At 38.0% G+C, this 72,089-nt stretch overlaps 2 protein-coding genes across 2 annotated transcripts in view; both read left to right on the top strand.

The window, feature by feature from the left end:
* Window positions 1-13,802, top strand: part of ACYP2 (acylphosphatase 2) — a 173,544-nt gene extending 159,742 nt beyond the window's left edge. The window contains exon 4 of the mRNA XM_065929295.1: window positions 13,185-13,802. Within this exon, the coding sequence (XP_065785367.1) occupies window positions 13,185-13,299 (115 nt within the window). The 3' untranslated portion in view covers window positions 13,300-13,802. The remainder of the gene's footprint in view (window positions 1-13,184) is intronic.
* Window positions 13,803-37,768: 23,966 nt separating this feature from the next.
* On the top strand, window positions 37,769-62,655 carry C3H2orf73 (chromosome 3 C2orf73 homolog). Its single transcript, XM_065927337.1, has 5 exons — window positions 37,769-37,877; window positions 41,764-41,971; window positions 48,808-48,961; window positions 61,334-61,449; window positions 62,287-62,655. Exons 1-5 carry the CDS (start codon window positions 37,852-37,854, stop codon window positions 62,653-62,655), a joined length of 873 nt encoding a protein of 290 aa, XP_065783409.1. The 5' UTR covers window positions 37,769-37,851.
* Window positions 62,656-72,089: the final 9,434 nt, after the last annotated feature.

The raw sequence follows: 72,089 nt of genomic DNA, 5'->3' as shown, positions 1-72,089 counted from the left end.
CTCATGTTGGGTAGTTCTTGCAGACTCTCCCCAAAATGAGGAGGTTGAGTGACATGCCATTTCCCACTGCAGCTGAGAAGCAGCTCCACCAAGAACAAGAGTTTTTACTAGTGGAGCTGCACTGAAGTGCGTGCCTTGGAAGCTTACAGTTTGCCAAGCAGGCTGTCCATCATCTTTAGCAAAGGCAGAGAAGGATAAAATAACTGCTTTTAAGGGCCTGCTGGGTGTCAGACATTGCCTTAGGCAATTTATTTACATTCTCTTTAATCCTTTCACGAACAGTGAAGCATTATCCTATTTTAAAGATGAAGACTCTGGTTTCAGCTTAATTATGGATATCCTAGGATTCCCCTAGTAATCACTGAACTCTTCACTAATACCTAACAGAAACTCTAGACATTATATCAAAATGCCTTCAAAATACTTGTATTGATAATATATTATTTGTCCACATGTAACTGGATAATCAAACTTGCTAAATAAGAAGAATAGCAAAAATATTATGTGCTGCCCTTCCATTTTTAATGTTAGTTTGAAAGCTTGAAATAAGCAGACAACTCAATATTTTCCAGCATGCATCACGTTAGCTTTTAATTCATTAGCTGTCTTTTCCTACTGTCTGCTTTCTTGCTATGGTCTACATTTTATACTGGTGCTGCAGAGATACGTGAAAGTATTATGCTGCCCCACTTTAGTCCTAGGAAATAGAACTGCTATGAATTATTAATAGTATTGGCTTTCTAATGCTTTATTGATCATTTCACCTCTTCGTTTCACAGAAGGATATTAGTTAGATGGGATTTTTTTCCCCACCACCCCAGAAGCTTACTATGTTTTGCAGGAAACACTAACTGACTTGAGTTGCAGAACAGATGGTCCTATGTTGATTTCCACCTCTAGCTGTGATGGAGTCTCCCTCCATGCCATGCTTCTGTATCCTTGCTCAGTGATAGGTTAATAGGAAAGTTTTCAAACGGTGCTCTTCAGAGCGCTTAGGATTTCCCAGCGGTGCCTGAGGTGCAGTTGGTGGAAAAAAGGCCTGGGGTGAGGGGCGGGGTTCTGCACCCCCCACCCCCACCTCAACTGTTCCTTTGTTCAGAGAAGCACTTCACTCCTGCTATAAGCATTAAGCTTTGGGGCAAGATTATGTTGGGAGGATTCTTTTTTCTTTTTTAAAGCATAAAATTTTAAAATTAATACAGCACATAAATAGTAGGTATCTGTACACATACTTGGGATATAAAGAAAAGTGTCTAAGGATAATCACAGTATGTATGAGCATATACAACCAACTATGCGCTGACTCTGACTAATGTGGTGGCATGTCATGTGACTGGGTTTGCAGTATGGACTTGGCCCTCCTGTGGGGTTCACATAGGAACTGACTTCACTCAGAGTTCAGTGAACTCACTGAACTCTGAGTGAAGTTCAGTGACTATGTTTATTTATATTGTGAGTAAACTCACAGTCACAAGAAATACAGTAAAAGTTAGGAACTGGCAAAAATACATGGACAGATTGCTTGAATAAACTTTGTTCACAGGCTTATATTCAGGTTATTAGGTCAGATCCATAGGCCTCTAACTTCCTTTAAGAGACTGAATATTGTCATTACTTGAGTTATTTCATAGGGGACGGCCACAGACAAAATATTTACTCACTTTCTGTAATAAAAGCAACTATGTCTTTACCTTTCAAAGAATTTTTTTTAAAAAATGCACGAGGGTTTTGTTTTGTTTGAGGTAAAAATCAAAGCATTAACAGGTCGTGCTCAGGGTTCCTTTCTGTGTGTGGCGTGCACAGACCCTAGGAATGCCCCTTCCTCTCATGCATGGAAGGTGCAGACCTGTGGAGAGCAGAAAGGTGACAGAGACTCAATTCATTCAGTAAATACATATTGAGGGCCCACTATCATTGGGCATCCTGCTAGAGGGTGGGGACCCTCTCTTCCTAGAACTTGCATTCTAATGTGGAGGAGGCAGGTAGTGAATACATAAACAATCATATAAACATAGCAATTATAGAATGTGCTAATTCCCATGATGCTCACAACAGCATGGGAGCGGGGCCCTTTTTAGATACAGACCATCAGAGAAAGGTCTCTGGGAGGGCAGACACCTAAGTGCATTTTAGAAGGCCACAGCTGGCCTCTTTGCTGGCTGCCAAGGCCATAAATATGTGGCACTTACTGTACTTGATGGCTGAGTGTGTGCCATCTGCACCCATGAATTAGAGACAAGGCTGTGGAAACCTGGAGGGGACTGAGAGTTGGCGACTCTCTGAACAGGAACAGAAAAACACAGCATACTTAATTTATTAAACGAATAGATTTTTCCTTGGTCATTTAATATTTATCAGCATTGTGTTTTATTAATTTCTTTTTAATGCAAAGATGGCCTGCAGAACACTTAAATGTAATATGGACAAGATCATTGTCCTTTGCTATTTCATAAAAATTGTTTTCACAACTGTGTATGGTTCTCATCAGCCACGTAAGAAAGTGTATCCATAATAAAATTCCTTCTATTATTTCCTCATAATTGTTAAAGACACCATGATTTGGGGAAGAGAATTAAACTTCACAAAAATAAGTTTCATTTTCAAAATCTCTACATAAGGCACTTACTGGTATTACAGTGAAGAGAGAACATGGTTTTCAAGTAACATGACTTTTGTCAATAGAATTTTCCAGTTTACATCCTTTCTTTTGTTTTTTAAAGCCTGCCAGTGGATCATGTTGCTTAAATAAAAATACCTGAAAGATATATGCACACAAAACCAACTCAGATTTACAGCAGAAATAATAGATCTCTTTCAAGCGAGTATAACTCACCCATCTATCTAACCATCCATTCAGTATTTATGGAGTCTACAAAACTAATAGGTAAAATATGCTACAGTTAGAGCATGTATTAGTGTATTATGATCTTGCTGGCCTCTTGGCTGGGTGCATTGTTCGTGATTCAGTTTTTCTCTGTAGCAATTCTCTGAAGGGCATTGTAAGCAGCCAAAATATGGCTAAAAAAAAAGAAAGTGAAAGTGTGAGTTGCTCAGTTGTGTCCAACTCTTTACGACCCCATGGGCTATAGCCCACCAGGCTCCTCTGTCTGTGGAATTCTCCAGGCAAGAATACTGGAGTGGGCTGCCATTCCCTCCTCCAGGGGATCTTCCTGACCCAGGGATCGAATCTGTGTCTCCTGCATTGCAGGCGGATTCTTTACCATCTGAGCCACTGAAATGTGGCTAGAGAGACTAAAATAAAGAGCAATTTTAAATTATCCTGTCAATGTGTTAAAAATTGACAGAATGAATTTAAAAATACATGGGGTGGTTAACCTAGGCATTCCAAAAAAAAGAAAAAAACTATTATATCACCAAGGAAGTTTGGTAAGGTATCTGATTACAACATGAGAGATCACTAGTTTCTCTATGTATCAGTTTAAAAATATGATAATTAAAAAGCATCTTGTTCAAAACAGCAAAAAAACAGTACATATCTAAGTATAAACTTACAAAAAAATAAACAGGACATGAATTGAAGCAAACAAAATTTTAATGAGGAACATAAACACTTGAACAAAAGTAGACAAAACAGTTATTTTTTTTATACAGGACTCTTGAAGTTTAATAATTTTTCAAAGTAATGCAAGAGCATCAGTCAAGAGAACGTATTTTTAAAAAGGCATAATTTGGTTTAATTTACTATAATTGATTTCCAAGTGTTTTTAAAAGCAGTCTACAAAGATTTCTTTTTTGTCTTGCTTTATGAGAAATAAGAGCTTCCCTGACAGTTTAGTTGGCAAAGAATTTGCCTGCAATGCAGGAGACTCAGGTTCGATTCCTGGATTGGGAAGATCCCCTGGAGAAGGGAAAGCCTACCCACTCAAGTATTCTGGCCTAGAGAATTCCATGGGTCCACGGGGTTGCAAAGAGTCATTATAGATAACTGTATCATGAAGATTTGGGGGGATTCCCTGGTGGCTCAGAGAGTAAAGGGTCTGCCTACAATGTGAGAGACCTGAGTTGAGAAACACTGATCAGCAGATTGCATCTTTGAAAAGGGAGGTCAAATCACCCAGTTCTTTATGAGAAATAAATAAAAATTACTCAATTATTGACTTCTCTTGCTTTATTCATTTTCAGTACTTCACTTTTATTCATAAATATTCATGAAAAATGAAGTTAATATTGAATAATTTTAATACATATAACTTTTAAAAATTATTTTTTTTCCATTTATTTTTATTAGTTGGAGGCTAATTATTTTATGGTATTATAGTGGGTTTTGTCATACATTGACATGAATCAGCCATGGATTTACATGTATTCCCCATCCCAATCCCCCCTTCCACCTCCCTCTCCACCCAGTTCCTCTGGGTCTTCCCAGTGCACCAGGTCCGAGCACTTGTCTCATACATCCAGCCTGGACTGGTGATCTGTTTCACCCTAGATAATATACATGTTTCAATGCTGTTCTCTCTAAACATGCCACCCTTGCCTTCTCCCACAGAGTCCAAAAGTCTGTTCTGTACATCTGTGCCTCTTTTTCTGTTTTGCATATAGGGTTATCATTACCATCTTTCTAAATTCCATATATATGCGTTAGTATACTGTATTGGTCTTTATCTTTCTGGCTTACTTCACTCTGTATAATGGGCTCCAGTTTCATCCATCTCATTAGAACTGATTCAAATGAATTCTTTTTAATGGCTGAGTAATATTCCATGGTGTATATGTACCACAGCTTCCTTATCCATTCATCTGCTGATGGGCATCTAGGTTGCTTCCATGTCCTGGCTATTATAAACAGTGCTGCGATGAACATTGGGGTGCACGTGTCTCTTTCAGATCTGGTTTCCTCGGTGTGTATGCCCAGAAGTGGGATTGCTGGGTCATATGGCAGTTCTATTTCCAGTTTTTTAAGAAATCTCCACACTCTTCTCCATAGCGGCTGTACTAGTTTGCATTCCCACCAACTGTGTAAGAGGGTTCCCTTTTCTCCACACCCTCTCCAGCATTTATTGCTTGTAGACTTTTGGATAGCAGCCATCCTGACTGGCGTGTAATGGTACCTCATTGTGGTTTTGATTTGCATTTCTCTGATAATGAGTGATGTTGAGCACCTTTTCATGTGTTTGTTAACCATCTGTATGTCTTTGAAGAAATGTCTGTTTAGTTCTTTGGCCCGTTTTTTGATTGGGTCATTTATTTTTCTGGAATTGAGCTTCAGGAGTTGCTTGTATATTTTTGAGATTAATCCTTTGTCTGTTGCTTCATTTGCTATTATTTTCTCCCAATGTGAGGGCTGTCTTTTCACCTTCCTTATAGTTTCCTTTGTTGTGCTTTCATTAGGTCCCATTTGTTTATTTTTGCTTTTATTTCCAATATTCTGGGAGGTGGGTCATAGAGGATCCTACTGTGATTTATGTCAGAGATTTGTTTTGCCTATGTTCTTCTCTAGGAGTTTTATAGTTTCTGGTCTTACATTTAGGTCTTTAATCCATTTTGAGTCTATTTTTGTGCATGGTGTTAGAAAGTGTTCTAGTTTCATTCTTTTACAAGTGGTTGACCAGTTTTCCCAGCACCACTTGTTAAAGAGGTTGTCTTTTTTCCATTGTATATTCTTGCCTCCTTTGTCGAAGATAAGGTGTCCATAGGTTCATGGATTTATCTCTGGGCTTTCTATTTTGTTCCATTGATCTATATTTCTGTCTTTGTGCCAGTACCATACTGTCTTGATGACTGTGACTTTGTAGTATAGTCTGAAGTCAGGCAGGTTGATTCCTCCAGTTCCATTCTTCTTTCTCAAGATTACTTTGGCTATTCGAGGTTTTTTGTATTTCCATACAAATTGTGAAATTATTTGTTCTAGTTCTGTGAAAAATACCATTGGTAGCTTGATAGGGATTGCATTGAATCTATAGATTGCTTTGGGTAGTATAACCATTCTGACAATATTGATTCTTCCAATCCATGAACACGGTATATTTCTCCATCTGTTTGTGTCCTCTTTGACTTCTTTCATCAGTGTTTTATAGTTTTCTATGTATAGGTCTTTTGTTTCTTTAGGTAGATATACTCCTAAGTATTTATTCTTTTTGTTGCAATGGTGAATGGTATTGTTTCCTTAATTTCTCTTTCTGTTTTCTCGTTAGTGTATAGGAATGCAAGGGATTTCTGTGTGTTAATTTTATATCCTGCAACTTTACTATATTCATTGATTAGCTCTAGTAATTTTCTGGTAGAGTCTTTAGGGTTTTCTATGTAGAGTATCATGTCATCTGCAAACAGCAAGAGTTTCACTTCATCTTTTCCTATCTGGATTCCTTTTACTTCTTTTTCTGCTCTGATTGCTGTGGCCAACACTTCCAAAACTATGTTGAATAGTAGTGGTGAGAGTGGGCACCCTTGTCTTGTTCCTGATTTCAGGGGAAATCTTTCAATTTTTCACCATTGAGGGTAATGCTTGCTGTGGGTTTGTCATATATAACTTTTATTATGTTGAGGTATGTCTTCTATTCCTGCTTTCTGGAGAGTTTAATCATAAAAGGATGTTGAATTTTGTCAAAGGCTTTTTCAGCATCTATTGAGATAATCATATGGTTTTTATCTTTCAATTTGTTAATGTGGTGTATTACATTGATTGATTTGTGGATATTAAAGAATCTTTGCATTCCTGGGATAAAGCCCACTTGGTCATGATGTATGTTTTTTTTAATATGTTGTTGGATTCTGTTTGCTAGAATTTTGTTAAGGAGTTTTGCATCTATGTTCATCAGTGATATTGACCTGTAGTTTTCTTTTTTTGTGGCATCTTTGTCTGTTTTGGAATTAGGGTGATGGTGACCTCATAGAATGAGTTTGAAAGTTTACCTTCTTCTGCAATTTTCTGGAAGAGTTTGAGTAAGATAGGTGTTAGCTCTTCTCTAAATTTTTGGTAGAATTCAGCTGTGAAGCCATCTGGTCCTGGGCTTTTGTTTGCTGGAAGATTTCTGATTACAGTTTCGATTTCCTTGCTTGTGATGAGTCTGTTAAGATCTTCTATTTCTTTCTGGTTCAGTTTTGGAAAGTTACACTTTTCTAAGAGTTTATCCATTTCTTCCAAGTGGTCCATTTTATTGGCATAGAGCTGCTGGTAGTAGTCTCTTATGATCCTTTGTATTTCAGTGTTGTCTGTCGTGATCTCTCCATTTTCATTTCTAATTTTATTAATTTGGTTCTTCTCCCTTTGTTTCTTAATGAGTCTTGCTAACGGTTTGTCAATTTTGTTTATTTTTTCAAAAAACCAGCTTTTAGCTTTGTTGATTTTTGCTATGGTCTCTTTAGTTTCTTTTGCATTTATTTCTGCCCTAATTTTTAAGATTTCTTTCCTTCTACTAACCCTGGGGTTCTTCATTTCTTCCTTCTGTAGTTGCCTTAGCTGTAGAGTTAGGTTATTTATTTGACTTTTTCTTGTTTCTTGAGGTAAGCCTGTAATGCTATGAACCTTCCCCTTAGCACTGCTTTTACAGTGTCCCATAGGTTTTGGGTTGTTGTTTTTTCATTTTCATTCGTTTCTATGCATGATTTGATTTCATCTTTGAAAAGGGAGGTCAAATCACCCAGTTCTTTGTGAGAAATAAATAAAAATTACTCAATTATTGACTTCTCTTGCTTTATTCATTTTCAGTACTTCACCTTTATTCATAAATATTCATGAAAAATAAAGTTAATATTGAATAATTTTAATACATATAACTTTAAAAAATTATTTTTCATTTTATATTGGACTATAGTTGATTAACAGTGTTAGTTTCAGGTATATAGCAAAGTGATTCAGTTATACATGTGAATGTATCTATTGTTTTTCAAATTCTTTCCCCATTTAGGTTATTACAGAATACTGAGCAGAGTTCCCTGTGCTATACAATAAATCCTTGTTGGTTATCTATTTTAAATATAGCAGTGTTTATATGTCAGTCCCAAACTCCTTATTTATCCCTCCCTCCAACATTCCCCCTTTGGTAATCATAAATCACTCTGTAAGTCTGTGAGTCTGTTTCTGTTTTGTAAATAAGTTCATTTGTATCTTTTTTTTTTTAAGATTCTACATGTAAGCAATATCAGATGGTATCTGTCTTTCACTCAGAATAACAATCTCTAGGCCCATCTATGTTGCTGGAAATAGTGTTACAGTAGGTCCCCTACCTGGGCTTTCCTGGTGGCTCAGCTGGCAGAGAATCCACCTGCGATGTGGGAGACCTAGAGGAGGGAATGGCTACCCACTCCAGTATTCTGGCCTGGAGAACTGCATGGACTCTCCAGTCCATGGGGTCACAAAAGTTGGACGCAACTGAGGGACTTTCACTTTCCCCTACCTATGAGTGAGTTCCGTTCCAAGAGTGCATTTGTAAGTCCAATTTGTTCGAAAGTTCAACAAAGACAGCCTAGGTACCCAACTAACACAATCGGCTATATAATACTGTACTGTAATGGGTTTATAATAATTTTCACACAAATAATACATATAAAACAAACACAAAATTTTTTTTATCTTAACAGTACAGCACCTTGAAAAGTACAGTAATATGGTACAATAGCTGGCATCCAGGGGCTGGCATCAAGTGAACAGGCAAGAAGAGTCATTAATTGGAGGAGAGGGAGAAGGTGGGAGATGGTAGAGCTGAAGAGTCGTCATCCAATAGCAGATGGAGGGCAGGCTGCAATGTCACTCACGCCTGATGATGATGGCACAGGTTCTGGTTCCTTGCTGGATTCAGTTCTATATGTCCTCTTGAAGAAACCAGTGATGTCTGGGTAGTAGCATCCATGCCATGGATGACATGACAGCACTGGACTGCATCCTCAGTCTCTTTGATTCTTCAATTACTTCTTCCTTGTGCCTCTCTCTGTCCTTTGTCTGGGCTTCCACTTCCATCAGGTCTTCATTAGGAAGCTCCCCGTTTGGCATAGCAAAAGTACTGTAAAGTACAAAAGCACAACCACGTGTGGAGGATGCACACACGTGACAACATATACCACTCATCTGTCAGTGGACACTGAGGGCTGCTTCCGTGTCTTGGCTATTGTAGACAACACTGTGCTGAACACGGGTGCATATATCCTTTCAAATCATTATTTCCTCTGGATATATGCCCAAGAGTGGGATTGATGTGTCATACAGCTTCCCTGGTGGCTCAGATGGTAAAGAATCCACCTACAGTGCGGAAGACGTGGGTTCAATCCCGGGGTTGGGAGCATCCTCTGGAGGAGGGTGTGGCAACCCACTCCAGTATTCTTGCCTGGAGAATCCCATGGACAGAGGAGCCTGGTGGGCTACAGTTCATAGGGTCCCAGAGAGTCGGACATGACTGAGTGACTAAGCACAGCATGGTAGCTCTATTTTTACTTTTTTAAGGAACCTCCATACTGTTCTCCATAGAGGCTGTACCAATTTACATTCCCACCGATAGTGCAGGAGGGTTCCCATTTCTTTATACCCTCTCCAGCATTTATTGTTTGTAGACATTTTGATGATGGCCATTCTGACTGGTATAAGACAATATCTCATTGTGATTTGCCTTTCTCTAATAACTAGAAATGTTGAACATCTTTTCATATGCCTCTTGGCCATCTGTATGTCTTCTTCGGAGAAAATTTAGGTCTTCTGAGCATTTTTTTTTTTTATTGCGTTGTTTCTTTCCACCAAAGAACCAGCTTTTAGTTTCATTGATCTTTTCTGTTGTTTTGTCTCTATTTCACTTATTTCTGCTCTGATCTTTATGTTTTCTTTCCTTCTATTAACTTTGGGTTTTGTTTGTTCTTATTCCTCTAATTGCTTTAGATGTAAGGTTAGGTTGAGGAAAGAACCCCGTTTTAAATATCTATGTATGCATCCCAGTATCTAGAATATACCTTTCATGCAGTGTTATTTATTGAAATGAATTAATGGGTACTGTTGGATTATGTGTTTCCTTTTCACATGAAGGGGGATTGGAAAACTATGACATTCCCAATCTCATCCTCACTAATTAGATAAAAATTTGTGACCAGTTATTTTTTGGCTAGAAAAACACCTCTGCCATTTACAGATCTGAGCCACCCCTATCAATGGCAAGAGCAGCACATAAAGAGCACATCTTTCCAAGGGACAGATGACCGGAACACTCCTAGGTGAGTAGGCAAGTCAGGCAACATGGATGGCATGTGTGGAGCCATGGCATACAGGGCCCCTCCACTTCTTTCTCTCTCATACACACACATGCTGGTTCCAGTTCCTCTCTTATTCTTTCTTGAGTCCATTCAAATATGGCTTTCACTTCACCAAAACTGTTCTCGTCAAGGTCATCAGTGACCTGCATGTTGCTAAACACAATAGTCAACTCTCAGTTCTCACCTTACTTAACCTGCCAGAATCATTGCCCAGGTTGATCTCTCCCTGTTCCCTGAGGGCTTCATTTGACTCCAGGACACAGTTGCTCTCCCGGTTTTTCTCCTGCCTCACTGGATGCTTTGTTTTCCTTTGCTGGTTCTTCTACTTCTTGAGCTCTTAACATTGGGATGCCCTATGGCATAGTTTGTGGGCCTCTTTCTTTTTCTATCTACGTTCCTTTTCTTGGTGATCTTATTCATTCTGATGGCTTTCAGTGCTGTCTATCTGCAGACAAATTCCAAATTTTATCTCTGCAGCCAGATTTAGGGTCCAGCTGCCTACTCAGCATCTTATTCAGATGTTTAACAGACATCTCAGATTTAACATTCTAAAACTGAACTTCTCATCTTTCCCTCAAATTTGCCCTTGTCACAGTCTCTCCATTTCAGTACATGACAATCCTATTCTAGTAGTTTTTCAAACCAATAACCCAAGTGTCATCCTTCAGTCCATGTGTCAGTGTCAGCAAATCTATTGACTGTACCTTCACAATCAATGTATCCAGAATCTGATCCCTTGTCAACACTAACACGGCTCCTACTCTGAGCAAGTTACTTAACTCTTCTGTGTCTCTTTCCTTATCAATAACTTCATAGGGAAAATGGACTACAGCTTATAGAGTTAAGTTGCAGTAAACAGTAGTAAACAGTAAAGAATTCAACACAGTGCTGAGCAAACAGGCAGTGCATCATTAATGTTAGCTTTTTATTATTACTGGCCTTTCTTTTCTAGAGGGTTTCAAGGAAATTTGGTAAAATTGAAGCCATCAGCCCTTTTCATAATAACTAAACTTTATTTTTCAACACATGCAATTTTGATTTTTAAGATTTCAACTAAATGAGTTGAAGAAAAGAAAATGTGTTACTGTTCTGATGGCTTACCTTCTGAGAAAGATGTAAACATTCTCCTTACTCAGAAGAACTGTCACAGTAAGAACCAAAAAGAGGGTCACAACAAACTGCTATTTGTAAAATAAATAAGATACAAGGATTTAATCTACAGTACAGGGAACATAGCCAATATTTTATAATAACTTTAAATGGAGTTTAGTCTATAAAAATATTGAATCACTGTGTTATACACCTGGAACTAATATTGTGAATCAACTATACTCTAGTAGTAACTGAAGAATTAAGTAGCGAAACAGCAAGCTTCCCCGGTGGCTCAGTGGTAAAGAATCCACCTGCCAAGGCAGGAGACACAAGTTCAATCCCCGGTCCAGAAAGATCCCACATGCTGCGGGGCAACTAAGTTTGTGTGCTCCCGCTATTGAACCTGTGCCCTAGAGCCACAACTACTGAAGCCCGCGCGTCCTAGAGCCCATGCTCTGCACCAAGAGGAGCCACTGCAGTGAGAAGCAGGCGCTCTGCAACTAGAGAGTAGCCCCCTTTCACTGCAACTGGAAACAAAGCCCGTGCAGCAATGAAGACCCAGTACAGCCAAAAAGATAAAAATAAATAAATAGCATAGGGCAATCTGAATCACTGGAATTCCTCTCCAGCCTGTTAAGAGTAATTTTCAGCTAATCAGACAACTGTAGCTTAGAAAAGATTTTTAATTCAAGGTTATTGAGGTTGTTACATACGATACTGCATAGCTATAGACACCACTAGTTTCACAACCTCAAAGACCTTTGGGGATATGAGGAAACTTAGTGTTTCTACAACAACTGGGATAACAGCTATCAACTGTACAAAAATGCTTATTATTAACCTGTACTCCCACTTAATTTTCATCCCAACTAATTATTAATAGGTAGAAAGATTCTTGAATATCCTTAAAATATCTAAGGTGTCAGCAATATTACAGTAATCTTTTTTATATGAAGCATCTCAGGTAAATATCCAAATGTATATATTAGACAAACAATATCACTACTAAATTAAGAAAAAATATTGTACTATATAAGCAAAGAAAATTTCAGAACATTGTCCCTTTAATGCAGTTACTCTGCTAATATGTGATATGAAATGGCTTTTGAATAGATAAGATGTTTGTCTAATTTTGTTCAAATATTTACAGAAAAATCACATTTATTTTTTATTCTCTCTCATCCTGCATATATATATATATATATATATATATATATATATATATATTCAAAATGGTTTAAGAAAAGATGTTCATCTAATTTTCTTCAAATATTTACAGAAAAATCACATTCATTTTTTTATTCTCTCTCTCTCATCCTGCATATATAATTTACCATTTGCTGGCTCATAAGAAAAATCCATGGTGAATTGTTTTATTCTTTATAAAATATATTTTTATGTTGTTGCATATAAGAGCTAAGTAATAATGACTTTGGATATTTTAAAAGGAGGGAAATTACTCCACAATGAAATCATCAGGAGCTGACTATGCTTAATTGGTCATTAGCTCTTCTTTGCCCACATTTGATTTATGTTAAACTCTGATATTTTGATACAAAATTTATATTGTGTATATAATTATATATACGTATATGTGAGAGACTCAGGTTCCATCCCTGGGTTGGGAAGATCCCATGGAGGAGGGATGGCTACCCAGTCCAGCATTCTTACTAGAAGAATTCCAAGGACAAAGGAGCCAAGCAGGCTACACTACAGTCCATGGGGTCACAAACAGTCAGACATGACTGAACAACTTTGAGAGAGAGATGTCATGTATATCTTTCATATTACATGCAAAAGTTGCTTATTAAACAAAAACTCCCATTGTTACTCATTGTGGGATCATTTCAGCTAGTCCATATACACTAAAATGCTAATTTTTATTTATTTATTTTTTGTAGGAAGTCCTGGCTGAGCAAGATTGGAAGTCCTAGTTCTCGCATTGACCGCACGAACTTTTCCAATGAAAAAACCATCTCTAAACTTGAATATTCTAATTTTAGTATTCGATACTAATAGGAGAGAAATTAAAATTGTAATGCTTATACTGTACAATAGAATAGACTGTATTCTAAGTCTGCATACTAGTGACAGTAGCAGAATAGGGTAAAAAAAGAAACTTTCTGTTCCGAAAGCTGCAACATTACGTTACTAAAAATGGTTGACACTGAAATAGTTTTACTCAACAATGTTTTTAACAAGCCAAATTTAGCATTCTAAAATTTTAAATGTCATTACAAAATATTTAATATGAATATTAAACTTGTCTCATGGAATCTTTAATTCTAATGAATATTATGACATACATGTTATTTGGCTGGACATAAAATAATAAGTTAACCACTTAAAAATTATTTTTGAGTATTATCTGAATTGAGTTCTAAAATCTCTGAATAATAATTTGTTGTTAAAGTTGAGTACTTTATTTAACAATAGCAAAATAACCAGTAGTTTGATATAAATGTGTATGATGATCAGCATAGCCTTAAAATCAATAAAGAGTTAACTTTAAACTCTGATTGAAGGAGAACGTGATTCAGTACTTCTACTGGAGCTACTTAATGCTTTCTAGGAACCATATTCTTCTGTATGGTGAACAAAGGAGTGAAGAAATGGCAATGGTCGTACATAGCAAGCAGCAAGGTTTATATTTGCAACTACCCATAATGAATGTCCTATGAACCAGAAAAGGAACTGAGAGTCTAAATAAATCACACTGTTCCCCAAATTTGGGGACTTCCCAGGTGGCACTAGTGGTAAAGAACCCACCTGCCAAAGCAGGAGACTTTAAGAAACGTGGGTTCGATCCCTGAGTTGGGAAAATCCCCTGGAGGAGGGAGGGCGTGGCAACCCACCTCAGTATTCTTGCCTGGAGAGTCCCATGGACAGAGGAGCCTGGTGGGCTACAGTCCATAGGGTCACACAGAGTTGGACACCACTAAAGCGATTTAGCATAGCACAGCACAGCCCTGAAATTTGGCCTGTCGTCTGGGGATTCTCAACATATAGATGATAATTAAGCGACATAGTATTTTAAGGGAAAGTTTTATTTCTTTTTTTGGTGGGGGAGAGTTTTATTTCTACACCACAGAATTATACTCTGGAGAAATGGAAACCTTTAACTCAAATATTGGGGAATTTCAAATATATTTCAAATATATGTAGGTACAATATATCCTTATGTAGGGGCTTCCCTAGTGGCTCAGATGGTGAAGAATCTGCCTGCAGTGCGGGAGACCTGGTTCAATCCCTGGGTAAGGAAGATCCCCTGAAGAAGGGCATGGCTACCCACTCCAGTACTGTTGCTTGGAGAATCCCATAGACAGAGCAGCCTGATGGGCTACAGCCCATGCAGTCACAGAGTCTGACGCAACTGAGCGATTAACACATATTCACATATCCCTTCAGTGATTTACAAATTTTTGTAACAATGGAATCCATTAAACCAATTTACATGGAATTAAAGCAAGTGGAAAAGGACAACCATTATGACTGAAAATGGGGTTCTGTGGAGCCTGGAACACTTCGTCTCACTTTCCTTCCTGGGTCTTGTCCTCTGCAATTGTCCAATAATTTCAAATGCCTTGGGAATACAGGTTAGAAGCCATTTTTCTATCTGTGGAGCAAAACTCTATTGCTACTACTCCATGGCATAGAGAAAGAATTCAGGCCACTCTTCTCTATCTGCTGCAAGATTATAATTAAGGAGATGAAGCATGGGCTGCCTTTTTTCATTCACAATGATTAATTTGATGATAATACTGATATCAAATGTATATAAGAGAATACAGCATTAGAGAATGACAAAGATTTTTTTTTAAACTTTCCAAATAAAGAGCTTTCCTATTGTTTAATAGCCTCATCATGAGAACATAGGCAAAACACTCTCTGACATAAATCTCAGCAGGATCCTCTATGACCCACCTCCCAGAATATTGGAAATAAAAGCAAAACTAAACAAATGGGACCTAATGAAACTTAAAAGCTTTTGCACTACAAAGGAAACTATAAGTAAGGTGAAAAGACAGCCCTCAGATTGGGAGAAAATAATAGCAAAAGAAGAAACAGACAAAGGATTAATCTCAAAAATATACAAGCAACTCCTGAAGCTCAATTCCAGAAAAATAAATGACCCAATCAAAAAATGGGCCAAAGAACTAAACAGACATTTCTCCAAAGAAGACATACAGATGGCTAACAAACACACGAAAAGATGCTCAACATCACTCATTATTAGAGAAATGCAAATCAAAACCACAATGAGATACCATTACACGCCAGTCAGGATGGCTGCTATCCAAAAGTCTACAAGCAATAAATGCTGGAGAGGGTGTGGAGAAAAGGGAACCCTCTTACACTGTTGGTGGGAATGCAAACTAGTACAGCCACTATGGAAAACAGTGTGGAGATTTCTTAAAAAACTGGAAATAGAACTGCCATATGACCCAGCAATACCACTTCTGGGCATACACACCGAGGAAACCAGATCTGAAAGAGACACGTGCACCCCAATGTTCATCGCAGCACTGTTTATAATAGCCAGGACATGGAAGCAGCCTAGATGCCCATCCGCAGATGAATGGATAAGGAAGCTGTGGTACATATACACCATGGAATATTACTCAGCCATTAAAAAGAATTCATTTGAATCAGTTCTATTGAGATGGACGAAACTGGAGCCCATTATACAGAGTGAAGTAAGCCAGAAAGATAAAGAACATTACAGCATACTAACACATATATACGGAATTTAGAAAGATGGTAACAATAACCCTATATGCAAAACAGAAAAAGAAACACAGAAGTACAGAACAGACTTTTGAACTCTGTGGGAGAAGGTGAGGATGGGATGTTTCAAAAGAACAGCATGTATATTATCTATGGTGAATCAGATCACTAGCCCAGGTGGGATGCATGAGACGAGTGCTCAGGCCTGGTGCACTGGGAGGACCCAGAGGAGTCGGGTGGAGAGGGAGGTGGGAGGGGGGATCGGGATGGGGAATACGTGTAACTCAATGGCTGATTCGTGTCAATGTATGACAAAACCCACTGAAATGTTGTGAAGTAATTGGCCTCCAACTAATAAAATAAAATTAAAAAAAGAAAAATAAATAAAAAAATAAAATAAAATAAAAATAAAATTAAAAAAAAAAAATAGCCTCATCATGTAAAGACGACTCTGTTGTGTTATTCATTTGGGTTTTGCTCTCCTATTTCCCTACTCCTGGTTCAAGCAAGGTAGACAAGTCTGAGTTCCTTTGTCTCAAGAAGGGATTTGGTGCTAGATCCCCTGAAGACAACTTCTCTTCCAAGGTTTCATTTTAAAGGGGGCATTATGTTGTGAGTTGAGGAAAAAGACAAACACTACCCCTTTAGCAGGTACAAGAGAAGCAGAAGTGGCAGAAGTGAAGGGGACAAGGAGATGGTCCAAGACTTTAAGGCAATGGATTTCCCAAGAGATGGAGACCTTCCCCTTTCTCCCCAATAGCACCTCTGGGGAGATGGCCAAAACAGAGAAGGGAATAGCTATGGTCCACCCAAAAAAAGCTGGATGCAAGGCGCAGGGGCTCTCAGCCCTAGGAAGATTGCTACCCCACAGGTGCTGCAAGACATCCTGGCTACAAGTGAACATGGTGGCCTAGAGAGCAGTCATGGTAACTGGTATGGACAAGAGACCAGAGAAGTCTTTCCTCAACATTCTGTTTACTTTAGACTCTTTATTACATGATCCTTTTGAGGATGAAAGTTTCAATTTTCCAGCTCCCAGCCAGGATGAGGCTTGAAGCAGGCTCAATTTGACTTGGAGAAAGTAAAACAGACATTTCTTACAGTCAAGTTGAAAATAGAATCTGTATCTCTTTACACATTGAAAGGCTAAATGCTTTTAGAAAAATGCAATCTCAGAAGTGACACCAATATGTCACTTTTTATTACCCTGATTTCCTCTGGTAGTTCCCTTCCCTGCTCTCTTCATAAGAAAATCACACTCTGCTAGCACAATCTTCTGACTGCACAAAGTGAATCACATTAGTCAAGGCTGCTTAATGATTAATACAGAACTAAGTTCTATTACTGGATGAAAAATGTTGTAGATAATGATTAAAAATGGGTGGTTATGAATGGATAGAAAGAGGAAAAGGGTAAAGCAATTTTAAAAATGTGTTATCAAGATCAGACAGAACATCCTAATAGTGAAGTTAATGTGGCAAAATTCATACTGAACTTATGCAGGGAGTTTTAAATTTACATGTCATATTTTATCTTAATATATGATGTTACATAATTTATCATATTAAATATACATTTTGTTTAATAACAAACCTTGATAGCTTTAATTTTTCCAAAAGTAGGCATTAAAAAAAAAAAGACTAAAACAACTAAGCAAAAGATGGGTTTCTACTCCAATGACTGTTAGCTGGGAGTCTCCACACTCCACATGCCCACACCCTCCTCAAGAAGCGACACGCTGGAATTAGGGGAATATGATTTGTTAAAGCAGGTAACTATGTTTCATATATATATATAAATGCCTTTCTAAAAAGCTAACCTGAAAAGTAAAGCTCTTGACTGGAAACTGAAAAGTGAAAGTCTCTCAGTCCTATCCGACTCTTTGCAACCACATGGACTATACAGGCCATCGATTTCTCCAGGCCAGAATACTGGAGTGGGTAGCCTTTCCCTTCTCCAGGGGATCTTCCCAACCCAGGGATGGAACCCAGGTCTCCCGCATTGTGGGCAGATTCTTTACCAGCTGAGCGACCAGGGAAGATGCAAAAGATGGATCCTTTAGCAGGTTGGGTGCACAGAAGTAATAAGGGTGTGGTAGAAACGGGAGATTCTTCTATTAGGAAAGCTGTGGGCTTCTAAGCTTGAGAAAAAGCAATTCAAGTTTCATCAAAGACTGGGAATCTCTGAAGAAATGTGTGCTTCAAAAGTAGGAACTTGTGGTCACAAAGAGCAGAGAAGCACTGCAGGGGGCAACTAAGTGATGGGGGTGGATATGGCAACAACCCTCAGTAGAGTTTGACTTTGCTGGAAGGTGGTCACCATTTTTACAATGAAACATTTTCAACTCAGTCAAAGGGATTTTTCAGAACCAAATGTCTCTAAACTCATAAAGACAACAAACAATCCACTTTTAAAAATTAGCTTGTATTTGGAAATATTTTTCATATAATAGCTCTCCCTGGCCTCCATTAGTACAGGTATCAGAGCATATTCACTACTTGTTAAGAGGACAAGATTTTCATGTCTGGAACTCATTTCAGGAACTGAAAATAGGCACCATGGTATGGTAGAGGATATTCTGGTCTAGGAATCAGGAGACCTGCATTCTGGGCTCAGCCCACCCAGGGATCAACTGTGTGCTTAGATGCCCTCAATCATGAAGTCAAGAAGTTGGACTGAACTGGGACTTCTCCCAGGATTCCCATTAAGACAGAGACCTCCCAGGAGGTGGAAGGAAAGCTACTGAAGGGCAATGAGGAAGCTGGGCAGCTGAGAGCCCCAAGAAAAGCAGCCCTACTCTTTCTTTCCTATACTAGGATTCTCCAGAAGACATAGTTTGAGATGAATTCTGCCTCAAACAAAGAAACAACAAAGACACCAAATATAGTATCTTGGGTTTTTTCTAAATTTTTATAAGTGCTAAACTCAAATGCATTGCCCATTCTCTTGATCACTCTTGTCAAGTCAGTATGGTAGGTATACTTGACCTGCAGACATTTTTACTACTGTGACGAGTGAGTACTGGAAATAAATTTTTAATTTTCATAGTGGCCTCCATAAGGTCCACGATAGTTAAAATATTTCTGAAATTAATGTTCTGTTGTTCTGTTGTCTTTTATATTTTGATGTTACCAAAATAAACAAATATGCAAGGGGAAATACAAAAATATAATTAGTGGGTTAATGTACTTTATAAGGATATCTTGGAGATGTCAACCTAACATTTAGAATTATGTGTAAAAGGTAATTTTCCTTTTCTTAATAGGTTCAAGTGGTCTTGAATAAACGAAAGTCTTATAAAAATTCAAAATTTTAGCATTAAAAAGTCTAGTTGCTCTGTGATCTCACTAGCAGATTTTTCTATAAGGTGGGTTCTTGCCCCTTCTAGAGACCAAGACTTATGACTTCTCCTCTGCTGAAAGGAGGGTAAACTTTCTTGGTTGAATGTCCAAAATAATTACTTCATCCTCAAACTACATTTTTCTTTCATTAGTTTTATTTTCCATGTTGCCACAATGAACTATGCAAGAATCAGTGAATACAAATTTCTAATTGTGGCATCTTTTTGTTTTTCCTTCTAGTTTTTTTTTTTTTTTTTAATACTAGAAGACACATAGAGAAGGAAAAGATACAAGAAATTCATCATATTGGAAATGGAGTATCTGTTTCAAAACAATTCTAAACAGCAAGGATCAGAGTCAGTCATTCAATCATTTGCATTAAGGCCGAATTTCCACTGAATTCAATGCATATGAATCTGGATTAAGAAGAACATGCCTGCAATATTTAGCCAGGAAATTGGTATAAAGTGGTAGATGGTATGTACAAGTATTTCCAAGATGCAACCTCTACACCAATCAGAAAAAGATGACACAGAAATCCTTCTGCTCAAGTATTATTTTCCAGGGTAGCAAAAAAAGAATCCACCCTTCTCTTCCTTCTCTCATCCCAACTACTATTCCTTCTCCATTATTTAGGATAACAAAACTAAATCATAGCACACATGGGAGAGAAGGAACAGGTAGTAGCTGACTGGGTAGTCCCTTGACTTAAAGCAGGGAAGCCAAGGAAAGGTAACCTTACAAGGTCTCCTCTTATAGTTATTCGGACTTTATATATGATTTTATATATCCTGTATCTATGATGTATCTCATCATTTTTTTAAATTTAAGGTTTCTGAAAATCTCTTAGCAAAACAACAATAAAATACTGGACTAGGGCAGATCAACCATTCTCAGGTTTTAGACCCAAGAGGGATTCACTCCATCTGTTGGCAAATGCCAGTGTATAACCAAACTCCTTATTCAAAGATGAATACATGGGAAAAAAGTCAGCCTTGAAATTCAAAAAAGCACTATAGCCAAGGTAAATGGAATAACAGCCTTTAGAGTCAGAGGAAATACCTATCTCAGTTACTATAGGAAAAAATAAAATTTAAGGAAACATCTGCATTTGTCCTCAATAGGGTATAATGAATATTGATCTTTGCAAGAGGAGCAGGGAGCCACCGGGGAGAATATGTTCAAATTAAAATAAAAGATATGGATTAAGGAAAATTAGTTGAATATAAGGGCTTCCCTGATAACTCAGTTGGTAAAGACTCCGCCTGCAATGCAGGAGACCCCGGTTCAATTTCTGGGTCGGGAAGATCCGCTGGAGAAGGGATAGGCTACCCACTCCAATATTCTTGGGCTTCCCTTGTGGCTTAGCTGTTAAAGAATCTGCCTGCAATGCGGGAGACCTGGGTTCAATCCCTGGGTTGGGAAGATCCCCTGGAGAAGGGAAAGGCTACCCACTCCAGTACTCTGGCCTGGAGAATTCCAGGGACTGTATAGTCCATGGGGTTGCAAAGAGTTGGATACGACTGATCGAATATAAAAATTATATTCCGAAGACAGGCAGCAACACACATATACTCACACAGTAAGCCATGGACAGACTAAAAGGAACAGGAGAATTGTAATACATCCTGGAATCAGTAACTGGCAAAGTTTAATAGTGATACAGACCTCTGACTGTCAAACCTGGCTGACTGTCAGAATTACTTAGGACTTGTATGGGTTTTGTCCCTGAATCTGCATGTTTAAAAATGTCCCCGGGGGATTTTGATAAGCTGGCAGTTTTAGGAAGCACTGGTATAGAGAATAAATCTAGAAAGTTCATCAGGAAAAAGAGATGAAAATGTGAAAAAGCAAATTATTAATATAGAAAAAAGAGAGCAGGTCAATAAGCCCATCAAAAAATCAATGATAGAAATTCATGGGGGAAAAGCCAAATAATTGAAACAAAAGGAAAAATCAGTTATGATAGAAGAAAACTTTCTTGGGTTATCATATATAACTATAAACTATATAGTATAAAGTTAAATTGTTAGGAACAACTTAGGTTTTAAGCAAAATTTACTGAAAAGAGGCCCCATACATAAAGCCTGGGTAAAAAATTATTAAGTTAAGAAAAAACCCTCTAGCATTCACTTCAGAAAGGACATATTTGCTGCCAAGTAACTAATCCATTCACTCTCCCACCCTCCTAGACAACCTGTCCATACTTAACTCCTTACTCAGCCTTGGCTTTGATCTCTATTTCCAGCAGAAGAGAACCTCCACAAGTTTCTACCATTTTACTTGCCTACTTACCTATGCATTTCCCTACCTACCCACATTGGTGCCCAAGTACTTCTACTTTCCTTCCTGTTGCCACAGGAGTACGTCCAGACACCTGGATGCCACAAGCTCAAGGATGCTGCTCCTGCCCTTCCCGCTTTCGCGTCATCAGTTTTTGTTTCCCCCTGAATGAATCTTTCCCAGCAGCTGACACATCGCGCTGTCCTTTCTCCCTCTCGTGACTCTTCCAACTGTAATCACATACCTCTTCCATTTACAGATAAACCCCTGGAAAATCATTGTCTATTCCTGCTGTAATCCAATCCCGCCATTCTTGAATCTGTTTCCACCATGTTCCCCCACCTGCCAACCAACATTCCTCATGATTTCATTTCAGAGTTTCAAACTCCACTGGTCAGTTCTCCGTCTTCCTCTTTAACGATCAGCACTTGTTTTCACTAGGCTTCCTGGACATCACACACTGACTTGACTTTCCTTTTACCTCAGTATTCACACCTTTTCAGTCTTCTTTTGTGTGATTCCTCCTCATTTCTACAATCTCTTAACTTTGGAGAATCTGAGAACTCAGGCCCTGGACATCTTCTCCTCTGAATTTGTACTTATCGCTTTGGCAATATCACACAGTCTCATAAATTCGAGCATTGTGTACATGTTGACAACCACAAAACTGACATGTCACATCCAGGCTTGTTCTCTCAACTCGGGGTGCATCTAACCAACAGCCCACTCGACATTTCCGACTGGACTTCTATTAGGCATTTCAAATCTTGAGTCCCAAACTGAGTTCCAAATTTACTTCTCCCATAGACTTATTTCACCTTATCCAATGGCTCCTTCTACAAACTCTACACCTTTGTAGATGGTGGCAACACTTTATTTTGAGATGCTTAAAGGTAAAAACTCAAGGCAAAAAAAAATCATCGACTTCTTTCTGTTGTTGTCTTCAAATGTCCGTCATATACTTAAAAATAATCCAGTGGGAGGAAGGAAAGGCCAGGAAGTGGATTGAGATATAGGTAAAACAAGATTAAACATGAGTTGACAACCACTAAAATGGGTCATTGTTGTTCAGTCGCTAAGTCATGTCCGATTCTTTGCAATGCGGTGGACTGCAGCACACCAAAATTGCCTGTCCTTCACCATCTCCCGGAGTTCATGCAAACTCATGTCCATTGAGTCAGTGATGCCATCCAACTATCTCATCATCTGTCACTCCCTTCTCCGGCTTTCAGTCTTTCCCAGCATCAGGATCTTTTCCAATGAGCTGGCTCTTTACATCAGGTAGCCAAAATATTGGAGCTTCAGCTTCAGCATCAGTCCTTCCAATAAATATTCAGGACTGATTTCCTTTATGATTGACTGATTTGATCTCCCTACTGAACAAGGGTCTCTCAAGAGTCTTCAGCACCACAGTTCAAAAGCATCAATTCTTCAGTGCTCAGCCTTCTTTACGGTCCAGCTCTCACATCTGTACATGACTAGTGGAAAAACCATAGCCTTAACTATACGGACCTTTGTCGGCAAGGTGATGTCTCTGCTTTTTAACATGCTGTCTAGATTTGTCATAGCTTTTCTTCCAAGGAGCAAGCATCTTTTCATTTCATGACTGCAGTCACCATCTGTAGTGATTTTGAAGCCCAGAAAAATAAAATCTGTCACTGTTTCCATTTTTTTCTGTCCATTTGCCATGAAGTGATAGAACCAGATGCCATGATCTTCATTTTTTGAATGTTGAGTTTTAAACCAGCTTTTCCCACTCTCTTCTTTCACCTTCATCAAAAGGCTCTTTAGTTCCTCTCTAGTGGGTCATAGGAGATCCTCAGACCATTCCCTCTCCTTTTGTTTACATTTTCCATAGTAAAAAGTTTAACAATTTATGCTCAAATCCAAGTATCTCTCACTAACTCTAAGGCAACACCCTTGATCTCAGTCACCATAAAACAGCCTCTTAATTGAACTTCCTGCTTCCACCTTTTCCCTTCTTCTGTCCAAACTCAACACAACACTGAGAGATACTATTTAAATGGAAATCAGATCATGTCACTTCTCAGCTCGAAACTCTCTGATAGCAATCTACTTTACTCTCAGTAAAAACCAAAATCATTCCTGGGCCCTAAACAATCTGGCCGCACCTTTTTCAGCTGACCTTACCTCGTGCTACTCTCTCCCACGTTTACCTTGCTCTAGCCATATGGAATTCTGTGCTGTTCCTTGAATGCCCAGGCACCCTTTGCCCCCAGGTCTTTCTACTTATTGTCTCCTCTGAACTGAATGTTCCTCTCCCAGACATCCACAGACATCACTTCCTTCTGCTCTCTGGGTAAATGTCACCTTATCAGTGAATCCTCCCCTTCCCTTCCCTAAACTGTCAACTCCTTATCTAATGCACTTCTTTACTATCTTCATAGCGCTTTTTACCTTTTATCTAACTAATATTCCATATTTTGTTAATACTTATTTTCTTTCACCACAGTGTAAGTTACATTAAGGCAGGAATTTGTGTAAGTTTGTACCCTACTTTATCTCCTTATCTGCAGCATCTACAATAATGCATGGCCATAGTAAGCACTTAATAGTACTTGCTGAATTAAATATAGGAAAAGAAATATTCCTCCCAGGGCTTAAACTAAGATGACAGTTTTAAGACTGCATATTCATGATGTATGTGTGTGCTCAGTCATGTGTGATTCTTTGCAACCCCATGGATTTAGTCTGCCTAGCTCCTCTGTCCATGGGACCTTCCAAACAAGAATACTGGGGTGGGTTGCCATTTCCTACTCCAGGGGATCTTCCTGATCCAGGGATTGAACTCATATCTCCTGTCTCCTGCACTGACAGGCAGATTCTTTACCACTCATGCCACCATATATTCTTGATAATATATAAAAAATAGGTTAAATTCCTTTATTAAAAGTCCTCACATAAGCCAAATATATGCCAATTATAATAGACAGAGAATAAAGTGACAAAACCTATGGACTTAATCTCCCCTTGTAAACAACCAGAACACGGGACAAACTGTTGTCAGACAGTGGAAAAGAGGCAGTGTATGACTGTGATCCCTGAGAAAAAGAGAAGCAAATGAAAGTAGTCCTAAAACTGCCACAATTTTCTGTCTAAAGGTGATTTCCAGACTGCAGGAGCAGAAAGAGGGAATTCAAACAGCACCTGGATGCCTTGCTAAAGAGCAGAGAGAGAGGACGGGGTTCAGGGAGGCTAGGTTACATGCAGCTAGAGGCTGCCCCATTGGACAGCACAGCCCTAGACTGATGGGGAAAAATGGAAACAAATCCACTGAAAACTGGACAGTGGTTGACTCCAGCTTATAAGATTTTGATTTATAAATATGTTCATCAAATTTTTCTAGAATAAGTATGTATTCCTTTTATAATATGAAAACAGCCATTTAAAAATGTATGCATTAAATTCCTAATACCTAATTTGGACTGATAAGTGGTGATTTCACCAGAAAGTTTTTAGAATTAAACTCTAATGGTATAAGAACTGAATTAGCACTTAATCTCTAAAAGTAGTGTTTAATCTCTGGATACAAATTTCTATGCCAACAGAGTTTAGCAATGAAAATCTCTTTTTAATTAAAGAAGCTCAGTTTTAAGTTGAAATCAGTAGCTTCTTTAATAATATTTTGTTTGTACTGTGATGAATCTCAATAGGATTATTTTTAAGAGATAAAAGATATTCTATCTCAGAGACATCATGGATTTCTTTGACAATATAAAAATCAATTAAATGTTGAAACTTCCAGTCATTTGTCTAATTGTATATCATAACTAAAAGGGGAAGAATTTGCACTTAGGTTGAGTAAACTTTAATAAATACTTTCATAATCATAGAAAATAAAATTAGCTTAATGGACCTAAATTGAGATGAATAAAATTAATATTAGATCTAATATTAGATGTTTTTAGAAAGTTGAGGGAATATACTATAAATTCTTCCAATCTGTCTATGACCTCCTTACATTCCCTTCTTCAAACCAATTTGCTTCAATTTAGCAACAATAAGACCTCTTAACGGGCCCCATTCATGCCTACAGTATGCTGTCTGAATAATACATTTGAGACATCAGCATTCTGGTGTTTAGGCTGTAGCTTAACTCTGATTTTTAAAAGAATGTTAATGTCCCATTCATTTTATTGTTTCACCCATTGTTTGAAAAGAGAGTGGGAAAAACCCATTAGCTCTTCTGAAATGTCAGCAAATGTGGCTAACTAAATGATTAGAGCTGTCAATCCATGGCACATCACATGTCTTTAATTCAGCAATCTGTGTATATGTGGGCATCATTGCCAACTTGAGTTCAAACTCTTAACAGAAATAAGTCTAAGTTCTACCCAGCACATCCCTCACTACTAAAAGTTTTGCTACATTAAAAAAAAAAAAAAATCTAACCATGCTGAAGACAAAGCTTGGGTGTATTAAATGGTATTTGTGTGACTTAATTTGAAAATAGCACTTTGAGATGTGACAAAAGACCATTTTAATGCAAATGATTTTTTTCCCCCAAACCATAACCTATACTGTTTTGGAAATGCTGGTTGTCCCTGAGTAGCTCACAATTTCAATAGGAAACAAGATATTCACAAACACACATCTAGAGTGAAATTCTGAGGTAATTAGTAATATAGTTTTGTGGTGTAAATCCTAGAATTAAGGCCTGATGTTATGTGCTTCCTTGACATCTGATGAAATCAGGAGGGTCTCAAATAGCCTATAACTCTTAAGTTCTCTTTGCTAGTCTGCTCCCAGGGAAAGGGTCATGTAGCCAAACAACCCTCCTTACAAGGGACCAGCTGAGTAACAAGTTTCAGTTCCCCGCCGGCCTGCAAAATTATTCAAACAAGCCAGCCACATCCTCCAGTGGAAACCAGGGCTGATCTCATTCTTTTGACACTGAAGGCCTGCCTCCCACAGCCTCTGGTTGCTCACTGTTCCCGTGTGGTCCTGCATGGCGCAATGTCCCGCACCCCGGCTGTGAGCATATGTGGCTAATAAACTGCTGCCAGTCTCATGTGTCCTGTCCCGTGTCCAGGGTCGTGTGTTCAGCCGTCCCCATAACCCCAGGACAGCACTCTCTCCTTTGTCAACAACATGCACAGGAGGGGATTAGAACAGGCTATGTACCTCAGTGCTGTAAAAGACCCAGTTTTAGAAAAACTGCTTAAAAGGGTTCTGTGAAGTAGGTTGTACTGGATGGAGAATAGTGTTGACAATTTGGTTTTGCATGTGGCTTTGGTCTCATTTCTGAAATTCTCTGCTGAAGGAGCATGCAGCCAAGAAACCACAGCCAAAGAGCAAACAAAATACTGATTTTATTAACTGGACAAGGACCTAAAGGTGGATTACAAGTAAAAGCTGGATCACAAAAAAGCATTTAGAGCGGGAAGCCAAAGTCAGCCCTCTTACTTCCAAAGCCCTCTCCCTTGAATTCTATGTCCTCTCCAAACAGCTGCATGGTCATGGATGACTGCAGCATCAGGTCCATCCAGCTGCAGGTAGAAGAGGGAGGGTTGTGGTGGCCAGGCCAGCTGAGACAGACCGTGTCTAGTTTGTCCAATTCCTGGAGACAGGAAGTACAAGAGAGGGCAGGGGCGGGCACCACCCCTGAGCATGGACCTTTAATCCAGGGAACCCGCCCTCTAGTAAAACTGTCCCAGTCGAGGTCCTGTTCTGACAGTCTGCTGAGCAAGTCTGTTCTCCAGGGCAATGAAAGCAGGTGGAGAGAGGGGTTCCAGAAAGGCGGCAACAGTTTCCTTCTAACCCACAAAGATGAAAATAAATTCCTTCTCCCCAAAGGAAGAGAAGTATAACCACATAAGTATAACTGCATCCACAAAACAGAGTAAGGCAGAAATGAAGATGGTTTGTGGTAAAAGAATCCACTATTTGGACCAGAGGATCAAAACTGTGGGGCTGTGAGACACATGGAGCCAGTGCTAAGACAAAGATTCATGCCTCCTGAGAGTGTGAAGTCCAAAGCCAAGAGACAGCTGAAATAACACCCAAGGAAAAATATATAGTCTGATTAAAACGAAAAACCTTTCTTGCTCAAACAGAAATGTCTCTCTGCAAAATAAACAAAAACGCTAATTCAGAAAGATACATGCACCCCAATGTTCATAGCAGCATTATTTACAATGGCCAAAATATGTAAGCAATCTAAAGTGTCCATCAACAGATGGATACCGTAGATGCCACACACACACACACACCCCTCAACCATAAAAGAATGAAATTTTGCCATTTGCAGTAACATGGATGAACCCGGAGGGTGTTATGCTTAGTGAAATAAGTCAGACAGAGAAAGACAAATACTGTATGTTATCATTTAAACGTGCAATCTGAAAAAGAAACTAGTGAGTATAACAACAAAAAAATCAGACTCATAGCTATAGAGAACAAACGAGTGATTAACAGTGAGGACAGGGAAGTGGGGAGGGGAAAGATAGCAGTAGGAGGTTAAGAGGTACAAACTACTAATGTATAAAATAAGTAAACTACAAGGATATATTATACAACACAGGGAATATAACCAATGTTTTATAATAGCTATAAATCAAATACAACCTTTAAAAATTGTGAATCACTATGTTGTACACCTAAAACTTATATAGTATTTTATATCAACTATACCCCCAAAAATATGAAGGTAGTCCAGCCTCTGGTACCCATAACTAGGAAAATTACAAAAGCAGGGAGAAACCAGTGACTGGAAGAGAAAGAGCAGGGACTATGTAAAACTTACGGATTTTTTGGCTGCTTATTCAGGAGCATCTACTTAGAATCTGCCGGATGCCAAACACTGTGCCTGGGAGTAGGTGCCCAGAGAGGAAGATGAGACAATTTCAACTCTGGAGGCATTTATATCCTGACGGTAATGCTAATAGATAACTAGTGTCTGAGCACCAACCGCGTGGCAGGTAGTATATTACAGATTGTCTAATTTCAGTGTCACAAAAACACCATGAGGAAGGCAGGCAGGGCCATTATTACCACTTTACTATGAGGAAATTAAGGTTCAGACAGATAAAACTTACTCAAAGTCATGTTGCTAAGAGATGGTTCAGTTCCAGGACACAGTATGTAACCACTGTGCTATATTCCTTCAAATACTGAATGAGAGGAAAGAGAATATTAAAAATAGGAAGTGGAATTTCAGTTCCACTTATATTCAGTTCAGAAAAAAAAGAGTGTAATGGATCTAAATTAAAAAGTGTAAAGAATTCTTAGAGGTTAAAATAAAAAGTTTAAAGAGTAGTCACCATGAGAAAAAAAAAAATCACAAGTATCACATTACTATATATGAATAGAAAATAATAGGAAGAAAATAAAGTTTGGGATATAACCCCATGAAGTATATCCAAGATAAAATTACATAGCTTATATATATTTTATTTTATGTAACCTCAACCATTCACTAGGGAAATAACATACTTAGAATCATTCTCTTTTCCCATAAGGGAGACTTTCTGTTCTCATCCAAGCTAATTAACTCATATTCCAGTTAAAATAAACGTCTAAAGGTAATTATTTGGTCCTGTCTTCTGTACTATTCTGGTTTGTCTGTAGAGACAGAAATATGAGTTTGGAGATTACCTTGTGTATGAGCTTCTCAGCCCAATATTCTCACACAGATAAAATATGGCTTAAATAGAGGATTAATAGCAGGCTCAACAAACAAGCAGAGCCTAAAACATAAACAAAAAGCAAAAATTAAGGCGAGGCTGCTGCCAAAGAACACGCTAAGACAAACTGTACTTAACACACAGGGAGCTGCCTCATCCTTTGAAACTAACCCCAAGAGGGTGAGGTTAGGACACCACTATGGCCCAACTGATGCACTTAATGAAGGGAAGTTCAACAAAGTTCTTTCATGTATAAATGTTCCTTTAACCTGTGGCAGCATGTAGGGTAGGTGTTAGTATCTGAGTGTTCAGACAAAGGCACAGAGGCTCAGAAAGGTCACTGTTGACCAATCTTGGTTTCTAGCAAGGAAGCCCAGGCCCTTGTTTGTTGTGGTAATTCATTTCCTTCAACAATGGCTCAAAGTCTTCCCTGCAGTCCTCATGGGGTTGAGTAGCCATTATCCACATATTAAGTAAAGACTGTGATATTTCCCAAATCTATTCTATACCTGGCAAAAAACTTTTTGCAATGCTGCCTACTTTCTCTTAAAATACAATAATATTTCTTTTCCTGAATCTTACAACCCATTATTAAAGCCTCAAAGGTTGGCAGAGGAAGGAAAGAAGGAAGGAAGGAAGAAAGAAAAGAAGGAGCAGAGAGAAAGCTTAAATCAGATAAATAGGTAAATAGTTTGCTCCCAGGCTTACTGTAAGAGGATAAAAACATGGTTAAGTTTCCAAACTCCTGCAAATCTTATAAATACTGAAATAATTAAATACAGCTTTAAGCACATAATACCATTATAGTTACATAAGGGGAGAAGGATATGTCAGAATAATAGTTTAAGAGTGATGACTTGTGAAATGGTCATTTGCCATACCAACTTCCCCCTCCCCCGCAATACCACTTTGAAAGGAATGATACAGGTCTAGGAGAAGGGAATGGCAATCCACTTCAGTATTCTTGCCTGGAGAATATTCTTGTCAGAGCAGCCTGGCAGGCTACAGTCCATGAGGTCACAAAGAGTCAGACATGACTTTGCCTGTATGTACTGAACTGAAGAAGGTACTTGAGGTAAACTAAACTAATCCTTATTAATTAAAAGTGTTTTTAAAGTGAGTTTCCTATTTACAACCTCAACTGTGATTTCCTTTTAGGTATATCCTACCTTCATTTTTTTTTAATGGAAGCTTTAAGTTAGCCCGTAACTATTCACTTTTGGTACAGAAGGAAAGTAGTTTTTAATCTGTAATAGGTCTATATGATAGACCATCCACCCATATAAAAATGATTACTATTGTTTAGCAGTTCATTGACATAGTCTGAAATTGTGGTGCCACTTAAAGTCATGAGTTTACATGGAGTGGTGGTGATTTGTGATTGTGTGTTTATTCTTGGATTGTTATGGTTTGCTTTACCAACCATGGAACTGAAGCATCAGCTCTAACTGCTGCATACTTGCCAGAATGCACTGTGTCTGGTGACATTTTACACGTTGATAGTGGAAACGTCCACTTTTCACTCCCCTTCCCCCACCACTGAATGGTCATCGTGGTCTCCTCCCCAAATGCAGCTTCCTGTCTGGGAGGCTTCCATTTCTAAAACACTGGCCAATTTTACTCTTTCCAGTTATTTTTACCTACTCTCATTATACCATAATGACATTAGGAAAACCTGTTTTAGAGTCTTATGTTCAATTTTTACTGCTATGGTTTAAAGGAAGAGGTAGAGAAACTAGATGTAGAGGCAATGTAGTATAAAAAAAGAGAGACCGATCTGAAACCAAATCCTAGCTGTATCACTGTCCAGCTGGGTAACCTTCCACAAGGGGTAAAGACGGGGAAGAGTGGTGGGAAATCATACTTATTGAGCACCCACTTTGTGCCAGGTACTTTATGCATATCTTATTTAACATAACAATCCTATAAGATAAAAGGTTTTATCCCTAATCTTTCAGGATCTTTTCTTATTCATTTATTTTTTAAAGATTAATAAGAGGCATATTCAAAATCTAAACCTCAAAGAATTTAAATAACTTGCCCAGAACCATAGGGCTTTAATCACAGAGCTAGGATTTAAACTCAGGTCTACTAACTCTGAAGTTCAATAAATATTCGTTCTTTACCCCAAAGGAAAATACAGAGAATAGCAATCTGTATCATCCAAAGGATCAAAGATAGACTTTTTATGGGCAGAAGTGGAAGAATGTAAGTTGCTTGGCTTAATAAGTAGTTTTAAACATTGTAAATCAACTATACTTCAGTAAAAAAAACTTTTAAATTTAAAGGTGATTTTAATTACCATTTTTAAAATGTCAAGATTCTCTAAGGAATTTGTTGGACAATTATTATCTGTATCCATAAAACACTTGAAAATGAAAGGTAACATACAGTTTGTATTGTATAACGAAGAATTTTTCTGGGACAAGCTTGCTCATAGGGTGTATTGTTTGCAAGGTACTTTACTAGGTGCTGAAAATCTCAAATGAATAGACTAATATCTCATGGTCCTATGAGAACAGGCCAGAATATACAAGGAGCTCAATATATGTTGGATAGCTCAATAATTAGGTAAGATGTGGTAATAACATGCAAGGAAAATGACTGTATCTCTGAAGTCTTCAAGTAGACAAAGGGAAATAGCCTAAAAGAGAAGACAGACGAAAACAGAAAACCATCAAAATGACAGCTTAGACTAGTGATTTCTAACTTTTTTATAATGGTAACACCCCAACCATGTTTCATTTTGTATTGTTCCTTCCTTAAGAAGTTCTGTGTCGGGGTGTGTGTGTGTGTGTGTGTGTGTGTGTGTGTGTGTGTGGTGTGTGTGTATGTGGTGTGTGTGTGTGTATGTGCATGCATGCACATTCAGTCATGTCCAACTCTTTGTGAACCTGTGGACTATAGCCTGCTGGGCTTCTCTGTGGAGTTTTCCAGGCAAGAATACTGGAGTGGGGTGCCATTTCCTATTCCAGGGGATCATCTGGACCCAAGGATCAAACCTGTGTCTCTTGCATCTCCTGCACTGGCAAGCAGATTCTTTACACTGAGTCACCTGTGAAGTCGCCTCTATGCCCACAGCTATTCACAAATCTTAGCTACATGATCACTCTACTTAAAACAGTACCAAAATGGCCCTCTACTATTTTAGCCACCCAAGGCTAGCCTTTCATTCATTCTTTGGTTATACAGTTTCTATATGAATGATCACAGTTGGATTATTTTTAAATGAATATTGAATTATGAAATTATAGAACCCTTCAAATTTATAAAATATAGTCTTCTTCCTTCAGTCAGGTGAATTACCTAACTACTGATTTCTAACAATGATTTTGAGTAACCCAGGCTGTAATTGTTTATTTCAAGAAATTTCATAAAATTAAGGTTTTAACTTACACATCTATATGAATAAATCCATACTCATGAATACTTCCAAGGTCACTTATATCAGAGTGATCTGTATGATTTATACTAGACATCTTTACTTTTTAAGAGACACAGCACTTCTTACTTGTTATATAATCAATTGACTTTGAACTTGGACCAGAGGGGAATTAACAGTCCCTTTCATATCTGGAGAGGGAAAGGCTACCCACTCCAATACTCTAGCCTGGAGAATTCCATGGACTGTATAGTCCATAGGCTCACAAAGAGTCGGACACAACTGAGCGACTTTCACTTCACTTCACTTCACATCTGTAATTCATCCAAACTTATCCATCCTCAAAGATAAACAAAAATAACATTTCTCATTCCCATTGCCCTCAAATTAATGTGTATTTTGGCTAAATAAAAGTCTTATAGTGTAAGGTAATAAAATAAAGCACAATGCATGTGCTTCATGAATTTTCTATCCTGCTAATTATAAAAATAGGAAGACTACTAACAGCCAGGTTTTACTGTGTGCTCCCTGGAGGCTCAGACAGTAAAGAATTGGCCTGCAATGCAGGAAACCTGGGTCGGGAAGATCGCCTGAAGAAGGGGATGGCAACCCACTCCAGTGTTCTTGCCTGGAGAGTCCCAAGGACAGAGGAACCTGGCGGGCTACAGTCTATGGGGTTACAAATAGACACGGCTGAGCAACTAATACTTTCATATTTCTTTCACCTTACTTATGAGGATAAGTTATCTGCATGTATTTTGTAATTTAATCCTTACAACAAATGTAAATGAGGCCAAAAAAAAACCTACCTTTAAAACAATAAACAAAATTAGAGACAGCTTTGTTTATTTGCCGTATTCTTGAGATCCTCACCTGTATCCCATCACCGAAGAAAGAACTGAGAAGAAGCAGGAGCTTCCTGAGTCTCAGCTTTCCCATCAGGTTATACAACCGTACCTTCATTATTTTTGGCATTTTCCTATGGTTCGAAAAAAAGTGTTGACAATTTTCTGCATCTATAACATTTTGGATGAGCAATTTCCATCCTATTGTGTTTCCTCACATATGGTGCTCTAGCTCAAATAGCACTGGTATTTTTATCTTGCACAATTTAAGTACACCACTTTGAATTCTTCTTCGCTGACAAGTATCCAAATTACCTAACACAAATGAGAAAACTCCATGTATGTTCATTGATTTTCAGACAAAAAATTTCCAACAGAATCACTATTTTACAGCTAGAACAGATCATAAAGACAATCTAATCTCTCTCTCTCTCTAGAAGTGATAATCTACAGCAGAGAGGTTAAAGAGTCTCTGCTAGGTCAGGTTAACTAGTTGATGGTAGAAAAAACTAATAGCACTTCAGTACTTTTTTCTACATAAAAATGTCAATAGTTATTATAAAAATCCATATTATTTTTCAGTGTACTGCAGAGGATGTTTCAATAATAAATGATGAGCACATTTTTATAATATTGTATTATTATCAGTACTGAAATTGAAAATTTGTGACTATATTTATATCATTGAGGTTCAAAATTTTTTCCTGTATCCATAAACAGATTGTGACTTCCTTGTAGGTTGGCAGAATACCTTTTTTTCTTTATATATGTGTGTGTGTGTGTGTGTATATATATAATTAAAGATAGTTGACTTACAATGTTTCAGGTTTACAGCAAGGTGATTTAGTTATATACACATATATTACTTTTCACATTATTTTCCATTATAGGTTATCACAAGGTACCAACTATAGTTCCCTGTGCTATATAGTAAACCTTTGTTGTTTGTTGTGTATCTGTTTTTTGATTAGAAATCTAGCATTCTATTCATACTAAGTTAAACAAGTAGAATCAAAATGTCATAAATTTTTTAGCTAGGCAAAAATTCATAAGTTTTCTAAAATATATATAGTATGTTATATACACTATATTATGTATACAAAGGCCTATGCTTGATAAAGGCTTGACAAAGAACATCCAAAAAAAAAAAACCAAGAAGAGACCGAGAAACTGGAAAACAGACTAAATGAAATATAAGCACTGAATAGAAATAGAAAAAGTGAAACACACTAGATAAAAGGCACAATTTCTTTTTAAATAACCTTCCTTATATCTTTTAATAAACCTACACACACATGAACTACCTAACAGCTACAAAGAGACTGACATAAATACATTTATATTTTAGACTAATACTATATGACTCAAAATAGAATCAAACAACTGTCATCCTGTATGCATGCAGGTGAATATGTTGTTTGGAGAGACAGAAAGTTGAGAAAACTCCTTTTCTTTTTTCCTATCAAACAATTGAGACTGTCCCTCATAGTGAGAGGATTTAGGCGCTTCGAGAGATTGGTGAAGACTGGAATAGAAAGTAGATGGAATGATGAGAGTTGACTGAGTCTTAAGACATCTGGTGGTATATGCAGATCAAACTGTTCAATAAAAACAATAGCTTATAATAACTGAGGACTTAGTATATGTTTGGCTCCCCTCTCCATGCTCCTGAGTTAAATCACCTACACTTCGCAAGTCAGTTTAATCACTCATTCGTGTCCAGCTCTTTGTGATCCCATGGACTGCAGCATGCCAGGCTTCCCTGTCCATTACTAACTCCTGGAGCTTACTCAAACTCATGTCCATCGAGTCGGTGATGCCGTCCAACCATCTCATCCTCTGTCGTCCCCTTCTCTCTCCTTCAATCTTTCCCAGCATCAGGGTCTTTTCCAATGAGTCAGTTCTTCGAATCAGGTGGCCAAAGTACTGGAGTTTCAGTTTAAGCATCAGTCCTTCCAATGAATATTCAGGACTGATTTCCTTTAGGACTGACTGTTTCATCTCCTTGCAGTCCAAGAGACTCTCAAGAGTCTTCTCCAACACCACAGTTCTAAAGCATGAATTCCTCCTCGCTCAGCTTTGTTTACAGTCCAACTCTCACATCCATACATGACTACTGGAAAAAACCATAGCTTTGACTAGACGGACCTTTGTTGGCAAAGTAATGTCTCTGCTTTTTAATATGCTGTCTAGGTTGGTCATAGCTTTTCTTCCAAGGAGCAAGAGTCTTTTAATTTCATGGCTGCAGTGACCATCTGCAGTGATTTTGGAATCCCAAAAAATAAAGTCTCTCACCATTTCCATTGTTTCCCCACATATTTGCCATGAAGTGATGGGACTAGATGCCATTGGTCTTAGTTTTCTGAATGTTGAGTTTTAAGCCAACTCTTTCACTCTCCTCTTTCACTTTCATCAAGAGGCTCTTTAGTTTTTCTTCACTTTCTGCTGTAAGGGTGCTGTCATCTGCATATCTGAGGTTACTGATATTTCTCCCAGCAATCTTGATTCCAGCTTGCATATAACTTAAATAAGCAGGGTGACAACATATAGCCTTGACGTACTCCTTTCCCAATTTGGAACTAATCTGTTGTTCCATGTCCAGTTCTAACTGTTCCTTCTTGACCTGCATACAGATTTCTCAGGAGGCAGGTCAGGTGGTTTCGTATTCCCATCTTTTGAAGAATTTCCCACAGTTTGCTGGAAAATTCGCAAAAAACTTCACAAAATGTTGTTATTCTTTCCCCATTTTGTGAAGAAACTGAGGTTCAGAGAAGTCAGAACATTCACTCAACTGAACCAGCTACTCGATAGTGGAATCAGAATTCAAACACTAATGCCCGCCAAGGCCTATGCTCCTAACCACAGTTTAATAGTTAGGATACAAGCTAATTTAATAGATGAGTATGAGGCACTTAATTCAGTGCAGAGCAAATGCTGGGCTCCCAAGCAGGAGTTCGCTTACTGTTAATTTCCTGCTTTTTATTTCAACCCACTCTCCTCATACACATTTACTCATCTTCTCCTTAACTCCGAGTACACATACATATAACCATATACTCACACACACTCCCGTCTTTTTATCAACAAGGTCCACACTCAGGTGTCTAGTGGAAGTGAAAGTTGCTCAGTCCTGTCCGACTCTTTGCAACCCCATGTACTATACAATTCATTGAATTCTCCAGGCCAGAAGACTGGAGTGGGTAGCCTTTCCCTTCTCCAGGGATCTCCCCAACCCAGGAATTGAACCGGAGTCTCCAGCACTGCAGGTGGATTCTTTACCAACTGAACTATCACGGAAGCCCACTACCTATCAAACTTGTATTCATTTACTCTTCTTCCTCTTGGGACTTAAGCTCATTTCTGTACAATGATTCCTGCAATCCTACTTCAACAAACCTCTGCTGTCCCGCATCTTTCAAGGTAAATGTAAACACATACCAAGACTGAGGCTGGGTTACAAAACATATTCATGTGCATAATCCAATATACAGCAGTGGACACAAGTCATCAGCTGCTTCTTTCAGGAGCTTGTTCTTTTTGGATAAGGGCTATATGCACAAGCCACTATCTGCTGCCACAGCCTCCAGCCCCCTTCTACCTGATTCTGAACACGGCTCAGGCTGGAGCAGATGCCCACAATGTGGGGAGTCTCATTTGTAGGAGATGAGTGTTCCCTTGCTTTATTTTATTGTTTGCCGCCAGCCAGGGTAAGGAGGATGTGTCAGAAATCGTGGAGAACAGCGACAGCCAAGCTTTCTCATGCAAAGACTAAGCAGCTCAGGAGCAGCAAATCATGACTTGCACAGTATTTAACGGATCATGGGAAAACAAGCTTCTCTCCTGCCTGCCTGCCCGCCCTGTTGGAACCAGCTCTGGCAGACGTGGGCAAAACCAGGGCGGCGTCCTGCGGGGCTCTAGAGGGCGGGCGATGCAGAGACGCGAATAACTCAGCCCCTCACCCCGCACCAGGGGCCGAGCGGGAGCCCGGAATCACCCCTTGATGATCCCAAAAGACAGACTGGGCCCTGATAAATATCCCGCCCGGCCGGATATAGGGAGCGGAGCATGCAGCAGGTCCGGGAAGTACACAGACAGATCCAGCCAGCCACTCCCTCCCCATCACCAGCCTCACCCGCTCTCCGAGGCGCCCACGGGGTTACTGCGCCTGCGCAGTCCTGGTCCCGCCACTCCCACGCTTTCCGAGGCCTCCTGCCCAGCTTGCTGTCGCTTAGCAACGCACAAGTCACAGTCGCGGGTTCTCCGCGCGTCCCTTTCCTGGCAGGGTTTGGTTCATGGTTTTCCCGTGAGGCTCCTTATTGCCTGGAGTCAGACCGTAGGAGCCCATGGAGGGAAAGGAGGATAAGCAGCAGTAAGTGCTGAGCATTGGCTTTCTATTTCCCCTTCCGAAAATGTTTTCTTCCCTGGGGGGGAGGATTAAGGGAGATGCGAAGCGTGTCTTCAAGCCATCAGGGCCTTTCCTCTGCCAATCCCCTTTCCTACTCTAACTTCTAGATCTGAGTGCAATAATACTTATTAAAACTCACTGTTTACTGAGCGCCTACAATGTATCAGGCCCTTTACATGCATTGCTTGGCCTAAAATTCTTGACACAATACCATCTTGAATCACCCATTCCTCCTGACATCTAATTTAGTAGCAAATTCTGTAGGCTTTACCTTGAAAATAAATGCAGAATCCACCATGATCCAGCATCTCTACCGTCATTCCCACTCAAGGCAGAGTTCTGCGTGGTCTTTTTACAGCATAAATTTAGATTTCTGTTCATCCTTGGCCACTGCAGAGGAAAAGGCAGGGCTTCTACGATGGCCACTGGGGCTTACACAACGTGTCCTTTGCCTTCCTTGGCCTTGTCAGGACTTGCCCCCTCTGACAGGGTTCTGCTCCAGCACTGAGGCCTCCCTGCTACATCTGCAGTAACTTTCTGAGTGTGGTCCCCAGAACAGCATCACCATCACCTGAGCACTTATTCAAAATGCACATTCTTCAGGGTGGGCAGGGGCTCCCCTCCTCTCCACAGATGCACCATATCAGAAACTCTAGAAGGGCATGATAACTGGGTGTTAGCAAAGCCTCCAGGTGATTCTGATGTACCCTAAATTTTGAGACCTATTCAATCAAGCAGCTTGTTACAGTTTGTTATGTCATGGAGCCAGGTTATTTGCTTCCAAAGCCTATTGGTTTTGTTTCTCTAAAATGGTCATTCTCAAATTTCAATGTATATGAGAACCACCTAGGGTTTCCTGGGAACCTGCCCCAAAGATTGATGTGGTAGCTTAGGGAGGAGGCCCTTGAATTTACATTTCTAACAAATTGACAACTGATGCCAGAGCTGCTACTCCAGGAACCACACTTGAAAAAGTGCTGTCCTAAGGTCAGGTACTTCCGGCAAAGCTTTGGCAGCTACAGTCCACTTGCTAGAATGCACTCCCTCAAATACCCACTTACTCTCTCCCCTCTTTCCTATCTTTTTTCATTGCCACCTTCATAATGCAGCCTCCACCTTATCTAAAAATGCCACCCACCTCCCATATACACGGACTTCTTTCCCCCATTCCCTGATTTATTTTTGTCCTCAGTACTTAACAAACTATATATTTTACTTTTTATTTCTCAACTGCCTGCACCTGCTAAAATGTAAGCTCTGTTTACTTTGTTGCTTCTCTATCCTCAGTGACTCAAACAGCACGGAACATATATCTCAAATATTTATTGAAAGAATGAATTATTTAATGTTATTCTCACATATCTTATGACAGGTATTATTGTCCTTACCATGCAAAGAATTGGAAACCAAAGCTCAGATAGTAAATGGCAGAGTGGGGGTTCCAACCCAGGTCTGACTTACTTCAGAGCCCACTAGTATTTTTAACCGGAGAAGGCAATGGCAACCCACTCCAGTACTCTTGCCTGGAAAATTCCATGGACTGAGGAGCCTGGTAGGCTGCAGTCCCTGGGGTCACTGCGAGTTGGACACAACTGAGCGACTTCGCTTTCACTTTTCACTTTTATGCATTGGAGAAGGAAATGGCAACCCACTCCAGTGTTCTTGCCTGGAGAATCCCAGGGCTGCCGTCTATGGAGTCGGACAGAGTTGGACACAACTGAAGCGACTTAGCAGCAGCAGCAGCAGTATTTTTAACTGTGCTTTCTTTCTAGTAAGAGATAACTAAGAACTCCATATTTCACATTTATGAGTCAATCTAGAGCCACTCAGACCACAAATACTTAATCAAATGACTGCATCAATATGTGAGCAAACAGCCACAGTCCTTTCCTTAGGGACCTGATTCTAGTACAAATGTACTGTTGGGTTACAACTCTGAGAAGCAGATGGAAAAAACTGATGCCAGAAGTCTACGATGATAAATAATGGCCTTTAAATAAATTCATTTCTGAAAAGATAACAGGAAAAGCCTTTGAAGTGATTTACACTTTCGTTCGTTCTCGTGAAGTCGCTCAGTCGTGTCTGACTCTTTGCGACCCTGTGGTCTGTAGCCCGCCAGGCTCTTCTGTCTATGGGAGTCTCCAGGCAAGAATACTGGAGTGGGTTGCCATTCCCTTCTCCAGGGGATCTTCCCGATCCAGGGATCAAACCCAGGTCTCCCGCATTGCAGGCAGACACTATTACCCTACCAGCAATCATTGTTTCCAAACACAGAGAGTAACTTCTCTTGGGACACAGGGAGCTGGAATCCAAGGGTCCTGAATATTGTGTATGTTCTGGGTGAGGGCTGGGTGTGTACAGCTAACATAAACCCAGAGTGACAAACAAGTCCAGCAGATTCACCAGAAATGTGTGGACAGTATAGTGGCAAGACGCTGGTCTGGGTGTTGGGGACATAATGATGAATGAAACCCAGTCATCACCTTCATGGAACTTAATGGCTTGTAAAGGACATTCGTAGTGCTTACTAGAACAAGTAAACAAAAATAGGTACATAAATAATAAATTGTAGTTTGTGTTATGGAAGAAATGAACAAAGTACTAAAGCAGAGAACACAAGGTGTGGGAGGGGGAAGTCTAGGAAAAGCTTCTGGAGTCTTTACCCACTGAGCCACTAGGGAAGCCCAAAAGCTCCTGAGGAGGTGACTTTTCAGCTGGAGACCTAAATGGTAATGAGTCGGGAACTGCGCAGGGAGCTGGGGTCCGGCAGATGCCCTGAGGGGAGAGGAGACTAGTTTGTTCCGGGAACTGAAGGCAGGCAGTCTGGCGGCAGAAGGGAAGGGAGAGTGGCTTGAGTGGCTGAAGAGATTAGCTGGAGCAGGGTCACACAGGGTCTCAGAGCCATGATATGGAAGAAGTGTTTTATCGTAAATGCAATGGAAAGCCACTGGAGGGTTTTAATTGGAAAAAGTGACAAGATAGAAGAGATGGACTTGGCTTTGGTTTGAAGTAAGGTACGGCCATGGACAAGGCTAAACCGAGCTACTCACTTTCTCTATAAATTCTGAATCTTATTCACTCACCTTCCATGGGTCAGGGCTTTGATTTTTCTCTATATAAAAAGTATCTAAACTCAATATTTTGTTCTTACCTTTATTTTTCAAGTATCTGAAATTTTAAAAAAAGCACCTTTTATAAAGTCTATTACTCATTTGAAAGGAGAAAAACTTTATAAACTATTCCTTTAAAATATTTTTATTTATAACATTTGAAAACAGGCAATAATTTTTATTTTTATTCCAGGGTAGTCATTAGAAGCAAAAAATGATGAGATTGAATTAGCTGTTCTGATGTCTGCACAGTGGTCTCTTCCTGAAAAGATAAATAATAGTGGTCATTTGGTAGCTTTTGTAAGTCTGCTAGGTGAGGCTTTAAAACTAAATAGATGGCTTTGTCACCTTGTCCAGATGAATAAATTTACTACATAACTAACTTAAAGAAGATGAATTAAAATTAACATGTGACATAGGCACCTGAATAAATACTGTAAACATGATTTGTAAAAATGATCAAATCACTACCCTTTCTTTACTCCAAGCAAATGTCTGTATGCTGCATTGGTATAATAGTAATAAAGAATCACGATTAAAACAAATATCTTTATCTTTTATATGATTTCAAATGAGAGGACACCTTCTCAAATTTTAATTGCACCAGCCCCTAATATTTATTAATAAAGCCTAAATTGTCTTGACACCAAAATATATTTAAATCTTATTTTATATAATCATCAATCAGCACTGAAATGTTCATTGGAATAAAGGATATACTATTTATTTCTGTTTTTCAGACAGCATAAAATAGAAGATGCTGGTATACTGTATGTAACTGAAAAAGAAGAATTCAAACATGAAAAAAAACCTGGAAAAAGTATTCAACATTCAAAACCATGTGTTGGGAGAGGACGTGTATATTATGCTAAATTCATTAACACAAATGTAAGAACATGCAATGAACCAGTTCCCTACATAGATGTCAAAAAAGAGCCAGAAAATCAGGTTGGATTGATGTTCATTACATACAAATATAGATTTAGATTCAGAAATGTTTTGCAGGATCATTTTGTCACAGACTACTTAAAGGATGTGACAGAGACTAATACTTTTTATAATTCAATAGTTAAAAGCAGTAATCTGGAACAATACTCGCAGATAATTTTTGCATACAAACAATGTGTGTGTTTATAGAAGGAATCCAAATAATTTTTTTCTCAACTGGGTCAGATTATAGTCACTCAGCAGTGCTTAGGGGGAGGAGGGGCTATTGAAGAAATCTCTTCAATAATATTGTATTTGTGACAGATATTATAAAAATTTCCATGATACTTAGTAATTCAAATACTTTCTATAAAATAATAGCTACCATTTATTGATAGTGTGTGACATGCTAGGAATGAGTTAAGAGTTTTATATAAATTATATCCTTTAATCTGCACAACTATTTGTAGGAGGTGTTATTGGAAATAGTTTAGTGATAACATAACCTGAGATTACAGAGTAAGCAAATGTCACAGTCATGTTTCTGACCCAGGACTGTCGGTTTAGCCAAATCACACTTTCATTCACTATTATATCAAATATATTCCATTATCTTTTTTTTAGAATCAGGTTTGTTGAGGTTTATTGTATTAGTTTCCTATTTTGCTATTAATGATTACCACAAACTTAAAACCAGAGCTTAAAGCAACACAAAGTTATTCTCAACAGTTCTGAAGCTCAAAAGTCCACAGTCAATCTCATTGGCCACTGGCAGAGCTGGTTCCTTCACCAGGCTCTAAGGAAGAACCCACTCATTGTCTTTCCCACCTTCTAGAGGTTGCTGCATTCCTTGGCTCACAGACCCCTCTTTAAAGCCAACAACATAGCATCTTCAAATCTCTGACTGACTTCCCTGCCTCATTCTTCTAAGGGCCCTTGTGATTATGCTGGGATCCTTAGAAAAAAATAATCTGGGATAATCTCTCCTTTCCAAGATCGTTAGTCATAACTGCAAAGTCCCTTTGCCATGTAAGGTTAGGTGTGCCTAGTCATGTCCAACTCTTTGCGAACCCATGGACTGTAGCCCACCAGGCTCCTCTGTTCATGGAATTTTCCAGGCAAGAACACTGCAGTGGGTTGCCATTTCCTACTCCAGGGAAGGTTAGGTATAGTTCTGATTTAATTTAACATTTAAATGGAGATTGCTTTTTGTGAGCTCTCTTTACACAAATAACATCAACTATTCATGTCATGAAACAGCACACCACAGCCCTGTGTGTGAATGTGAAATAAATAAATAAGATAAATAGATAAATAAATAAAGTTTACCTTGGTTTTTAAAAATTAACTGATTTATAGTAATAATGGCTTTAAAATGAGTAAAGAAAATAAAGTTACCTAAATATTTAAATTGACATACATCTGTTATGTAATTTTTTAAGAAAATGTCTTTAGCATACCAGATTGGTTGATTTTACTTATTTGCATGATTTTTAAATTAAATAATCAATTATATAGTTCTACATAAGAACATCAAATTGGTGATATCAGAAAAAGTAAAAACAAGTTTTAGCTCTGTTAGTTCCAATGAAAACTAATTTGGTTGTCTTATATTTTTAAATATTGGTAAATATTGATATTTCAAAGACAATTATACTAGGTCAGTGTTTTACAAATTGTATTTTTTTGAGCACTAACCTTTGGCTATGTGCTCAACAAAATAAAGCTTCAAAGTCAAATATGCTGTGGAAAAGCTGTATTTTTACATACCCTTCTGAGAGCTTCACAACTCACATCAGTAGATAAAGGCTCTGAGAAATCCTGTGGTGAACTTGTTTAACTTGCTTATCTTAGTACTTGTCAAATCTATTTAACTATGGAAACCTCTTTTATATAATACTTATTAACATGCTGCAGAACTAGTATTCCACAGAACACAATTCAAGGATAACTGTTGCCTTTTCCCGAAAGTGGTGCCGAAGGCGAAGAAAGAAGCCCCTGCCCCTCTCAAAGCTGAAGCCAAAGGCTTTGAGGCCAAGAAAGCAGTGTTGAAAGGCGTCCACAGCCACCAACAAAAGAAGATCTGGAGGTCACCCACCTTCCAATGGCCCAAAACACTGCGGCTCGGGAGGCAGCCCAAGTATCCTTGGAAAAACGCCCCTAGGAGAAACACAGCTGACCACTACGCCATCATCAGATTCCCCCTCACCACCGAGTCAGCCGTGAAGAAAACAGAGGGCAGGACACAGTGGTGTTCACTGTGGATGTCAAGGCCAAACAGCATCAAACTACACAGGCTGTGAAGAAGCTCTATGACATCGACATGGCTGAGGACAACACCCTGAGCAGGCCTGATGGAGAGAAGAAGGCGTGTTTGACTGGCTCCTGACTATGCTGCTTTGGATACTGCCAACAAAACTGGGATCATTTAAACTGAGTCCAGCTGGCTAATTCCAAATATAAAAGTTTTCATTATTAAAAAAAAAAAAGAGTAACTGTTATTGAGCAAAGTATGAATTGCTTAAAAAGAGGTATTTTTTCAGCTTTCTTTCTGATCCACAACAAAATACAGGGGAATGTGGATACAATGTAACTCTAGTCTTTACCATAACACAACAAATTTTTTAAAGCCACTGAGGTCTACTAAAAAACCTATGACTATCTATGTGTAAGTTGTTGTCAAAAGTCTGTATTTCCCCAGGAATCCCTATAGTATAATGTTATGTTCCACAGACAGCACCCCCATCACCACACCCCCATCATCACCAGCAGAAATCTTGGCCAGGCTGCTCTAGAGCTTGGCTTACCACCTCTAACATCCTCTTAACGAGTTTCTCCAGGATATCCCACTTGCTTTACTATATCCCCCAGGATTCTCCCTTAGTTTCTCAAAGAATGGAAGTAATTTAACTGAAGATATTGGGATGACAGAAGTATAATACAGAGAGGGCCTCACAGTGGTTTCCAAGTGTAGCCAAGAGGCCCGCAGTACAACAGCTCTCGGACCTTCCAGGAGCCTGCATCATAGTGAGTCTTGTCATTAGGAATCTCCAGGCACCTTCCTACCATGGAGCCCCTGTGCTGGTCATCCTGGGGCAGGGACCCTAGGCTGGAAGGGAGGACTTCATCCTCTCTCCGGATCCAAAGTTTGGGGAACAACTTTTTCTTTAGGCAAAACTCCCTCTACAATCTGCAGGATGTGGTCTGACCCCCAAAACCTAGACAAAGCAATTACAGAGAGGGCCTTTTCCAGTTTCCTTTATCATAAATAACTCCACATCAGCCCCTCACAATCCAATGTAAGTGATGGTACACAGAGTGATAAAGTTTTATCCTTAGTCCTTTCCTTCAGTGTGAGGTAAAGGAAAAAAAATAAGCCTCCACCTTTACCTTTAAGCTTTATAATCTGTTTGAGCAAATGCTTGGACCAAAAGGGCATGCACATATATCTGGATGCATACATGCTTTCAGTCTTCTAGGAAGGAAGCAGATTTCTGGGGCATAGGGCAAACTATCCAGAAATAGAAAAGATAAAAAAAAGTTTTTGAACTGTAGGATTTCATTCTCCTGAAGTGAGGATTCATCCAATTGATGACACTAATCAGAACACTCACCAACCCCAAGGGTCTTAAAATCATCAATCACAACAGGAAAAATTGCTCATTATTTTCCTTATATGCATCTGTAAAACCAGAGAGACCATTTTGGTAAAATTCTAAATTCAAGTTTTCTTGAAAGGTGAATAATCTCTGCTTTAAGGCTAGCTTTTGCACTACATTCTGGTTTAAGGAAAAAAACTGAAGTCTACCAGACATAGTGATTCACTCATTCCAGAGTCACTTCTAGTAACTTGGATGTTAGCAAAATAAATTTCTGATCTACAGAAGATGATATAAAGAATATACCTTAAAACCTTATCACATGGCTTCCCTGGTGGTCCAGTGGCTGGGAATCTGCTTGCCAGGGTGGGAGACACAGGTTTGATCCCTGGTCTGGGAAGATCCCACATGCCATGGAACAACTAAGCCTGGGGGCCACAACAAGAGAAGCCACCACCACCTATTGAAACTAGAGAGTAGCTCTCAACTCATTCGCAACTGGAGAAAGCCCAAACACAGTAATGAAGAACCAGCATAGCAATGAAAACTCAGCACAGCCAATATTAATAATCTTAAAAAAAAAAAACCGTATCATAGAAGATCTTTCTCAAGATATTTACTTAGAGCCTCTTTTTATTTTTGAAATAATTTAAACAACTTGGTGTTTGGCTTTGCCTTCCACAGCAGATTTGCGATAGCAGTACAGTAGAGAAATGAGAGGCTCACCCCAGTAGATGGGGGCAGGATCGGGTCAGCTCTGCTACCTGGTAGAGACACACCGTGGGGAAGTTACTTCATCTGCCACCAGTCTTCTCATCTGTACAGTGTGTGTACACACCTCATAGAACTGGTACTCACCTCAATACCTGTGCTGAGAATAAGGGAGAGAAGGCCTAGACCCTGGGACACAAGCACCACGTAATCAGAGTAGAGAAGAGCAAGAGGCAGGCACTCTGACGACAGTAAGACGAAACTATTTTCAGCCAGAGACTGAGAAGATGCCATCTGTGTAGTGATCTGTTCTAGAATTCCTAGGATCTGCATCAAGTAGTCTTTTTTGCAGTTCACCTTTAAGTTCATTCTGAAAAATGAGGCATTAGCCGGTTTTTCCTACTCTCCAAAATTCTTTGATTTCTGCAAACTTACTCATTTTTACCTCTGGTTACAGGTTGTTACTGGCCTGGAAACTGGTCCTCATTACCAGTTGCAAAGGGAGGTCTAACTCTTTTCAACTGTGGAGGGCTTAGTTCATGCACATGGTCTTCGGCCCATGTGCATCCTATGTTGTTTTTTTTTTTTTTTTTAATCTTTTGGGGGCTTCCCTGGTGGCTCAGTGGTAAAGAATCCACCGGCCAATGCAGGAGACACAGGTTCAGTCTTTGATCTGGGAAGATCCCATATGCCACTGAGCAACTAAGCCCATGCACCACAACTACTCAGCCTGTGCTCTAGAGCCCAGGAACCGCAACTCCTGAACCCCATGGGTGGTTGCAGAGCCCTCTCTAGAGCTCTGCGCAGAAATGAGAGAAGCCAGTGCTCCACAACAAATGTGCTCCACAACGAGAAGCCAGTGCACTGCAACTAGAGAGTAGTCCCTGCTTGCTGAAACGAAAGAAAAGCCAGCACAGCAATGAAGACCCAGCACAGTCAAAAATCAATCAATAAATAATTGAATCTTTTGGCCATGCCAAGCAGCCTGTGGGATCTTAGTTCCCCAACCAGGGAGCAAACCCTTGCCCCCTACATTGGCAGTGTGAAATTTTAACCCCTGGACCACCAGGGAACTCCCCATCCCATCTTTTCAGTTTGAAGATAATTTCTCTTAAGGAAGAACCTTGGATTGAATAGCTCTGACTTTAGCTGTAAACAGGGTACCCTTCTCCAAATTCTAAGCCTTTCTGTGATTTCTTGCTATAACAGATTTCTTTCCCCAGAATACCCTATTTTTGCTTCCTTTGGTATTTTCATAAATTTCTGCTATCTAAGTTTCTTGCCAATCTCCTTGATAAGACAACTCCATTAGAGTATGTTTTCTTTGAATCTGCTACTGTGCACCTTTTTACACATACAGGTCTCTTTGGAAACTAAGCTCAGTTGAAAGCTAACTCCCTAATGTAGCCATATAGGTTTCTTTAGATGTCTCCTTTTTTAAAATCAATGCAGTTTCCATTGTATTTTCAGAATTTAACTTACTAGAATTTCATATTTATCGCCCTTGAATCATATTTTAAAGTCTCTGACTGTGCAATAACAGTTGATTTTTTAAAAGGCTGATCTCTTCCTTTAAAGCCCCGGGTAGCTGTTTGAATATACCCAAGGTTACTCTCATTCTCTAATATCCAAGAACTCTGAGGTATCACAGTTTCCTTTTCCCAAGGTTCTCTTCTATCTGATCAACCAGATGAAAACTTTTTTAGTCAGTTCTAAGACAAGTAACAATTCACTTCACTGCTTTCTCCGCTTCTAAGAGACCAAACTGTCATATGTGCTAATGTAGAATCTTCACTTGCTTCATACTTAGGTCATGCTTTATTATGAAAAATTCAGTAACACTGGAGATATTTCTGCTTAGAACAAAATTTTTCAAACTGAGTCATTAGTGAGTTACAAATCCATATGGACTGCAACCAGCTTTATAAAATGAAAATAGAAAAGTAATATAATAGAAAAATAGCCAAGTGCACTGCATGTCATAAAAATAAATATTGTTTTGTGAAACCTCTAGTTTTATGTGTATGTATGCAGTAGGTACTCTTGTATGACATAAAATGTATTTTGTGGTAGGGGTCATGGAATAAAAACTTTAAAAACCGTCATCTTAGATGATAATATATTATTTGTATTGCTGAAAGGAAAAGAACAGAATGTAAAATTTTAGGTTAAACCATGTTTACTATATGTTAATACATAGGCATACATGTGTACATATATATATATAACTGTAGTGCAAAACATAGAAACATATAACTATTCTGTTGATTTTTCCACTTCATCTGTTGATAGAAGGTAGTATAAGAACTTAGCAGCTGTATTTTAGCTAAAATTATGTGATAATGCATTTTTAGATGCCTTTTTAAGAAATATAGCCTTTGTGAAAATATTCAATATATTTATTCCTAGATTTCAGAACTGTATTTTAGTACTAGAAAAATCCAGTAACTTGTTGAATCAAATTACTGAACATTCACAGACATCAAATAGCATATGAAAATATCTTATAATATCCAATTATATGTTTGCATTTTCTTTCCCATGAAGGGTGACTGGTGGTCACATGGTAAGGGACTGGAAGACCCCTTCCCACCACCTTATGACACTAAGAGCACCCAGAGGAGTGACTTTAGGAAGCCAGCATGTCCATTGGTTTCTCCAGTCAAATACAGCAAGTTGCAAAAGCCTTCTTACGGAATAGGTAAGGTTAGCACGTCTCCATTGTCTCAAGTTACTGCTCTCAAATTAAGATGTATTAGATGTGCTTTTACCTCCTGGGAAAAAACAGTCCTCTACAGGAGTTGAAAATATATATGCAGCAAGTGCAGCCCTTGACAAGTTTGTTTCTCATCCCTTCCTGGTGGACAAGTTAGCTCTAAACATGTTTAATATAACACAATAAAAATTGTAATGATCATTGAAACACTAGCCTCCAAGTTAGAAATATAGTGGCATTCTGCTCATTATTGCCAGTAAACTTAAAACTGTAGCTGTTAAAATAGGAGGCAACTCTAACAAGCAGTATTTCTCAAAGTGAACACTGAGGGACACTAGTTTTTATGATGTTTATATATACTGCTCAAAAAAAAAAAAAAACAGGGAAAGGGGAAAACTGAACTTATAAACAGTTTTTTTCTTACTACAGAACTCTTAAAACCCTTATTCTAAGCATAAGCATAATGAATTTCCAAGAAGAATGAAGTATGCTATGTTTGAATGTAAAGACAACTTCATCCTTTTCAGAAGATCATCTACATGACTGATATCTCACAAAACATAATTTAGGAAATACTGTTCTCTACACTGTTCATATATTTTGAGATCTAAAATTTGTTTTACCTGATGGTGTCATTATCTAAGTCTTTCACATTTATTCAATTTGTTTCTGTTTCTTAACCCAATCCTACTCATCTCCGCCACAGGAGTAGGATTTTTTAGCAAGCCTCCCCGCCCCCCGCCCCCCCAAATTTAAGAAGTTACTTTTACCATAATGAGGAATGATTTCTATTTTTCTAAGCCAACTAAAAAAGTCTAGTTCAACTGACTCTACTGTTGAAATGAAGTAAAACATGGCTCCCTCCTCCCCCAAATGACTACCAAAAAAAAAAAAAAAAAGATTCACTTGAGTTCTTTCACTTAAGTGAATTGCTTTTGGTCAATGACACTAATATCAATACATGTTTAGAGATAATAGTGCTTCACATTTTCAAGGCTGAGTGGCGGTTTAACATGGTTTGGGAAGAGCCTAGGTAATTACCTATAAAGAAAGAACCATTTCTGTTAGCTCTTGTCCCGAATGTGAATCTTCATCAGTATTAATTAACTAGAATACTTCCAATAAAAAACTGCAGGCTATGTATGTTTAAGGGTTTATTTGGGAATACAGTTTTTAATAATCCTCTTTTTTGACCCATGGACTGCATTAGTAGCCCACCAGGCTTCTCTGTCCATGGGATTTCCCAAGCAAGAATATTGGACTGGGTTGCCATTTCCTTCTCCATTTAGCAAGTCTTCAAGCCAGCATCAAGCTTGCCAGGAGAAGTATCAATAACCTCAGATATGCAGATGACACCACCCTTATGGCAGAAAGTGAAGAACTAAAGAGCCTCTTGATGAAAGTGAAAGAGGAAAGTGAAAAAGTTGGCTTAAAATTCAACAGTCAAAAACCTAAGATCATAATATCTGGTCCCATCACTTCATGGCAAATAGATGGGAGAATAATGGAAACAGTGACAGACTTTATTTTCTTGGGCTCCAAAATCACTGTGGATAGTTACTGCAGCCACAAAATTAAAAGATGCTTGCTCCTTGGAAGAAAATCTATGACAAATCTAAACAGCATGTTAAAAAGCAGAGACATTACTTTGCTGACAAAGGTCTATATAGTCAGAACTATGGTTTTTTCCAGTAGTCGTGTATGGATATAGGATTTAGACCATAAAGAAGGCTAGTACCAAAGAATTCATGCTTCTGAATCGTGGTGTTGGAGAAATCTCCTGAGAATCCCTTGGACAGCAAGGAGATCAAACCAGTCAATCCTAAAGGAAATCAACCCTGAATACTCATTGGAAGGACTGATGCTGAAGCTGAAGCTCCAATACTCTGGCCACCTGATGCAAAGAGCCAACTCATTGGAAAAGACCCTGATAGTGGGAAAGACTGAAGGCAGGAGATGGGGACGACAAAGGATGAAATGGTTGGATGGCATCACCAACTCAATGGACATGAGTTTGAGCAAACTCCGGGAGGTGGGGAAGGTCGGGGAGTCTGTTATGCTGCAGTCCATGGGGTGGCAAAGAATCAGAAATGACTGAGCGACTTAACAATAAACAGAAGTGCAGGATCAAGTCCAAACAAAAGTGTATTTATTGAGCACCCACTCTGTTCTCACCGTATACAAAGTTCACAAAATAAATAGCAAATTTTCCAAACACAACAGTAGACAGTGAGCGATTACTTTGAGGTTAACAGTCCCTCAGTTGTAGCCTTCTGGCCTCAGTGACTGGCCAGTCTAGTTAAGGATACAAAAGTCAGCTAGACTGAAGGTAGGATATTAGAAAATGGTCATATTTAACATGATTTCTACCTCAAGAGAGGTAATTAATAGGGAGAGCAAGCCATGAGATAATCTATAACAATGGTGTCTCTTTTAGGAATGTCTCTTTTAGGTTTCCACTTCTAATTCAAGATGGTAGACTGAGCAGAAACATCTAAATCCCCTGCCTCCCACAACCCTATTACATGATACCAAAGCAGTCAACCCACAAAAGACCCATAAAAGTGAGAAGAATGGAAGGAAGAGCTTTCTGACATGTGAGAAGGAGTAGAAGACTGTTGATGGATAAAAGACAGCAAAGAAGGAATAATCTAGAATATATAGAAGGAGACACAACAAAGAAGAGACAATCTGCCTGAAAAAATAGAAGTGTCTGAAGGCTCAGACAGGAGACAACGCGAAATGGAAAGTGTAGAGGAAGAATTAGAGGGTTACTTAAATAACTTCTCCAGTCATGAGCACTCTACCCTCTCCCCACATTGGCTGCTAGAGTCCAGTGTCTCAGCCAGATGTCAACTACCACACTAGCTAGTTCAGTATTTCAAACTGGTCTCCTATCCTATTCTTAACTTATGAATGGACAACCAAAGATTAGAATTACGCCAAATTATATATTTTTTTTTTTAGTTTGGAGCATAAAGTCAAGAAAATATCACAGAGCATGAAAAACAAAGACAAAAACCTTGGAAAATATGAGAAAATAAAAACAAAATAGAGACTCAATCTTGGAGTTCCAACTCTTCTGGAGCTCCAGAAAAGAGTAAAAATAAAAGAGAGAGAGTTATCCACACATAAGATTTACTGAAAGTGAAAGCGTTGGTCTCTCAATCGTGTCCCCAGGTCTCCTGCATTGCAGGCAGATTCTTTATAATCTGAGCCATCAGGGAAGCCCTAAACATTTATTAAGCCTATTCTATCTGCCAGATACTTTATGAACCTTCTAAATGTTAACTCATTCAATTCTCACAGCAACATAATGGAATATAATATTGATAGTATAGGTGACACTAGTGGTAAAGAATCCGCCTGCCAATGCAGTTCGATCCCTGGGTTGGGAAGATCCCTTGGAGTAGGAAGTGGCAACCCACTCCAGTAATCTTGCCTGGAAAATTCCATGAGCAGAGGAGCCTGGTAGGCTACAGTCCATGAGGGTCACAGAGATTTGGACATGACTGAGTGAGCACAATACTATTAATACTCTCATTTTTCACAAAAGAAACCAGAGTTTAAGAGTTTTAAAAAATAATTTTCCCAAGGCTACACAGCAAATGACTAGTGTTTGAACTCACTCTGACTCTAGTACCTCTAAAAATAACTAGTACTTGATCTTTCCTGGAAGTCCAGTGGTTAAGATTCTGCACTTCCACTGCAAGAGACACAGGTTAGATCCCTGGTTGGGGAACTAACATCCCATATGCCATGCAGCAATATTAAAATTAAAAATAACCAGTATTCTACACAAGCCTCTAAAATAATAATTTCCTAAATAAAAGAGAGCCACTGAAAGAGTCCACTGAGTACTTCAAAATGTGAAGGGGGGAAAAAAGAGACACACCTACACACCACTATGAAACTGTAAAACAACAATTATAAAAAGATTCTAAAAGTTTCCATTAAAAGAAAACTAAGTCACCACTTAAAGAATAAATATATGGAATTAAGTAACACCAATGGAAGAGCACAATGGAGTTAATGTCTTCAAAGATCTCAGGGGAAACCATTTTTAACCTAGCAAAGAGGATTCTATTTGACATGTTCACTAGAACCTTTTTTAACCCCTAGTGGCACCAGGCATTAGATCAAATGAGAAAGAAATGTAGCGCTAGCACAATATTTGGTCATTAAATGAACAAAATTCATATAGTTGTTAATATATTGTAAATACTATATAGTAGTTTTCAACTTTTAGCATCACTCTATAGACACAACATAGAAAATTTAAAGCTTCCCTGGTGGCTCAGACTGTAAAGAATCTGCCTGCAATGCAGGAGACCCAGGTTCAATACCCGGGTTGGGAAGATCTCCTGGAGAAGGAAATGGCAACCCACTCCAGTATTCTTGCCTGGAGAATTCCATGGGTGGAGGAGCCTAGTAGGCCACAGTCCATGGGGTCACAAAGAGTAGGACACGACTAAGCGACTAACACAAACACACAGATCAGACACTACCTACTTTATCTCCTGAAAGTCATGTTTGTTTCAGAACCAAGTACACAGGTGAAAACTGGTTCTGAAATAAACATGACTTTTAAAGAGTATTCTCTACCTCCTTGGTCTGAGTTATGTACTCCTTCTCTAAATCCCCATACCATGATATCAGGACCAGCAGAAGATGAAGTAGATCTGGCAGGTCAAATAGGATCACATAGACCATAGCAAAGAATTTGAAATTTGTTCTACAAACAATGAGAAATAACTGGAGGCTCTAAACGGGGAGAGTGATATCATTTATGTTTTTAAAAGATCCTTCCAAGGATCTGAGTTTTTTTAAAAAAGTAATTTTTTCTATAAAACATTCCAAGTTGAATGCTTTAGAAAAGACTTGCTAAAAGGTCATTTACTAACTTAAAAATGCCAATTAAGAGTGGGTAAAATAACTATAAAAGAAGAGAGAGAGCGAATTTTTTAAATCTTGAAGGACGCAGTACTCCTTTTCCTTCAAAAGCTTCCTTAAGTTTCCATTCTGTTAAAGAAACAAACTGAAAAGGATGCATCAGTGTGTGGTTTGTGCAAGAAATACAAAGTGAAATTCCAAACAGACACTTCCTCAAAGAAAATGCCTTTGCACTTCAATAAAATTTTGGTAAATGGACTGCTTAAAATATCTAGACATGATTTCATCATTGACTGTGATTCTTTGCCTTAACTGACTTTTTTGTTAGCTAACCAGTCAGTCCCAATACTTTCTCTGGGAGTAGCTGTTTCTTCTCTGGTTCAAGAAGGGATGTGGTGGAAGATGAGACAGAGACACAGGCTTTGTTCTAGGATGAACAGGCAGGACATGGCCATTTCGTAAGGAACAATCATAATCACTGTCTATAGGTCTGTCAGTTTTCTCAAAGAGGAATCCTACAAGCCTCTGCCTGGAGTAGGGGAGAGAAAATCTGGGAGTCCCTCAAGCAATCTTCAGGTTACAGCTTCAACTTGCACCACTTTGCATGCTCCTGGCCTCAGAAGCGTTTGATGCCAAGCACTGGGGCATGAACTAGATTGATTTTCACCCCCACTTTCTCCTCCAAAATCACTTAGCTTCCAGTTTTCTGGGACCTACTCAAGTCAATTGCCACTTATCCATCTGCTTTCCAACTTCCAAATTTGTTAGAATCTTTGCTCATATTTAGTTCTCTTTTTTTCCTTAATGCTTTAAGACATATTAATTTCTTTACTATCACTGTACTATCTTTTCCCTCTTTCTGTCTCTTCCTCTCTCTCTTGTTCTTTTATTGGTATTTCTCATTGCCAAGATCATTACTATATTCCAGGTCCTACCACTATGCCCAGACTCAACAATTATTTATTGATTAAGTTAAATGATAAAATAATCTACTGAATAACATGAATTAAAGTCATAACTTAAACTAATAACACACAATATAAACCTGCAATTTATTCATAGTTTAGATGGTGTTTGGATAGTAGATGAGAATGATTTTAGTTTATGTAATATTTTAAAATGCGTATATAAATCAGTCTGTATATGTCAGATTTTTAATGTATATATACATGTGTATATATTTAGATACATGCATACAGACAGAAAGTGTGTATATAAACATGCATTACTAACAAAAGTCATCTCATAGTTATTCTTTTCCATCAGCCCACTTAATTACGCCTGGCTTTTGGCATTTTAGTAATGTCATCTTGTGCTGATAATGAAAGTGCCCTTTATGTCTTGTACCACCACACAATTTCCTGGCTGCCATCCATGGTCAGTTCAACAAATGGCTATACTCCATCATATCTGAGTCGCTGTAGGAAAGTGTTCACTTTTGGTTTTATATAACGAAACTTTATAAATTGGAAAAGCTGATCTAATTTATAAGGGAGGTATTTCAAACTTAAATGAAATTTTGACTGGTTATAAATTACTTGATTATTTTAACATTCTTGCCAATTCAGATATAGTGCTAAAAATATTTTTCTAAAATAGGTTTTAGTTTGTGTTGCTTCTTTTGTATCAGGGTATAACAATGATTTCTTGCTATAACTATTCAAGTTTCTTTTTTTAATTGTATTTTGAAAATCTGTACTGTTGTTTTTACATTAATAATCTTTTATTTAAGATGAAAATAAATACTACTTTGAAGAATGGGGTTTCTAATAGAAAAATTATACTGAGGAGTGCTTTTTTAAGTAGATACAAACAAAAAGTTAAGAAAATTTTTCAAAGTAAAAACTGCTAAGTTCCCATCAATATGAGGAGCAAGTTGTGTGCTTGAACAAATCCTGCCTTTGTTGATAAAATATAGATGGCTAGACACCAACTTGTTTGGAAAATTCCTATTTTAATTAGAAGTTTCCAAGAAACAGAGAGTGGATTTCAAATATTTTTCATAGACTTTGCCTTACTTTTGGAAGCCTCATCTAACAAGGCTTCTTTTAAGTAGTTATTTTGGGTCCAATTTGAATTCTTAAGTAACCACTAAGAACTTGAATATCTTCTTTGATGTTTTCCCACTTAGATGATCTTCACTATTGTGGGCTTCTTTTAAAATCTCATACATTTGCATAAATGAATATGGTAGTTATGTCTACTTTTAATAATGTCTGGGTAAGGAACTTCTTTCTATAATACTCTAGATTGCCTTTCCTGCCCCTTTATCAGTCTCCATGAAGATTTTTTTTAAGTTACTACTTTTAAGATTCTGGGAGGTCCTATATAAAAGATGATTTATTTTAATTGATTTAATTAACTCCCTTCTGAAGTCTTTCTGGCTGTTATCTGCATAATAAGTCATTCCAACCTTTAGTTGCTTAAAGCAACAATTATTTTATTTGCTCATGATTCTGCAATCTGGGCTGGGCTCAGCCGGGCAGTTCTTTGGCTAATCTTATCGGTGGGCACTTGAGTGGCTTAATTTAGTTGATAGGTCATCTGAGGACTGGACTCAGCTAGGATGCTGGAATGATTGGGCCTTTCCTTCTGCATTTGGTCTCTGAATGTGGTTTCTCTAGCAAGGTAGATGGACTTCTTACATGGCAGTTCAGGGCTCTCAAGAATGCAGTGTTTTCTTAAATTTTACGCCTGGTACTGGCATGATATAGCTTCTGCCTCATCCTATTGACTGAAGTTAATCACAAGGCCAGTTCACATTTAAAGAGGGACTGTGCAAGGATGTGAATACTGGAAGGCCTGATTCTTTGGGGCCATCAATGTAACACATTAGTTCAATGTATTTAAACAGTTCTTTCCATTAGAATTTAGGAATGGCCAACTCTTCACCTCTCTTTGTCTGAAAATGTCTAAACTAATTGCCCTCACTCTTTAATGAATGAAAATATAACTGGATATAGAATTCTAGATCCACAGTTACTTAGCTTTTACACCAGGAAGGTATTATTCCACTGTCATCTGGATTCTATTGTTATGTCAAATGGGCAGTTGTTAATCCTTTGAAGGGCTCATGTTTCAGTAGATCTTTTTCATGTTTTAAGGGAGTCTTTGTATACAGAAAGAGTTTATAGTTACTTTGATTTAAATTAATATAGTTTTAACATTATAAATTTAAAGATATTTCTTTCCTTAAGCCTTTAATTTTTAAATATAATAGTAGATAGTAACTTTCACTTATTTTTTGATGTTTAAACTCAAGTTGAACATAAACCTTAGGCACATAAGGGTTTAAACATAAACCCTTCTTGATTTATTTCTACTCTTGAGTTCTTCCTCTAGAAATTTTCTGAAATGATCTGTTTTACAGGGAAATATTCTGAGGCCTTCTTTGCCTCCAAATATTTTTTATTTTGGCTTCATAATTAAGTGACAGTTTGGCTGGATATAGAAATTCCAGGCTTAAATATTTTTCCCTCTAATATTTAAAAAATATTAATGTTATCATGTGTCCAGTGTTGTTGTTATCAAGTTTGATATAAATCTGCTTCTTACTCTTTTGTAGGTAATCTACCTCTCCTCTTTGGAAACATTTAAAATTTTTTCTTTTTCTCACATGACTTTAAATTTCTCTATAAAATGTCTAAGATAAGTTTTTTTTCTTTATCTACCATGCAGGATTTGGAGGAGTGTGAGCCAAGTGAGAGATCTAGGGTGCAAAATGTAAGGAGGCACTCACTCTCAGCATTGTGTAAGTGCCTCCTTAAATTTGCATCCCATGGGCCTCACCTGCTCCATCTTACTTCTCACCTTGCTATCTGTTTGTTAATCTGTGAGCCCTTTCAATCTGAGGCCTCTGGATTTTCTTTAATTCTGATATATTTATCATCCTTACTGTAAACATTTCATTTTCTGTCTTCTAGATTTCCTGAATTCTAGTATTGGTATTTCTATCATCCATGTCTCTTAGCTGTTTAATTTTTATTTTTTTAACCTTTCCAGCTGTCTTCTAGGAGAGCATCTCAGTCTGATTTTCTAGTTCATAAATGTTGTTATTTATCTCATCATTTCCATTTCAACTATTAATTTTTCATTTCTAATATTTTACATGATTCTTTTTTATGTTCTAATTCTTGCTTTATATTCAGTTCAGTTGCTCAATCATGTCTGACTCTTTGCTTTATATTAATACTTTCAATATCTTTGAGGATATTTGTTATGCTTATTCTATTTTTGGTGCATAGGTTCTAATAATTCTCCTTCACATAATATATGTTTTAAATTTTGTTGTCTTTCTTTTACAGTGTCTCTCTAGTTTAACTTTAGGTCATATTCCACAAGGTGAATTATCAAACCCTGTGAGGGCAAGGCTAAAAACCAGGGCATGGATTGTGTGCCTCCCAGTGAATTTAAGGCAAGAAGATGAAGGTCAGGCTGGGCCAGCTGCAAGTCAGGCCCCACAAAACCAGTTTTGACCACCTCTATTTTTTGTCCCTACTGAGACCAATCCTCTAGTCAGGGCTCCACTTCTTTCTCCTTTAAACTCCTGAAAAGAGGCATCACTGAGAGAAAACTCTTGAAGTTTTTAATCTACCAGCACTGACAGTTGCTAGGAGAATGTTGGAGGAGGAAATGCCCAAGAGGGCCACATGCGTCCATTTTCATCAGCTCCTTAACATGGAGGGATTTCTGTGCTGTTTCAATGATGTTACCGAGTGGACAACAGATGGCTAGACTGTTGCTGCCAGTTTCTGCTGTCTTCAGGCAAACAATGATCTTCCTAAGGCAAGGTAGGGGAAAGTCAAGAGCAGATCTGAAAAGCTCTCCTCAACCTGGCTATTTCTGATCTCCCTATCCTCCAGCCCAAGCTGCCACTAACCCTTCATACCAGTTTACTAAACTCTTTGTTTCGTAAAGAGTTTTCTCTTTAGTAAAGAGTTTTAGTAAAAGTTCTTTAGTTTTCTCACAGTCTTTTGATAGTTCATTGGATTCATGCTGTCTTCCATGGTTTCCATTTTGTCAGGATACGAAAGAGCTCTCCCGTCGCCTAACTTGGAGATCCCTTTCTAATTTGGTCCATCATCCTGGAGACTTTATAGACACTGTCTTTAATCCTCACAGCTCCGAAAGGGAAGTATTATTATCCTCATTTTAGAGACAGAAGTGATATGTCCAAAGTGACACAGGTGGGATATGTGGGAGAGCTGGGATTTGAAAACACGTCTATCTTTTCCAGAAGCCCATGCTTTGGACACTCCATTGACCCCACCTAATTAATGCCTCAATTTAGAAGAGCTTCATTTTATTCACAAAGTTATCAGACTATGTTCCTGGAAACACTAACATTCTGTGAGCTGTACCGTGACATTTACCCCAAAACTGACAGTCTTTTCCAAATTGGTAGAAAAATATGTTATGGTTAGAATTTGCTCAATTTAGTGGTTGTCCACAAATTTTTGCTTAATTTTTGGCACCTGCTGTCTTTTGTGTGATAGCAAATCCTAAAGGAAAGGTAATGATTAGGTAGAAAATGAGTTTTGAGTATCTGATCTCAATTAGAAATCAAGGAAATGTTATCAATTAGCATTTTTTCCTGGTAGTTGGAAATGAATGGCATTTCACATCATGTAATATATAAATGTTTGAATGCTTCATTTCTGCTAGTAAAATTAGTTTATATTAATGTTTGACTATTGAATTTGTGAATACTTAATAAATGTAAATTTACTAACATTTTTCCTTTTTATATACACTCCCTAATTTTAAAGGCATGTTTTTTAAAAATTAAATTTTATTTTTTAATAGTGAATACATGCATATGGTACAAAATTCAAATGGTACAATAGGATAAAGAGTGAAAGTGAATCCACTTTTCTCCACCTCCATCCTCCAGTCAACTAACTCCTTCCTCCTGCAGTGATCACTGTTATCAGTTTCTTGTTATCACTCCATAGATATGATAGTGATATGCATGTAATTACCTTATGTATGTTTTTTTCTATAAAAAGGAGAAAATTTTTAAATTAATTAAATTATTTTAATTGGAGGCTAATTGCTTTACAATATTGTAGTGGTTTTTGCCATACACTTGACATGAATCAGCCATGGGTGTACATGTGTTCCCCATCCTGAACCCCAGTCCCACCTCCCTCCCCATCCCATCCCTCAGGGTCATCCCAGTACACCAGCCCCGAGCACACTGTCTCATGCATCGAACCCAGACTGGTGATCTGTTTCACATATGATAATATACATGTTTCAATGCTATTCTATAAAAAGGAGAAATTTAAATTTTTTTCCTTAACAGAATTTTATGTCACTAAACTGGGTGTTACTCTGACTCCTTCCATAACATTGTGTGCTAAAAGCAGAAATAAAGTGAGTATTAAAAATTAAAAAATTTTAACATTGAGAGACCAACATAATGAACCCCTACATAGATAGCTACTACCCACATTAAGAGATTATTTTAAAGTGATTTTTAGAGAACTCAATACTCTTGCAAATTTTCAGAGCCTCTGTAAATTGGAAATGAAAAGAATTATGTGTTCAACTCTAGGTGTAGCAGCCCTGGAATCTTCCAGTTCATCTGTCAGTGCTATCTGAGAGCAATTTGTGCATAAATTTCTCAAAACCTTTCTAGTAGTAAAAAAAGGAAAAAAAAAAGCTGACAAATACATTGTACTTATGCTTTTCCTAGCACTTTGGTTGGTATATGTGCAAGAAGCAGATCTTACAGTAGGCTTTTAAAAGCCATCAAAGCTATGGTTTTTTCAGTAGTCGTGTATGGATGTGAGAGTTGGACTATAAAAAAAGCTGAGCACCAAAGAATTTATGCTTTTAAACTGTGATGTTGGAAAAGACTCTTGAGCATCCCTTGGACTGCAAGGAGATCAAACCAGTTAATCCTAAAGGAAGTCAGTCCTGAATATTCATTGGAAGGACTGATGCTGAAGCTGAAACTCCAAAAATACTTTGGTCACCTGATGCGAAGAACTGACCCACTGGAAAAGACCCTTATGGTGGGAAAGATTGAAGGCAAGAGGAGATGGGACAACAGAGGATGAGATGGTTGGATGGCATCACCAACTCAAGACACAAGTTTAAGCAAGATCTGGGAGTTGGTGATGGACAGGGAAGCCTGCTGTGGTGCAGTCCATGGGGTCGCAGATTTGGACACAACTGAGGGACTAAACTGAACTGAACTGCATTAATATTAGCTTTTAAAATTACTAGCAAGTCCACAAGTGGGGCTAATTTGGTTGTTTTGATTTGGTTTTTTTCACAGAGAAAGAATGATAAATCAATCATAGTATTATTTAGATGTGTTTAGGTAACCGTGCATACTTAAAACAATTTAGTTTCACTAGCATTTTTTATAAAACAAAATATTATAAATACTGATGTTTCCATATACAAATCTAACTTGTATCCTGACCTTTACAAAATCTTTTTCCCCCTTAGTTCCACTTGTCTCTCCTGATGCATCAGCAGAACCTCAAAGGAACTTTAGAGAACGCATCTCTTTTATACATCAATATGATGCCAGAAAAACACCCAATGAGCCCGTCCGGGGAAAGGTGAGACAGTATTCAGAATTAATTCTTTAATACTTTATGATGGGGGATAGATTTATGCTAAAACTCCAAGCCTTTTCAAGCCACAATCATGTTTCTCAAAGTTGATTTAAACAAACTAACATGGTTATTAGGAGGATAAAAATCTTAAACACATGTCATAATCAAAACTAAAGAATGATGTCATCACTTTGGATCACAGTATTTAGAATTTGGTTCAAATTAGTAAAATCATTCACTTAACGTAAAGCAAAGCAATTTGATAAATTTTTTATGTGTGTAGCAGGGGGATGCATATCAGGTTTATAAATCAAAACAGTGATGTAATAGCCAATTGCTGGATTTTTTTTTTTTTTTACCAACTACAGATGTTTGTTTTCATATTTCACAATGGCTATTAATAACATTTCACAACAACTATTAGTTGTTGGAACTAATAGATGTTTGCGATGCAATCATAAATCCTTAGGTCTTTAAACTGCAGTTTCTACTGTTTCCATAGCAACCCAAAGAGCAAGAAAGGAAATTGATATGAATAGTCTCATACAATCCAAATGACAGAAAAATTGAGAATGAGAGATAATGAGATGCTCCTCTGACTTTGTTTTTCCTTTCCTGTTCATTTTCTGGTGCACCTTTGTTCATACTTTGTTTGAATGGTTCCCCAATAATTACTATGCTGCTGTAGTCTACAGTTTCAGACTAAGGTGACAGCTAATGAACAGGCAGAGAAGAGCCTGTTTCAACCAGGACTTGAGCTAATACGTGAACTCAGGTCACAGCTGCGTCTTCCAGCAACTTGTGTGCCCTGGTTAACGTCAACTTTGTTTTCCTTTCCAGAGACATGGAGTTTTTGTTCAGACAGAGATAAAACCAGGGAGTAGGCCAACAGTTCCCGAGAGAACAGAGGTATTACTGAATGCTTCAGGGTCATGCTCATCAGAACAGTCCAAAAAAACAGAGAAAGGAAACTCAGCGGAAAGCAAAATGATCTCACCCGGTCTCTGCCGACAAAATTCCCAGGAGTTGTTAGAGACTAAAACTCACTTATCAGAAACAGACATCAGAGTGGCAGCCAATGCCTCCCCCAGAAGTCCTGAGAGAAGGGAGAAGACTGCAGAAGCCTTTCAAATAGCTGTAGTAAATGCTCTTCTCACCAGGCATGATCCTTTAAGTCCACCAATAAAAAGTCAAGATAAATCAGGATAAATTACCTTCTTCAGAAAAAAACGTAAACCTTGGAATGTAGAGAAATTTCAGAATCATCATACAGGCCCACACATTTGTTTTTTCTTTGATCAGTAACCTCAAAAATTACAATTTATATAAAATGAGAAAATGAAAAAGGGATAATAAAATACACCAAAAATTCAAGTGTGGTCTTCAATGAGTGATGGACATGAGACATATTTCTATGTCATATTTATAAATATAACAACTTTGTTTTGCACAACAATGGATGTAATTAATAAATATATAACTCTTAGAGGAGAGGCCCTGTTAGACAGTCATTAGTCATGGCTTTAGAATCAAACTGGGGTTGAAATTTTGGCTCCAGCACATATAAGCGATGTGACCTTGGATAAATTACTTAACCTCTCTAGAAGTCAGTTTCCTCATCCATAAAATTAAGATAATAGCAACTTCATAAGGATATTAAGCATGAGATCATGCACACTGATCAGTGATCAATGTAACCACATCATCACTATTACTATAAATAAAATTTCAATTTAAGGATAACATTCTCCCATATACTTGAATTTTCCTCCTTATTCTAAAATTTTGAACCCTTTTGTACAGTTAAGAGTGTGAAAACCAAAAACATTCCTCCCAGTACAAAATACACAAACATACCCACTTAATTCAAAGGCATGAGTACCTAGAATATAAAAATATTTCCTAAACTGATTTCTATTTTACTTAAATTATTTCTAGCACTAACTCACTCTTTGCCTTTTTGGCTAAGTTTGGTATGATTAATTCTTCCAGTTATTCTCTTTGATACATTTTGTGCCAAAAAATGTATCTATTATAAGCTTATTGTATTGCTGTGTTGTGTTGCACACAAGTGGAAGTAGGTAAAGTATTCCTCTGATGCCTAAAAGAGTATTTATGTACACAACAACTTTCCACGGGAACTTATCAGTTGCACTCTATTATCTGTAGTACTGGTGAGACTCGAGGTATATCTTTATTCCATCACTAAAGACATTTTAATAGACTGCAAACAACCAAATGCCATTATTAAATATTTGTGTATTGGGGACTTCTGCTTCTTACAACATGGCAGATTAAATCAAATAGTGAATCCCTTTAATTACAAATATGTTGAAATGCTGGATAAAATGGAACAATAAAATTCATAGCCCAGCTCACAAAACAGAGAAACCCTCATTTCCAAAATAGAGAACTTGCTTATTTTATATATCAATACCTGTCTTGAAGATCTCTCCTTGTCAACACATGTAGACTGCCTTATTATTTTTTTTATTGAGGTATAGCTGATTTATAATAAAGTTGTGTTAGTTTCTGGTGTATAGCAAAGTGATTCAGTTATACATACATGTACATATTCTTTTTTATCATGGTTTATTACAGGATATTGAATATACTTCCCTGTGCTGTACCAGAAGACCCGGTTTATTTTATATATAATAGTTCGTATCTGACAATCCCAAACTCCTTATTTACCCCTACCCAGCCCTCTTTTCCTTTTGGTAACCATAGTTTGTTTTTTTCTGTCTGTCAATCTGTTTCTGTTTTGTAAATAAGTTCATTTGTAGACTACCTCATTATTTTAACAAGCTTTGGTGTGTTGGGGAAAGGAATGGAGGTTGTTAGTAGATTTGGAGAGAGGTCTTAAAGGCTATGGACTTGAAAAAAAAAGTGTTAAAGTACACAGTTTTTTTTAAAAAAGGCTTTGGATTTGAATCTTAATTCACATTGGAACAGGGATGGAACCTTATGGCCTCCAAAGTAGAGAGATGGAACTGAAATTTGCATAAAGCTAGAACTCTGGAATAGCTGATGTCTCTTTACAACGTAGACTAAAAGAATTCCAATATTTAACTATTTTTATGAGATTTAGCCCAAATCAGTGGCTCGGACAGTAAAGAGCCTGCCTCCCATGCAGGAGCGGGAGACCTGGGTTCAATCCCTGGGTCGGGAAAATCCCCTGGAAAAGAGAATAGCAACCCACTCCAGTATTCTTTCCTAGAAAATCCCATGATGGAAGAACCTGACGGGCCCCAACCATGGGGATGCAAAAGAGTTGGACATGACTAAGTGACTCACACACACATGAGATTTAGTATGCAGTGACAGAGGTGTATGATCAGTCTGCCATCTTGAGTCAATCTTTAATTTTCTTTAAGTAAACCATTTGTAAACTTAGTACTTTAATTATGAGTAGATCACAGACACTGAGACCTCACAGTTGACTGATAATCACTGAGCATTGCTACAGTCCTTCTGCCTTAGACAATACGCTTTAGTGAGGGATAGAGGGTCTGGATCCAGTTAGTGGACTACTGCCATAGGCTAGGTCTGTCATTTTCAATATTTTTAAGTATGAGGACATCTTTTCTGCATTATATAAAGATTTTATGTTTCCACACAAAATAGTAATTGGACTTTCAGTATCCATTGTATGAATAAACAACAACAAAATGCAATGATGACTTTCAGGTTCAATTCTCTGTTTTTAACTGCTAAGAGTCTCTCTCTCCACAATGAATTCCACAGTCTATTAAACTTATAACTGCCTGTCAGTATTAGCGCTGCTCTTAAATTTTGCCAGAATATTTGAATGTTTCCATGTAGTTCCCTTATTAGATATTTTCATAGAATGATAGCTTTTACCAGGAAACAGGATCTTTTTTTTCATTAATGGGGGTCACAGAGAGTTGGATACAACTCAGCAACTAAACAACAATAACAAATCAAACAAACCATAATTCTTCACATAGTATTTTAAAACCTTCTTAATGAATGTGTTAATGGTTTCAATCCTTGATGCTGCTATTAATAATACCATAAATTTACATTATGTGATTTAAGCTTTAACATATTTTTTAGTCTACTATCTCATTTGATTCTTATAAAAATTCTATGAAGCAGGCAAATAATAACATGTCAAATTTACAGCTAATCATAGGCTCAGAGAATTTAAGTAATTTCCCCAAGTCTGTAATTAGCAAGCAACAAAGCAAGGACCTGAATCTAATCCCAATGCTCTTGTCCATTAATTCCGAAATGTCAACCACAGGGCAATGCTGGCCCATCACAAATGAGTAAACAAAGACAGTATGAGAAGTATCAAAGCAAATAATTTCAATACTTTTATTGAAAAATTTTCACTCTATTGCTTTGGGGATTTAAAATTCTCTTTGCCAGACTTTTTATCACTATGATGGACTAAGTTGATATGGAAAAACGCCAATCATTCCTAACACAGATAAAAGCACAATAAAATATATTTAAAAAGTTGAAATATACAACTAAGCACTAAAACAAGAAATTAAAATTCTCAAATACCAGAAATAAAGAGAATGCTAGAAAGTGGTGAGTAAGGGGTGAGGCTAAAGAGGCAACTGAAGAAGTGGAATCAGAAGTTGAACTTAAGGGCGGGGATTTTAATAGCTGAGCTGAAAAGGGAGCTGAGATTCCAAGCAGTGGAGTTGGGGTTAAGCATATAGCCAGGTTTCCAGAAGAGATTTGCTGCTTTGAAAAGGATTCTAGAATATCTCCTCTCATTAGCCTGAGAAATAGGGGAGAGAGCAGAATGATTACCACCCACATGACGTATCTCCCAAACTGAACTGTGCACAGGCGTGTAGACCAAATGTGCATTCACGAATAGTGCAGGAAACTGAAAGAGAGGTAGCAACAGAAAAGCTGGCTCAAACCAGGAAAACCTGAAGGCTGCCGGCAGAGACAAATATAAAACTGCTCCATGGTAACCCTTTACAATCCTAGATACATGAGACAGTATAGAAAGGAATGCCCAAGATGAGAGGAAAACACATACACACACTGCTGGTGGCTCAGATGGTAGAGAATCTGTCTGCAAAGCAGGAGACCTGGGTTCAATCCCTGGGTCAGGAAGATCCCCTGGAGAAGGGAATGGCAACCCACTCCAATAGTCTTGCCTGGAGAATTCCATGGACAGAGGAGCCTGGCAGGCTACAGTCCATGGGGTTGCAAAGAGTTGGACAAGATTGAATGACTAGTACTATGACTATCAGTCAGATATCAGTGACTAACATGTGTATGTGTTTGTGTGTCTATCTATTTTATGAGAAAAAGTTAGGAGAATTCATTCTCCCAAGAATTACAGACAGTAGGGCAGAGAGACTATGAAGTAAGTACAGTACACTTAAATGATCTGAGACATAAAAGAATAAAAACTATACAGTAAAAAAAAAAACAGGCATATTTCAGGAAAAAAGTTATAGAAATTCTAAAGATAAAAAAATACATCATTTTTTGCAGTGATATGGATGGACCTAGGAAGGATTATACTAAGTGAAGTAAGTCAAAGAGAAATAAATATTACTGTATGATATTACTTATATGTGAAATCTAAAAAATAATATAAATGAATGTATGTAAAACAGAAACAGACTCACAGATATAGAATACAACCAGTTGTAAAAAGAAAAAAAAAGAACTAGCTGAAACCAAAGGAGAGAGGTAATGGGGAGGGGCAAATTAGGGGTATGGGACTTAGAGATACAAACTCCTATGTATCAAACAGGTAAGTAATAAGGATATACTGTGTAGCACAAGGAATTATTGTCATTATCTTGTAATAACTTTTAATGGAGTATATTCTGTTAAAATACTGAATCACCATGCTATACACCTGAATTTAATATAATATGGTAAATCAACTATACTTCAATAAAATATTATTTTAAAAAAACTTAACTCAGTAGACAAAACATAGCTCAAAAGAAAAGCAGTAAATTGGAAGATAAAGTCGAATAAATCTCACAGAATATAACACAAAAAAATTAAAACAGATTAGAAGGAGGCAAAGAGAACAGAATGTTAGTCAGAATGTAATGTTACGGAGAGTTCCAGAAAGACATAATAGATGGAAGACGTGAGAAATCTGCAACCAGAAAAATGGCTATGAGGGAGACTACTACTTGTTTCCAGTAACCAATCTCTCCCTCTGCCTTATTCATAGAATTACTCATTTTCAGCTGGGAATTTGGTTGCCTAAAGACAGTATTTTCCAGCTTCACTTGTATCTGGACTGACCATATAACTATGTTCTGAGATATAACTAAAACAGCCGAAGAGTTTCCAGAAATATACTTAAAGGGAGGAGGTAGGCCCTTCTTTTTTTTTTTTTTTTTTTTTTTTTTTCATTTATTTTTATTAGTTGGAGGCTAATTACTTTACAATATTGTAGTGGTCTTTGTCATACATTGACATGAATCAGCCATGAATTTACATGTATTCCCCATCCCAAACCCCCCCTCCCACCTCCCTCTCTACCCAATCCCTCTGGGTCTTCCCAGTGCACCAGGCCCAAGCACTTGTCTCATGCATCCAACCTGGGCTGGTGATCTGTTTTACCATAGATAATATACATGTTTCGATGCTGTTCTCTCGAAACATCCCACCCTCGCCTTCTCCCACAGAGTCCAAAAGTCTGTTCTGTACATCTGTGTCTCTTTTTGATAACCCTATATGCAAAACAGAAAAAGAGGTAGGCCCTTCTTTATGGTTTTTCCTTCCTAGTAACTGGAATGCAGATGCTAAGGTTTGAGCAGAGAAATCTACTTGTGGAACATGGTGGAACAATAAAATAGACCGGTCCCTGAGCCCATGGCATCATCAAACACCACCTGAAAGGCCTAATTTATGTGAGAAAGAAACTTCTATCTTATATACATTACTCTGATTCAGAGTCTTTCTGGGTTTTTTGGTTTGCTTTTGTCACTTGCAGCAGAATCTCATCCTAATTTACACAATGATTAAGAATTTTCTAGGACAAAGAAAGATGTGTCTTCAATTTGTAGAAGCAAATAATTTTGAGCAAGAAAAATGCAATTAAACTCACACATGAACACATAATAATGAAACCACAGAACAATAGAGAAAAGAGATTCTTGCCTATAAAGGAAAGGCAATCGCAATGGCAACAGACTTTGCATTCACAACAACAGATGTTAAGAAGATGGTGGAGTAGTATCTTGAAATGCTGAAGGCAATAATGGTAAACATAGTATTTCATGCTTAAACTGTAATTCAAGAATGAAGACAAAACATGGACAGTTTCTAACATATACAGATTAATAATAACAGCAAGGGCTATGTAATACAATTTTACAGGGCACTATTCTAAGTGCTTTGTATGTTTTCAGTCAGTAATCTCCATAATACTTTAAGATATCATTAATATTTACCATAATAGAAATGATGACACTAATACACAGGGAGGTTAAGTAACTTGCCCAAGGTCACACAGCTAGTCAGTAGCCAAATGGGGATTTAAGCACAGGCATTCCTTTTCTTTTTTTAATTTATTTTAATTGGAGGCTAATTACTTTACAATATTGAAGTGGTTTTTGCCATACACTGACATGAATCAGCCATGGGTGTACATGTGTTCCCCATCCTGAAACTCCCTCCCACGTCCCTCCCCATCCCATCCCTCAGGCCATCTGAGTGCACCAGCCCTGAGTACCCTGTCTCATGCATTGAACCTGGACTGGAGATCTGTTTCACATATGATAATATACACATTTCAATACTATTCTCTCAAATCATCCTACCCTCGCCTTCTCCCACAGAGTTCAAAAGACTGTTCTTTACATGTGTCTCTTTTGCTGTCTTGCATATAGGGGCATCGTTACCATCTTTCTAAATTTCATATATATGTGTTAGTATACTGTATTGGTGTTTTTCTTTCTGACTTACTTCACTCTGTATAATAGGCTCCAGTTTCATCCACCTCATTAGAACTGATTCAAATGCATTCTTTTTAATGGCTGAGTAATATTCCATGGTGTATATGTACCACAGCTTTCTTATCCATTTGTCTGCTGATGGACATCTAGGTTGCTTCCATGTCCTGGCTGTTGTAAACAGTGCTGCGATGAACATTGTGGTGCATGTGTCTCTTTCAATTCTGGTTTCCTCAGTGTGTATGCCCAGTAGTGGGATTGCTGGGTCATATGGCAGTTCTATCTCCAGTTTTTTAAGGAATCTCCACAGTGGCTGTACTAGTTTGCATTCCCACCAACAGTGTAAAAGGGTTCCCTTTTCTCCACACCCTCTTCAGCATTTATTGTTACCAGATTTTTTGACAGCAACCATTCTGACTGGCGTGAGATGGTACCTCATTGTGGTTTTGATTTGCATTTCTCTGACAATGAGTGATGTTGAGCACCTTTTCATGTGCTTGTTAGCCATCTGTATGTCTTCTTTGGAGAAATGTCTATTTAGTTCTTTGGCCCATTTTTTGATTGGGTCATTTATTTTTCTGGAATTGAGCTGCAGGAGCTGCTTGTATATTTTTGAGATTAATTCTTTGTCAGTTGCTTCATTTGCTATTATTTTCTCCCAATCTGAAGGCTGTCTTTTCACCTTGCTTATAGTTTGCTTCGTTGTGCAAAAGCTTTTACATTTCATTAGGTCCCATTTGTTTATTTTTGCTTTTATTTCCATTACTCTGGGAGGTGGGTCATAGAGGATCTTGCTGTGATTTATGTCAGAGAGTGTTTTGCCTATGTTCTCCTCTAAGAGGTTTATAGTTTCTGGTCTTATGTTTAAATCTTTAATCCATTTTGAGTTTATTTTTGTGCATGATGTTAGAAAGTGTTCTAGTTTCATTCTTTTACATGTGGTTGACCAGTTTTCCCAGCACCACTTGTTAAAGAGATTGTCTTTTCTCCATTGTATATTCTTGCCTCCTTTGTCAAAGATAAGGTGTCCTTAGGTGTGTAGATTTATTTCTGGGCGTTCTATTTTGTTTCATTGATCTATATTTTTGTCTTTGTGCCAGTACCAAACTGTCTTGATGACTGCAGCTTTGTAGTATAGTCTGAGGTCAGACAGGTTGATTCCTCCAGCTCCATTCTTCTTTCTCAAGATTGCTTTGGCTATTCGAGGTTTTTTGTATTTCCATACAAATTGTGAAATTATTTGTTCTAGTTCTCTGAAAAATACTATTGGTAGCTTGATAGGGATTGCATTGAATATACAGATTCCTCTAGGTAGTATACTCATTTTCACTATATTGATTCTTCCAATCCATGAACATGGTATATTTCTCCATCTATTTGTGTCATCTTTGATTTCCTTCATCAGTGTTTTATAGTTTTCTATATATAGGTCTTTTGCTTCTTTAGGTAGATTTATTCCTAAGTATTTTATTCTTTTTGTTGCAATGGTGAATGGATTTGTTTCCTTAGTTTCTGTTTTCTCATTGTTCGTATATAGGAATGTAAGGGATTTCTGTGTGTTAATTGTATATAATGCAACTTTACTATATTCATTGATTAGCTCTAGTAATTTTCTGGTGGAGTCTTTCTATGTAGAGGATCATGTCATCTGCAAACAGTGAGAGTTTTACTTCTTCTTTTCCAATCTGGATTCCTTTTATTTCTTTTTCTTCTCTGCTGTGGCTAAAACTTCCAAAACTATGTTGAATAGTAGTGGTGAGAGTGGACACCCTTGTCTTGTTCCTGATTTTAGGGGAAATGCTTTCAATTTTTCACCACTGAGAATAATGTTTGCTCTGGGTTTATCATAAATGGCTTTTATTGTGTTGAGGTATGTCCCTTCTAGTCCTGCTTTCTGGAGGTTTTTTTTTTTTTTTTTAATCATAAATGGATGTTGAATTTTGTCAAAGGCTTTCTCTGCATCTATTGAGATAAACATATGGTTTTTACCTTTCAATTTGTTAATATGTTGTATCACATTGACTGATTTGTGGATATTAAAGAATCCTTGCATCCCTGGGATAAAGCCCACTTGGTCATGATGTATGATCTTTTTAATATGTTGTTGGATTCTGTTTGCTAGAATTTTGTTAAGGATTTTTTCATCTATGTTCATCAGTGATATTGGCCTGTAGTTTTCTTTTTTTGTAGCATATTTGTCTGGTTTTGGCAGTAGGGTGATGGTGGCCTCATAGAATGAGTTTGGAAGTTTACTTTCCTCTGCAATTTTCTGGAAGAGATTGAGTAGGATAGATGTTAGCTCTTATCTAAATTTTTGGTAGAATTCAGCTGCAAGCACAGGCATTCTTCCCCAGAATCCATGTTTTTAATTATTCACAGTAATGGACTGTATCACCCACTGATCTTCTCTGAAATTATTACTAAAAGAATGATCTTGAACCTGGACATAAAAAGTAGTTTGTAAGTAGAAAAATAAGACAAATCAGTAAATCATATTTAACTCATGTATTAACTACAAAAATGTTCTTTTGTAAAATAATTCTGATACTAGATTTTAGGGATCTTTTTTCCCTTGTAGAGTCTTTACTTGGCAAAGAAAATATTTGACAACTCTATGTTAGTTCCCGAAAAAACTTTGGGAGTTTTCCTAGTCTATGAAATCACAAAGTCTGGAAACTATTGGTTTAATCTATTGTGCAACGAAGGTTTGCTTTT

This window comes from Muntiacus reevesi, chromosome 3 (assembly GCF_963930625.1).
Source record: "Muntiacus reevesi chromosome 3, mMunRee1.1, whole genome shotgun sequence".
NCBI classification, from domain to species: domain Eukaryota; kingdom Metazoa; phylum Chordata; class Mammalia; order Artiodactyla; family Cervidae; genus Muntiacus; species Muntiacus reevesi.
This window is presented reverse-complemented; position numbering and strand designations above follow the sequence as displayed.

Bases quoted from the DNA above. Each gene is read 5' to 3' on its own strand.
- C3H2orf73 (XM_065927337.1), top strand. From the start codon at position 37,852: ATGGAGGGAAAGGAGGATAAGCAGCA. The intron at 41,972-48,807 runs GTTGGATTGATG...TTTCCCATGAAG, and splicing joins AAAAAGAGCCAGAAAATCAG to GGTGACTGGTGGTCACATGG. The intron at 61,450-62,286 runs GTGAGACAGTAT...TTTCCTTTCCAG, and splicing joins ATGAGCCCGTCCGGGGAAAG to AGACATGGAGTTTTTGTTCA.